Below are 72,089 nucleotides of genomic sequence, written 5' to 3'. Positions count from 1 at the left end.
ACCCCCTACTTGGCCACAGTCTCAAAAAAACACCAGCTCAATACTAAAGGGAGCAAGGAGCAGTGCACCTGGGATTATCATCGGAAACACAAAAAGCCCCCGTCCTGGACAAAATAATAACCAAGGCAGTCAACTCTTGTTTACAACCGACCTCAATTGGAAGTCAATTCAGCGCACAATCATCACTACGACTGCAGACAACTGACAAAAAGAGCAAATTCCCCCCAATCCCTCAGCAACGCGCAGGGATATACAAATTTGTTCCTGGAATATCAATGGTCTTCAAAGCAAAAGGAACGACCCTGAATTTCTACAATATCTAGTCAAGTTTGACCTCCTACTACTACAAGAAACCTGGGAAGACAAAGCATTTGACCTCCAGGGGTTCACGTCTTGCTTTATTCCGGCAAACAAAAATTCAATCTTTGGACGCAGATCAGGAGGGTAGACGGTCCTCGCCTCTATATCAACAATAGGCAAAATCGAGGCAATGGATTTTCATATATCCCCACCAAGTGTCATCCAGGAATTAAAGCTCTCACTTGGGCTAATAATGCAGCCCCAGGAAGCAATTATAATCAACACATATATTCACCCTAAACAGAAACATAAGCCGATGGAAGAGCTTGCGAAAGTTGTAGAAAAAATAAGGGCAACAAGAGTGTCCGACCTATTTATCCTGGCTGGTGACTTTAACACGCTTCTCATCAGAAAAGATCAAGATAGCGACCTCATTCAAGAACTGAATATAGTGTGGAGCGTGCCGCCACAAGGCGCCCTAAAAATAAATAACCGAACGAAGCCCTCGAAAAAATTCCTACATCATCTGGAACAACTCAACCTAAGGGCCTTAAACGGCCGCTACGTTGAAGACGACCCCCCAGGAGCCACTTTCCACACTAACTCACAAACCTCGCACCTTGACTACATGTTCGTATCTCTGAATATGTTTTGCTGGGTTTCTTCATTCAAAATAGAAGCGAGCGACCTCAGTGATCACTTGCCTCTAGTGGCTGAAATAAGATCCAACTCGACACTGGAAATTGAGCACCTCACTGGCCAAAGACATAGAAGTCAGTTCAAATTTAAAGTGACTGCGGTGTAATCCCGGTAACATTGATTCCATCGGCCTTACTGCAAAAACCCTCTTTTCCCAAGTCTCTGGGTCTTCAACCAAGCTGTCAGACGTCTGGCAAAACTTCATCGATGCCATGTTGGCGAAAATGAGATGTACGGTGTCTAAAAACTCTAGCCAAGTAAAGGGGACTTCAGCTTGGAAACATTTATCTCCAGACATGAAATTACAAAAACAAATAATAAACCAAACCCTGAGACTTATGAGAAAGGACCAGGCAAACCACAGCTTGCAAGCAGTTCTGCGGGAAGCGAAAAAACAGCTCAAACGATTGAAATGGGAAAGCCAAAAGCAAAGAAATGATGATCTTTGGGCAAAACTTGTCCACGAGGTGAAGCAAAAGAACAGCTCCAGGTTCTGGCAAATGGTAAAAAGGTTACAGAACCCTGACCATTTAGGGCTAAACTCACATATATCAGAGGAAGTATGGACAAAATACTTATTATCACACTTCAACGAAGATGACACCACATGTGACACGGTAATAATGCCTCCTGGCACAAAAGCCCCAAGGCCTGGAAGCAAGGAACAACTCAATCATCAGATGGTCGTAAGCACACAAGAAACATGGGAGTGTGAAGGAATAGGGCCAATGAAACCTGACCATCTTAATAAGGAAGAAAGACCTGCAAAGGATGTCGAGCAAGGGCCAATGAAAACTACCCCAGCAGACATCAGATGGCAAATAACAAAAGGGAGACCCAATGGAGCGCCAGGGCCGAATGGAATACCATCTATGCTGTACAAATCAGATGCAGATTTCTGGAGTGCATCTCTGGCACCAATATTCAACAACGCAAGTTTAACTCTGACGCTTCCTGATTCATGGCATGGGTCCGTCATAAGTCCGATTTACAAACATGGGAACAAGAGTCATCCAAATAGTTACCGTCTTATTGCTTTGCTAGACGTAGAAGCAAAATACTTTGCAGGTCTTATCCTGGAGGAATTATCATCATGGGCCTCCGAAAATACCATCATCCCTCTTAACCAAACGGGCTTCTGTAAAGGCCAAGGGACCACAACTAACATCATAGCTCTGTCCCTCCAGATGGGTGCAGCAAAAGCAACTAAGTCACCCTTGTTCCTTACGTTCATTGACTATACTGCCGCCTTCAATCATGTGGACCTTAATAAACTTTGGCAGAAGTTATACAACTGGGGTATTCCGAAGCGCCTCCTAGACGTCCTAATACTGCTCCATTCCAACACCTGGGTCAAAATCAAGCTTGGGGCAGGTACACACCTCTTGAGACCAATTAGGACGACAAAAGGACTAAAACAGGGCTGCCTACTAGCGCCCATCTTATTTAATCTTTTTCTAGCGGATCTGCCTGCAGAACGCGATAAATGCCGCAATCACGCACCCAAGTTAGGGAAAATTACCCTTTCAAATTTGCTATACGCGGACTATCTGGTGCTGATAAGCCGCACTCAAATAGGCCTTCAGCACCTCCTGAGTGCAACTTACGCCTTTTCAGCAAAGAACACCCTCCAAATAAATCTTCACAAGTCAAAGTCCATGACGGTTAATTACAGTAAAAAAAGGAATCTCTGTTGGTACCTGAATGGAGAAAAGCTTGACACGGTAGCCTCATACAAATATCTGGGTGTCCTCTTGGACTCAAACAACAACTCTAGGCCTCAACTCCACTCCATCCGAGGGAAAGCTACAATGACTTATCTAGCACTAAAATCATTAAAGGCAAACCCCCCCCGATCTTACACTTAAACCATTTCTTGAAATCCTGCGTGTGAAACTACAGCTAACGCTCACGTATGGGAGTGAATCACTTCACTGGAAGGGCGACGTACTGCTGGACACAGTCATAGCTAACTCTTATAGGGCTATTTTTAACCTTCCCTCATACGTTTCCCCTGCCCAGATTCGTTTGGAATTCGGCATTGTCAAACAAACCTTAGAAAGGCGGAGTGCGTACGTAGCAAGCTGGCGCAAGATCCGCAATGCAGAGGCCGACTCCCTAAATGCCAACGTATGGGAAGAGTTACTACGGCACCGCACCTCATTGCCTAGAGCCTACCTTTTTGAATCAATTGAAGTCCTAGGTTTGTCCGCCACCTGGGAAACGCCCATAGATCTCCAATCCTTTCAAAAACTGGCTAAAAAATCGGCACACATTTTTCAGTGATTGAAGATAAGAAAGACCTAGCAAACAGAACGCACGGATGGACAACTCTAGGGGATTATGGTAAAATACAGCCACAAGCATATCTTAACATCGGGATGAAAATTCAAGCCAAAGAAAAGTTTCTAAAATTACGCCTCGGCTTAATCCCGATACTGCCGCACCTGCCCCCTTGGGAGAGAACACCTGCCTCGCAACAGTATCACCTGTGCAAGTCCGGCAAAGAGGACATTGTTCACGTGATTTGTATATGCCCTAGACTGAGGGACTTGAGGCGCAACTTTCTGCTTCCATCCTTCAAGTCATATGCTGTTCGGACCTGCAGGCAGGCAGTCAAACTATGCTTCACCTCTAGCGACACAAAACTCAACTGCCAGGTCGTGAAGTTCTTTGACTCTATAAGAAAAAGACTTGATATCATTTGAAATTCTTCATTAGCACCTGAGGACAACCTTGATCTGACCATTGCGAACTTTGACCTTTTTAATCTTAAATACAAAGTAGTTTTAAATGTCTTTACCTGTGTTTTATATTTTTGTAAAGATTTTAATTAATCGTGTACAAATAAAATATTACCTTACCTTACCTGGTGATGCACCTTGGGCAGATTGGCAAGCAGGTATGCAGGTATGTCCTGGTCTCCTCTTGGTTCTCAGAACACTTTGTAGCTGACAATTTTCTAAGTCAGAAGTTTTGGATTTAGGGTATTTGGGCACATGTAGCACCATGTCCACGAATGCAGGCAAGATTGGGCACCAAATGGAGGGCAGGACTCAATGTAGACAGGGTCCAGGTTTTAGGGTTCAAGTTGCTGGAGCTTTTTGTGTCCCTATAGCTCAGAACAGGAGGCCAGCCAACTGGCCCTTGCAGTCACTCTGGTAGTCCTGGGTTCAAGCAGCAAGTAGGTCCTCTAGCATTTAGGCAGCCCTCAGAGGGCTCAATACAGGTTTCTAGAGGCAGGGCAGTCCTCTGAAGTACAAAGCAGCCCTCAAGCAGCCGGGCAGCGCCCTAATGTGCAGGGCAAGCCTTCTGAGTGTCCTGCACCGGTCCAGGAGATGAACTGAAGAGTGGGTCTAAGGGCCCTATTCTTATACGTGTGCCATCTTTGAAGTGGAAAAAACGTCTGGAGATTTCCCCTGACAGATGGTTCGGGAATTTCCCTCCTCCGTGCCCAGACTCCCATAGGTCTGAGGTGATAGAAGTCTAATGTGAAGGTCTTTGTTTGTGTGGTAAGGCAGCTCCTTTGAAATGTAAGTGGAGCAGGGAATAGCTCTCCACACATCCTGGAAAGATGGCCCATCCTGCAAGCATCTAGTCTTCTTTTGTGTCACTGTCTGGGAGGAATACACAAAGGCCAATTGCCATGCAAATCACATTCATGTGACCCAAATAGTAAGAACAGGAAAATGTGAACTTTCTAAAATTGTCATTTTTAGAATTGTAACTTAAAATCTGACTTTACCTTTAAAGAGCGGTTTGATTGACAATTCTTTGGACACCAAACATGAAATTCATGCCATTTACAAAATAAATGTTATCATTTAATAAATGTCCGAAGGTATCCCAATGTTATCTTATGGTAGAGGTAGGCCTCACAGTTGTGAAAAACAAATGTAGGAGTTAAACTTAAAAGTACATGTCCAATTTTTAGAATACAGTACACCCTGCCCTCTGGCCTGCTTTAGGGGTGACTGATGCATTAAAAAGGGACATCTAGGGCTGGCAAGAGATGTATTTTACCAGGTTGCATCAGCAGATTAAACCTGCACACAGGCAGCAATGACAGGCCTGAAGTATGTTTTAAAAAGCTACTTAGGTCAGTGGCACAATAAGTACTGCAGGACCATTAGTAGCACTTTAGCACGGAAGGTCGGTGTTCCACAGTAAAGTGCATTTCCTATAGGAAGATGGTTAACCTCAACGGTTTAGGGTTCCCAGCCCTCATTTACATGAGCCATCTCAGGGGCCTGTTGTAAGTTGAACTCAGAAGTGAGTCTCAAACAGGTATGGTCTCAGCTTCTTTAGTGCCCAGAGCACAGAAAAAGCTTCTCTTTCAACAGCACTCCACCTCTGTTTCCTTGAGATTAACCTCCTACTTCTGAAGGCTACAGGTTGGTCAAGGCCCTCCTCATTTAACTTTGATAGTACAGCCCCTATGGCATGTGCTGAAGCATCTGTCTGCACTATGAATTCCTTGGAGAAGTCAGGGGGCCTTGAGTACAGGTGTATTACACATGGCCTTTTTGAGGGTGTCAAAGGTTTTCTGGCAGGTCTCTGTCAGGATCATCTTCTTGGGCTGCTTATTAGACGTTAACCCTAGTTAAAGGGACAACAATGGTGCCAAAGCACTTGAAAACCTGTTATAGTATCTTGTGAGATCTAGGAAGACCCTCACTTCAGTCTGGGTTTTGGGAGGTCTATGGCAAGAATAGTCTCAATATTGGCCTGGAGGGGTTGCACCATGCCACCACCCACCAGGGCCCAGATAGACTAAGGGCTTGTGTCACCGTGCGTGACTCAATGGTGACACAAGCCCTTAAGTGAGATTTACTATACCACTCAGAGCCCTCATTTGTCTCTCTGTGGCATAGTAAATCTGGATTACCATATGGCAGCTCAAGTCCCTGCCTTGTGTTACTCTGTCCTGGGAAGCATTCCATGGGTGGAACATGGGTGTTCCCATGCATCCAACCATGGTTGTTGCTGTATTCCAGATTTACTGACACTAGTGTAGTGAATGAGCCACTTTAGTGGTCTGATGATCTGTGATGACCCTCGATCACCACCATTATGTACTGATTCTAGTGTGCTATGTTACTTTAGCCTTAATGTAGGATGGTCTTGCATTAGAATAATCTTGCCAAAGAATAGAAGGTATGGGATGTCAAGGTGCAGTGTTGTTGGTGATGGTGCACACATGTGCTCCATAGTGGATACTGAGGGATTAAGGGCATAGTGTTATTTGAGTTAGGTGAATTATGACTTTAGCCTATTGGCTTTGACGTGGTATAATATCATTCTGCTTTCCAAGTAGTAGAGGCCTATGCTTGAGCAACTCCATATTCTAAACTGCAGCCATCTTCTGAGCCTCTGTAGGTGAGAGGTGATATTTGAGATTACACGTGTTGTCCACCAGTAGTGAACCAGACAGGACCGGTTCTTATCGGGTGGAATGTGCTCTCTCGATGCCACAGTCATAGCAAAACGCTTGGCCAGCTGCTTGTTGTGTTCTTGGTACGAGGTGGTACAGGAATCCAATGAGAACTGTAGGCGGAGTTAGCTAGAAACTTCGATGGAGAGCGGCATTCTATATTAGAGAAAGGGGGTCCGAGAGAGGGAGAGATTCAAAGATTCTGAGATTCAGAGATGCTGAGATGCTGAGCTGAGATGCTGGTCTGGTGTTTTGGCGGTCTGATGATACATCACGGTGCAGACGTGCAGACGTGTTTGTGCAACAGAGAGTCCGGACCCAACCAGAGAGGGAAAGAGAGACGGACCCTTCTTCAGATGCCAAGACGCCTAGGATTATGGTGAGGTGTTCCAGGTGTACTTATTGTATCTAACTATGCTTTTATTTTCAGGCTCTATGTATATGTATGTGTTGGTGATTGCTACTAATGTTTACTGTGATGTTTAGTCATTTCTTTCTTTTGTCATCCTATTATCATGTAATAAAGAAACCCTAGAGAATATCATTTGTTTGTATTCCTTGTGAGGGAAGGTCAGGACCCTTTTTTACCAAGTACTTACAGAGGGATTGGCGATTCTCCTCTAATGGGTAATTGTTGATACGGGTGGGAAATCGGCTCCCATCAGGTATGTCTAAATTACATTGCTAGGAGGAGCATGTGCTGTGTACCCTCTTAGATGAGGAGTTGTTGTGAATTTCTGCGTACCCTCTCGGATGGGGAGGTGTTGTGACTTGTTGTTATTTGCAAGTTCCACGGCAATGGTCCTATATGTTGTCAGTGTTTATTCCTTTCTTGGGTAAGTATTGTGAAATGTGGTGTCTTTCTGGATCCTGAGAAAGGATGTGGTAAGTAATGGACTGGTGACTGACAGAAGCACCAAAATATAAATAGAAGTAGGTCATTACAACTAGTAAACCTGTGAATGCATCAAGTGTTACGGCTTGCCAGGTGAGGCGTAACGATGAGACATATGTTTATTTCTCCTTGTTGTTTCCTATTTCTATGTGCGCTGCCTTCTGCAGCACACATGGAAAGAGAAAAGGTGTCAGAGGATTGTTTTTGCTCAGGAATGTTTCCCTTCCTGCACAAAACAATCCTGGCTGTAATGCAGGGACGCTTGCACCATGCCACAAGGAGAGAGAAGGAATGCATAATATCTTAGGGACTAAGACACAATCCTGCCCTCTTCCTGTCATGCAACGCTGCGCAGTGCAGCAAGGTGTCTTGCAACATCACATGACTTGTTAGTAAATCTGCTCCTGGTATCCCAGATACACCACATATCCCTGTGCTTTCTGGTATTTGCTAGCTTGATAGCCAAACCCGTCTGTTGCAAAGTATGTAGCACCTCCTGAAGGAGGATTAGGTGATTATACCAGCTCGAACTGTTTACAGTTATATCATCAAAGTAAGATACACTGAAGGACTCCATCCCAGTAAGAACTTTGCTTAACAACCTCCTGAAGTTGACTGGGGCATTTTTCAGTACAAAAGGCAACACCTTAAATTAGAAATGGTGCTCTTGGATAGAGAACGCAGTTCTCTCTTTAGCCAACTTAGTCAGGGCAATATGCCAGTACATAGAAGTCAGGAGAAAAGTGCTAGAGGAAATTGGCAGCCCTTAACCTATGAGCTCATGTGTTCAGGGGATGGGGTGAGCATCGTCTTGGTGACTAAGTTGTTCCCTCTATAGTTCAAGCAAAAACTGAGTACTGGCGCAGCATCCAAAGGGGCAGCTTTGGGCACCTGTACCACTGGGCTGTACCAGAGACTGTTGGAGTGTTAAATCAGCCCCAATTCAAGCATATTGGAGACCTCCACATTAATGTGAGCCCTCGCCTTATCAGATAGCCTGTAAATGGTGTTATTTTACCAGCAATATGTCTCCTGTGTCAATAATACAGATATGCAAATGTTATAGCCCAAGGGTGATGGAAAACAAAGAAGCAAACTACAGAAACTGACATGAGCCCTTCTGCTGCTCTGTGGTCAGGGTGTAGGATGGAGGTTGACGCCTTCTACTGACCCATCCTGCTCCTAGGAGGATAGGTCAATGATAGGTTCTCTATCTTCTTCAGTCTCATCATCTGTCACCAGGAGCATGGTTACTTCACATCTCACAAAATGGAGTTTGTGGTGATTGATATGGAGTCCCCATAAGGGTTCCATGGGGGACTTCAGGTCCACAAGCTGGATGACGTCTATATTTCTCTCCTTCACCCCATGAGGCCCTAACCAGCGGTCTTGTAGGGCCCTGGGTTCTACTGGATCCATAACCCACACTTTCTGTCCTGACTGAAACTCAACCAGAGTGGCTGTTGGAAACAAGGCTACTGGTTAAGGAGAGTGAAACCCTACTCAAGTACCAATCACATTCTCTGTCAAAGTGAAATACGAGCAAACTCCAAATTAACCTGTGCTGAACCCTCTGGTAGCTTGGCACAAAAGCCAAAAGCACTGAGGCTTAACTTAGAGGTAATGTGTAAATTATGTATGTGGTACTTCCAACAGTAAAATTGCAAAAACACAACACAAGAAAAGTCCCATATCAGTTTAGGAAAATAGAGTACAATTTGATAAATTATTTGAGACCAAAATTACAAAAATCTAATCAGTAGAATAGAAGACATGCAATTTCAAAGATTTCTGGAAAGTAAAGAGACTAAAATAAAAAACTACTACTTGCGGTTATCTGGTCGGCGAGACCGGGTGAAAGTCACCAGTTCAGGCCGATCACAATGAAGTGTGGGCCGGATAGAAGGACCAGTCTCGCTGAAAGAGTTATATTCAAAGTACAGTGCTGTTTTGCCCACAATGGAAAGGGCTGTCAGGAGCAGGTAGAGCTTTGTGGATGATCGTCAATATAGTGCCAAGACCAGGTTTGGTATTGCAAACGGTCATCTCTGTCGTGCGAAGATTCAGTCGGGCATCTCAAATGGCCATTGCTGGAGCTTTTCAGTGGCAGTCACCAGATGCTGTTAATGCTGTAGCAAGAAGTGCAGATCTCACGTTGCTGTGTGTCGCTGGTAGTCACTATGGCACAAAGTGTTGGGTTCACTGGAGTTTTGCGTTGACGGGTGGTGCGGGTTGCAAGATCCGGGCACACTCTGGCCTGTTGCCTTTTGTGAAGTTCCCAAAACTTCAGGATTTCTCTTTTTCTTGAGGAGAAAGCTCAACTGATGCCACACCAATGGTCCAGGGCCTGAGGGACACCTCTTTGGGATTAGAAAATCACTCCAGCAGGGACCAGCAGGGCTCAGATAGGTTCAGTTGCTGGTCCAGGCAGCAGGTCAGCAGGGTAGTCGGAGGGAGCCTCTGGAGTTTGTTATGTGCTTGTAGCTCAGAACAGGAGGTCAGTTAGCTGACCATTGGAGTAACTTCAGCCTGGGATGAAGGGTGACGGTCCAGTCTTCCTTCTCAGCAAACAGGGCAGCAGGCAGCTGGGAATCAGAGTAGCAGGGCAGGCCTTTATCTATTCGTCTGGCAGCAGACCAGCACAGAAATTCTTCTTCTTTAGTATCCAAAGGTCCAGGAGTGTAGTGAATAGTTGGGTATCAGGGTCCACTATTTAAACCTGATGCCCACTTTAAAGTAGGAGAAGCTTCTAGAGAAATCCCCTTTTAAGTTCTTGATGTTTTCCGCCTTCCCTGCCCTGGCTCCAAGCTAGCTGCAAGAACAATACAGTGGTGACAAGTCATTGGTTGAAGGCAGGGCACAGCCTATTCTGTTGCAAGTGGGGCTGTGCCCATATCTGCTTCCCATCCTTCCATTTGATAGCCAGTCTAGGTACAGCTAATCCCTCTAGTGTGCGTCTGTCTGGGACAAAGAAACAAAGTCCAACTCCCAAATACACAAGTGGCAGCTCTTCTGCTAAGTAGGAGGAGTGTCTCCCCACTGCTCTTGGAGCAGTGTAAAAGGTGAAAGAATAGGATATTGACAAAAGTTATTATAATTTTATTTCTAGTATCTTGCAGCCAGGTTAGGGTGGGTGGATTGGGCTCCCGTGATGCCAGAGGGAGGAGGAGTGGTTGCTGCATCTTAAGTGTGCATGGCGGTTTGGCGGGCTGTCTTGGGCTGGCCAAACCGGCATATACACTTAGCATGTTCTCCACCGGGCTGTAATGCAGACCCTGGGTGGAGAACATGCACAGGCTGTCAGTCCCCGTCTGAGCGTTGAACCATGGAGCCAGGAGAACAGCAAGGACGAAAAAGAGGCTGCAGCTGGTGAACGGCGACGAGCAGGTAAGTCTTCTATTTTTCTAAAATGTCCACTTGCCATCCCTCTCCCATGTTCCTATTTAGACTACACCATCTGTAACACATAAATGTTTTCACACATAGAAAGTATAGCATAACTGCCTGCACAGAGTGACCATCGCCAACGGATAATTACTGTCTCCCTTAACCCACCATACCATGAACCGGGTAGATCAGCCCACTGAGGAACACTTGTATTAGCAGCACCATCACGGAAGGGTGTGTGCAGCTCACCACACAAGCAAAGCCTTACTACAGACAGCCGACTGGATGTATTTATGTTCTCAACTGCTCTCTAAGTTCAAACAGCTAGTTTATTAATATGTTTGCTCAAACTCAAGCATCACTCCCACAGAGACGCTGGCCTTAAAGAAAGCACGTAACATGGCCCTGAGAGCTGCTCGGAGGAATCTAGGGGCTGCAGAGTCAATCACTGAGTATAAAAGAGCACAAAAAACAACAGATGGGAATAGCATGTAGAGAAAAAAAATCGTTTCCAGCAGTTCTGGTGCACTCTTATATGCACAAGTAAGGTGCCCAATTAACAACAAATTCTGAGCCCTGGTGAAGAAACAAAAAATGAAATCCATGGCATGGGCAGCACAAACATCAAAGAACCAGAATGGGCTATGTTTCTCATCAGTCATTTCCATGCATGTGACGGAGAAGACCACCTTCCGTACGAAAGCATAGCATGTCTATCAGCAATACTCAGGAAGCATCTGCCTCAAAGTCAAGATCATCAACCCTCTTCCATTCCAGAAACATGTCTTACATCAAATGGATTGGACTAGAAAATATAAAATGCAAGGTCTGACAGGGCTCCAGGACCTCTTTAAATTTAACCCCAAGTTCTGGGCTAGTATAACAACCAATCTTTTCAACTATGGTCTGCAGAGTTCAACTAGACCTGACTCATGGCATGGGACAATAATTCACCCCATCTACAAAGGAGCTATCAACAATTATAGGATGATAGCATTACTTGATAACGAGACCAAGTATTTTGCCGGCCTTCTCTTGGAGGATTTGAGATAGTGGGTGGAGTTGAACAGGCTTGTCCAAAAAAAATCAAACTAGTTTTGTAGTGAAGTCAGGCACATTTACCAACCTATTAGTCCTGTCAATTTTGACTGACAAGGCAAAGACCTATTTTCTACTGTTACATTTCTGCTATGTGGACTTCAAGGCAGCATTTGACTGCGTGCCGAGTGGAGCGCTCTGGGTTAAGTTAAAGAAAATGGGGAATCCACCCCAGTCTTTTGGGCCCAATAGTCCAGTTGCATACTAATAAGTGGATTCGAGTCAAGCTGGGGGGATGGTTCACACCTGACCAGGAAAATCCCAATGTTACGGGGAGTCAAACAGGGATGTGTGCTAGCCCCCTGCTTTTCAACTTATTTATAGCGGACTTCACTTTAGCTCTTGACACAGTCAACTGTCACCCCCCAAGGATTGGACGAGCTCAAATTTGAATCCTCTTATACGCTGACGACCTTGCCCTCTGTAGCCTCATTAGGGTAGGGTTGCAATGGTTGCTCAATGAACTGTACACTTACACACTTACCAACCATTAAGAGGTCAACCTGAAGAAGGCAAAGGTAGTCATTTTGGTAGAAAAATGTATCGGGGGTGGTTGGACCTATAACAACCACCAGATTGCAGCAGAACAATCATCTAAGTACCTAGTGGTGCACATCAATGCTAAGGACTCTTTTATTAAGCACTGGAAGGAAATGGCTGCTAAGGGCATGGCCCTCCAAGCAACCTTATCCAAACTTTCAAAAACACTATTAGGCCCAAGCCTAGCCCCCATGCTGAAAGTCATGGGAGCCTTGATCTCCCCTACATTATCTCACGACTCCGAAATTTATCCGGCAAGTACAGTAACACACTGAACAAACTCACAACAAGGATCTATAAACGCGTCCTACGGCTGCCGAAGTCTTAGTTCGCCGATCAGAATAGACTAGAACTTGGTCTCTACAACCTGAGAGCGCTGTGTGCTGGTGCCTTTCTAAACCTTTGTCACAAGCTGAGGAGGGTCAGAGCTGGCTCTCTGGAGGCCCTGTTATGGACCGGCATCAGCTCTAGCAGGCCAGCTGGGTCACACGTCTCTTTGTAAATGATAGTGGGCAGCTTTTGTCTGCGAATGAACTGTGGGATTTAAATCTAAGACAATCAGCATTTAAATTAAGCATTAAAAACGTATCTGTCTCAGGTCCTACCACGCAAATAGAACAATCTTAGCCACACGTAAGCATGCATAAGCGGTTATCAAATTGTTTCAGCCAGCTTCTCTATCTTCATACCTTATCTGTACATATTCCAATTACTAGAAGCTAATATTCATGGCTTTCAGGCTGGGTGAGTGGCTTTTTTTGAAGCACCCAACTCGCTTTATGTTATCTCAAGATTTGTCTATTTTTATAATGTGGATTGGGTTTTATCGCATTGAATATTGTAAAGGTATTAACTAACAATACACATTAAAGATTATTATTACTAAAAAAAACAAGCATAAAAAAACAGTCATGCTTGGGAAATATTGACAGTAGCAGAAATAATGATAGCATGAAGACTAACTATACCTTGAGCTGCATGATACGAGGTCACAGCAGGAGGGGTAACTTCAGCAGGAGGGGTAATGCCAGTAGAAAAGAAAGCTGAGTGGGGTAGAACACTGATATAGGGAAAGGGATTGGCAGAGCATGGTGTGAGCAGTTGGATCGTGTGGACAGTTCCAACTGGGAATGTGGAATGGAATGAGGAGGGTAGGGTGGTTAGTAGGTGTCTCAGGTGCAAGTAAGAAGTAAGTAGCATGTACAGTTGCGTATAGTACAGTGCTCCCAGGGTTTATAATGTCACTGTGTGGTGATGAGCCAGTGTTGATCAGGTGGCCATTGTAGATTGCAAGGTTGGTCTGAGCGGCATGGAGGCATTTCCAGAAATCAGGACTGCAACAAGGGGAAAGGGTCAACCACTACAGTGATCTTTGTTAGGTTTACCTAGAAGCAGAAGACGTATGCCAATAGTGAGAGAGTTTGGCTAACACTGTAGTGGTCCAGTTACCAGGGGTGTAGCTATCAATGGTACAGCCCAGAGGCCCAGAGGCAAAACAGGCCGCACTTCACCGTCTATAAGAAGAGGGTGTGGCATAACGGCCAGAGCTACCATCTTTGGACCTGGGGGATCCAGGCTCGATTCTTGACGCCGGCTCAATATCCTGTGACTGTGGAAAATCACTTAATCTCCCCATGCCTAGGGACAGCGCCTAGAGATTCTCAAAGTGTGATTAGTCATGCTCTACAAATCCGAGTATTATCATTAACTATAAAGAAGTTGCTTGCTAGGTGAGATGGCACCCATGTAATTTCAGTGTTGTTGCTAGAGGCTTAGTACAGTATTCATTGTGTGCAGTGCGATGCCTCCCTTCATGGTCCGGCGAGTGCCTGTCAGAAAAGAATGAAGGCTGGTGGAACTATGCAGCAGCTAAGTGACGTGATGGGCAGTCTACTTGTAGGACTACATCATTTCAAAGAGAATGATTTCCTTTTACTAAAGGCTGTTTTACTATGCAAGCCTTTTCTTTCATTGTCAGGAATGGAGACCACTGAGCCCATGTCTGCATGCTCCACAACCCGGTGGGGATGCCCATTAGTTATGAAGCAGCAGATCAAAATCTTGCAATTCTGCACTCTAACTCGCCAGACGAATGGCCCCAGCTGGCGCTGTTTATGACAGCCTACTCTTTCTTCACAAAAATAACCTTTTTTTCAAAAAACAGTGATTTCATTTATCAAAATGTAGGAGTGGACACTTGTGTCAGTGCCAACGTCTAGCACATGATACAAAGATCTATTTAAGAAGTAAACAACACTGGGTTTCTCTGCCTTAATCCAGCACAAAGCTGATATTTTGAAAAAATAGGCCCAAGATAGATGCAAATATATCATAAGGAGGCACTGTCAAGAGACACTGAATGTATGCCGTGCTCTAAGAATGTTTGAATGGAAGGGGGAAAACCTGCAAACTTTTGAGCATTTCAATTTTTCTGACCTGAAATCATGGCATACTAGGGCATGAGGTCTCACATTTAACACTGAAAATCCCAGCACACAAAGTGCTGTTGTTTAAAAAGTCAGGGCAACCTGATGGTGTGACGCATGTAATGAAGGCTCAGGTAATAACTCTAATACATGCATATTTTCTTTGGCCGCGATCTCTGCAAGAAGTACCACAGATGCTACCAGCACTGGTTGGGACAGATTATTTTTTATGATGACCAGAGCAGCTGTATTTTCATTTCTGCTACAACAAAACACAAATCAAGATTGTTTTCCATTTTCATAAAGCCCATAGCTGCCATATGCTATGCAGTGGTGTAATGCGAAATGATGGTGCCCACCCCGCTGCAGAATGTGATGAGGGGGCCTGATTCTCTAATATCTCACTGTTAATCATTGGCTTTGGCGTGAATGCGGAACCATTGGAAGGCTGGGGGCCCCTAGTAGGTTTGGGGCCCCCAGCACTGCAGGGTCCTGTGTTACGCCCCTGGCTGCATGTCATTTGTGACACCTTCATGTACTCCTGATGGCTGTATGTCAGAACCACGAATTCCCTAACCACACATGCCTTAACAATGTGGTGTTAATAACGACTTCGTCTTAACTACGCATGCCTTTACCACATGCCTTTAAAACGAATTTAGTTGTAATGGCATATTTGGTAAAATCATATGCTTGGATGAGATTATGCCCTGGCACCCGCCCGAGTCACCAAGTCACCTGTCCTGAGTTCTACCCCGACCCCTGCCCTTAAAATAGCCCAACCTCCTGCCCTAATTCCTAAACCCAGACCCCAGCCCTAAACACAAATCCCACCCCAGCCCTAAAAATACCCCAGCCTCCCTGAGCCCTAAAACCTGGGCCAAGCCGTAAACAATCTACTCTTAGCCCCCCTTCCCAGAGCCCAAAATCCTTGACCGCAGACCTCAAATACACACCAGCCCCCCACCTTGAGCCCTAAAACCATCCGATCAGCCATGTAAAACAACTCAGACCCCCGCCCTAAATCCTAACTTTTTCATCCCATATTTAAAAAACATCCCAGCCCCCACCCTGAGCCCTAAACTACCCAGACCCACACACCAGCCCAGAAAACTAACCCCGACCCATTTCCCATCCCATAAAACTACCCGACACATGCCCAGCCCACAAAACTACCCCAACCCCCAAACCAAGAAAATATCCCCTGTCCCAACTATCCAGCCCCCAACCTTAAAAACATCCTCCCAGTAAAAAAAATCATACTCACCAGTTCACTTCCGACCCTCCGCCCTTTATGTTATGTTATGTTAAATTACTTTTAGAGCGCACTTACACCAGGCGGTTTCATGGCGCTGTGAACGGGAGGTAGCGGAACCAGCAGTGAAGAGTGATAGGAAGGCGAGGAGTTACTCAAAGGCCTGGCAGAACAAGAGAGTTTTCAGGCGGGATCTAAAATGGGGGTGGGACGTGGGTAATCTTAGTTCCAAGGGAAGGGAGTTCCAACAAGAGGGGGCAAGGAAAGAGAATCTGAGACCACCGTGCTTCTTGCGGGTGAAGGTGGGAGTGGTGAGAAGAGCCAGGTGGGAGGAGCGAAGGTTGTGAGAGGGAAGATAGCGGTGGAGCAGGGAGGAAGTAAAAGCTGGGCCAAGGCCGGCCAGTGCTTTGAAGATGATGCAGCCTAATTTGAAGTCGCAGCGCTTGGCTACCGGGAGCCAATGGAAGCTTTTAAACAGAGGGCGGATGTGGTGGTGTCTGGGTTGGTGGGAGATGAGTCTGGCAGCCTGGTTCTGTACTAGCTGCAGACGATGGAGCTGGTAGGTGGGGATGCCAACGTATAGTGAGTTAGCATAGTCGATGCGCGAGAGGACTAGGGCCAGGAGAGCCAGGGTGTTGTGTTTTGATTACATGTATTGTTGTTGTTTGGAATTGTTTTCCTTCAAGCTTTTGTCTCTCAGCTATGGCTTTAACATTCCATGCTGGTGGCTTAGGGACAGTTGCTGTGGGAGAAGACCTGTGTAGGCTGCGCCCTACCTTGCTCCTGTGTTCTTGCAATAAATCCTATTTTACCTTAATTACCAGTCTCCTGATCTTACAATTGGCGACAAGCACTCTGCTATGAACACTAGGAAACCACTGAACCCATTTTTATTCACAATTTTTTAAAATTGTGATTAACCTTATGAATGTCTACTTTCAACTGACACCTTTGGATTGTCTCGATGTCTACTGTCAACTGATACTTTTGGACTGTAATGGAATACTTCTTCATGTGAGTACTCTTTTGATTGAATAATTTTTAAAAGACAACTAAAAAAAAAGACATTTACCTTGAAGAATTTTTTTTCCGGAAAAAACAGCTGATATTGGAGCTGTCTTCAGTTTTAAGTTACTCAAGATTTCACTGCTTTTTAAAAAAAATATTTCGAATTTTTGCCTGCGTTTATAACCTCTTACTTTATTTACTTTTGTATTCTCTGGAAAGCTAATTAAACAGAGGTGCAATAACACAGTTGGATAAGTAAGGTTTTGGAGTGTTTAAATAACCTCCCAGGCAATATTTAGCAGTGATTGTATTATTTTCTTGAATTTTGACATCGCGTTTACTAAAGGAGCATCGCATTTATTCCTGCATTTTTTGAAAGGCTCCTCGAGCTTCAACGAAGCTTCTCTTGCCTGCTCGTGTATCCACACGTCACCGCATCTTTTAAAGTTCCCTCGATTCCTTGTCAGTCAGCCTGCATCGCTCTGGAGTCCATTCGTCGTTCTGCTCCTGCATTCTTCTGATCGTGACGTTCTTCCCAGAGTACATTGCGGGACCTCGTCATCACGCATTACGTGGCGGCCATCTTTGAGGAGTTACAACTCTGCGTGTCACTTCAGTGATACGCACACTTTTGCATTCTAGTCGTTTTGGCTATTTTTACTTCAGTTTTTTCCTCAACTGTGATCTGCGCACTTTCAACTCCTTGACCGGAGCTTTACGAAGATTATTGTGTATCTTTTCAACAGTGATACGCACACTTTGGATATATTTTTGGGGGCATATTCTTATAGTGTGTGTTTATTATCGCATACTTAGAGGTTTATCCTTTTAGTTTCAGGAATATATACAGTAAATGTGAGTATTAATTCTTTGTGCAATTTTTATTATTATTATTATTTTACTATGGGTTTTTTTCTCACTAATTCCTTTTCTCATTGTGGCCACGAAAAATTTTACTATCCAGTTTCCTGATGCATTTTGGCCATCTGGTTTGGAACCTAGTATGAAATGGTTGCAGTGGAAAGCCTACTTCTTAAACTTTATTAAAACAATTGATGAAGATAATAAGATGAAACCAGAAAGAAAGAAGAAATAATTGTTACATTCTATTGGAGCTTGTGGTTTGAAAGTTTATAATGACATGGTCAAGACTGCTGGTGGGGGTGATTCTAATGTTTTTTCTGATATTTTAAAAGACTTTAATAACCACTTTTCTCCTAAAGTCTGCATAGGCATCACAAGATATACGTTTTTCCATAGGAACAACAACCTGGTGAGACTATTGATGTGTATGTAGCTGAAATGAAAAAGATTGTAGAAGATTGCAAATTTGACCATCTTAAAGAACAATTGATTAGAGACCAAGTGGTTATGCATGCCAGTGACCCAGCAATTCAAGACAACTATGGATCAATGGTGATGCTGATTTGAAGGATGTTCTTTCCATTGTTAGAAAAGCCGAGCTTTCAGGTCGCAGTGCTAAAGCCATTAAAAATGAGAGTAAGGAAGTTTTGGAACAAGTTGTCTCTAAGGTCCAGGAGAAGCACAAGCAAAAGTTTAAACCACAGTTCAAGAACAAATCTGGTTTTGTTAAGAAAGATTCTGTTTTAAAATGTTTCAGATGTGGTAGTGAATCTCATTTAGCTAAAAGTAAATTGTGTCCTGCAGTTAAAGCAAAATGTTTAAATTGCGGTCTTATAGGGCATTTCCCTAAAGCTTGCATTAGGAAAAAGAACAAGAAGGTTAAGATAGTTTGTGATTCCAGCTCTAGTGAGGATGAATTCATTGTTAAGAAAATCTTACATTGTTCAATTGAAGACGAGGAAAATTTGCAGGAGGAGAACCAGTTTTTATTCAATATTAGAGACCCTACTAGCAAATGTTTAATTAAGAAACCCATTTGTAATATGTCATTTGGTGGAGTATCCATTCATATATTTATTCTGATTCCGGGTCTCCTTATACCATTATCAGCAAAGAGGTGTGGAATTCGAAATTTTCAAAATTTTGGGGGAATACTCTTTATGCCCCTGATATTTCTCCTGTGAGTTACCTTGGGGGAAAAATTGATTTGATTGGTTTTAGACTTTCTGTCCTTGGATGGAAAGACCAAGGTCATCTTGACATCATTTTGAATCCTAATACCCTGACCCCGTCATGGTTATTGAAGATGGTAGTGGTATTGGGGACTCCATGCTTTCCAAATTTAGCAACGTGTTTAGTGGACAAATTGGTAATTTTAAGTGTTTTGCTCATCGCATTGTGTTGAAAGAAAACGCTACTCCTAAGGTTCATAGAGTTAGAAATATTCCAATAATATTACGCAAGGAGGTGGAAAATGAATTGGATAAACTTGTTAAACAAGATATAATTGAACCCATTGAATCATCCGAGTGGATTTCACCAGTAGTTGTGGCAAGACGCGCTAATGGTAAAATCCGTTTATGCATAGACCTTCGTCACCTAAAAGAAAATATTGTTATCGATAAGTTTCCTTTACCGAAAATTACTGAAATGTTGTCCTTAGTTAAAGATGCCAAATTCTTTTCTACAATTGATTTGTCATCGGCTTATCATCAGATCTCCTTGGAAGATGAGAAGTGAGCAAACATCTTACTTTAATTATTTTACCTTAATTACCAGTCTCTTGATCTTACACAGGGTTAAGGTTTCCGTGGTTAAGAACCTGGAGATCTTTCGGATTCTGTGTAGGTGGAAGAAACAGGATGAGACCATTGCACTGATCTGGGACTTCATGGATAGATCTTTGCAGATTATGACCCCTAAGCTATTTGCCGACTCGCAGGGCAGGGAGGAGTCCCTAGCCGGGGGGCCAGAAATTGGAGTTCCACGGGTTGGAGGAACCTTATCTCCTACTCACCAGCTCACTTCCGACCCTCTGCCCAGATCTCCTACTCACCACCTTGTCATGTATTCCTATAGGTTCTGAATCGATCCCCCTATTCCTGACCCTAGTCTAGTTAGAAAAACCAACAAGTTAACTAGCAGTCAGCCCATGAGGAAGAAAAACCCCCATGATGCAGATACCGTTATCTGACGCAGTCACACTACGGCACAGGAACGTGTTATCTGATTAGGTCATAACGCTTACGATCTAATTAGACAAGTGATATTCCTCCAGCCCCTGATAAGGCATACGGAGTTCTCATAACAAATCAAACCTATGACAACCTGGAAAAACCGTGCGGCCGTTGTTTTGATTTCACAGAGAACTTCAGTAAAAGAATGCGCTAACGAGCAAGTCGTATGACATCTTTATTGACGTATCTATGTCCATCCTTACGTCAATCTCGGCACCTTAAAGGTATAAATATTACCGATCTTGCCCTATGCAAACACACGCGTGGTGACGAGACGGAGCAGCCATACTTGCCGAAGCCCAGAGCAGAGCAGACCCCGCTGGCAGCAGCCCCGCCTTCCTGACGCGCTGAGAGACGCGCTGCTTTCTCCTGCCGAGAATCCAGCCCCGGCGTTTCTGGGTAGCCCTCGCAGGCAGCCTGGAATATCGAGACCAGAGAGAGAGATACCATTCCTCATTCATCCTAACTTCCAGGTACAGAACTGAATAACCCCTCACAGAGAATTCTTTAGTTATCCACTTGGCAAAAACAAACTTAACTTAAACTGTAACTTCCTATTCCCGCCCACGTATTAGGCTTAGGTCAGGTACACGGGGTAGGCGTATTTAGAAACACCAGTTGAGTACGTTTAGTCAAATGTAAATGTGTATGTAATATATTTTATTCATCTTAAACCTTCATATGGCTTAGAAACCATATAAATGTTTTTACAGTATTATTTTATACTTCTGCTTCTAATGTATGCACTTTACTTAACTATAAGTATTGCAATAATATCGATACATTTCTCATGTATGAGAAAAGAGACTGATCAATAAATACCACCTTTTTATTGAACACGCCCGTCTCCTCCTTTTCTCTACAATCTGATGAGACTAAGAATGCACGTACTGACTGAGTAAAATAATTGCCTTTTGTTCACACGACTCTCGAGATTTACTCTTGATTAGGGGAGAGCAAAGTTGTTATGTTCTATGGTTGTCAGAAACTAAATCCCTTCTTGTCTAATCAGGGAAGTTACTTCTTTCCTGAACATTCGAGAAAGTTTCTAGTGAACTCTGAGCTAAGCTGGCAAACCCAAAACTTTAAGTCTAGTATCGACAGTAGTAGACCTAGTTAACGTCTGGCCTAGGCCTTTACTGCTGTAGGTATTATTCCAATGCGCAGAGCCTATTGGGAAGATAGGAACTACACTACATGGCGCCCAACGCGTTTGGAAAGGGCGATAAAACTAACGTAAGACATTTAGAGTAACTCAGTCGTGCTTTCTCACTCAGACCCCTTTTCCCATTATACTCCAAAGACGTCTGGAGTGGGTGAAAGGTTATATCCTCCAAAACCTCGCAGGGGGGAACTCCTATGTATGGTTCTTGGTATAGTCAACGTTGAAGGATACACTGTTCCAAAATATTGTGCATCTAATCTTTGTTTCCATAAGAAACCTGATCTGCAAACAAACAAAATAACCTTCAGGACAGTAAAATGTCAGACAATGAAGAAGAAAGAGAGGCAGTTAGATTAGCAGCTGAAATCGCAGCAGCTGATACTGCACTACAAGACGCTGACCCGGAGGTAATACTCATCCCGGTCATCAAAAGGAAATCTATAACCTTAAAGCTTATAGAAAATGGACTGACACCTAGAGGTGGCACAGTCATATTTGTAATTGAAGCACACGAATATCGGCAGACAGAGGTATATTATTCATGGATACATTTTCCAGCAGCTAATGCTGTAACAAAGTACTTCCACTATTACAAAATAGAGGAACCTCCTAATGAGTACACTCCTTTCGAGGAGGTGGAAGTACCACTCAAATTCCAAGAGCATTTGCTCTTATTTGATGGCGCCCTAAAACATAACAATCACATCACCAGGCTCGGTCCTTTAGGTAGACCAGGAGCAACGTGGCCGGTACTAGCCGGATACACACCACATCCAGACTTCGAAAGAATGCCTGCAGCAGATCTTTTAGTACAACTAAAACAATTAATAAAAATACATAGACAATTAGTCCAGTATGTGATGCGGACTTCAACAATTCAGCCAGCGATTAAACTTCCACAGCTGACCCCTCACCAGGGGAACACAAATAAAATTACACCACAGAACATCCAATCCTGCCTAGGTAAAGTACCGGCTAAACGGGAACAAATACCATTCTGGTTGGCACAGAAAATCACCCAAATAGAGGCGGTGTTTCCTGACACCACCCCATTAGAAAAACACAGGATTCTGACTATCTGTCTCCCAATGGGAATCGCACCACACATTGAGGACTGTGACACTTGGGGTACAGTCTTTGCTTCCATCTACACAAAAACGCACGGTGTTCCATCCATTTTGGTAATACCAGATGTGCTAAAACAAATTCAAGATGAATACGGTCCAGAACCCGCTTTAACTCTTGGTATGAAATTACTAAAAGACTTCAAGCAGGTCTCGGCTATACTATTAGCCAACATAAAAGGTGAAGCAGCAAACGTGGCGATCCGCCAGAGGTTAAAAGAGACAGATATAGCAGACCAACCAGCTGAAATTGCCAGAATCATAGAAAAATCCTATGAGGAACTAGGTAGAGATAGTTTAGGTGGAATACCAGTAAAACCACAACTGACTGAAAGTCCAGAAAAAATATTTTTTAATAATAATTCACCAAAAAAGAACTGGGATGGAAACAAACAATCCAATCCTAAAGAAAAGAAATTCCAGTCTAGAGGAAGGTCTCCTAGGCGAAGAGAGAAATCTCCGAACCAGAGACACAGGTCACCACAAAGTGACCCCTCTGGGAAAAGATATAACCTTAGAAATAGGGATAATATAAAAAAACCTGATAGATATCAAGACATTGATACACGTCCCTCTCAATCTTTTCAGAATTCCTCGCAGAAATCGGAAAGAAGAGGACGATCAGAACAAAGAGAAGAGCACGCCAAGTCCAAAGACAAGGAACCTGCTCAGCTAAAAAAGAAATTACAATTTCCAAAAAAGAAGGTAGCCAGTATCAAGGTAGTTAACAATGCCGAGAATACTGAGGACACAACTGAAAAACGGAGAATGGGCTCAGACAATGCTAGACAGCGCAGCAGAAGTGAGCATAGCTCACAAAGTCCTTATGAATCATCTGGAGACAGTGGACACGAATGAATATCTTCAAGTGGAAACTGCAGACACCAGGGTTAGCAAACCCCACAAAATATACGAAATAACATTACGTATAGAGGGGGATAAGACTAGAAAAATAAGGGGACTATTTTGGGATAATCTCTCCAAGGGCTATGATATCCTTCTAGCTGAAAAAGACTGGCCACCAGAGTTAGTCAGGGAGTGCCCTCATGGCGAAGAAATAATTATGCCTGCCTTCTCAAATCAAATTCCAATTCATAAAAAATACACACTTGCTAGAAAGTGGGCAGTGGCTCTAGCTCCTGCTTTATATAAAAATCACGTGGGATGGGATGAGGATTCTCCTCCTCACAAAATCCAGTTAAAATCACAACCTACAGCGCAAAGGCAGTACCCAATTAAGCAAGAAGCTAAAAAACAGGTAAATGAAATACTAGATCAGCTAGAATACCAGGGGGTGATTGAAACTTGCACCTCACAAATGAACAACCCTTTGTTTCCGGTCTCCAAACCAGACAATTCATATCGTCTAGTTTTGGATTACCGACACCTTAACCCATGTTGCAAAACTTTTGCAGTGCAAAACTCACACAGTGCTGCACTAATGAATAACATAGTGCGCAAAAAATACAAAACAACATTAGACATCTCTAATGGATTCTTTTGTCAAAACATAGCACCAGAGAGCAGATATTTAACTGCGTTCTCAATAAATGGCACTCAAAAACAATTCTGTCGGTTAGCCCAGGGGTACAAGAACAGCCCGGGGGTATTCTCAGCGAGAGTAACAGAATTACTACAAATATATGATGATGAAGCATTATCTTATGTCGATGACATTTACTTAACAGATGATGACTTGGAGACTCACTTGAAAAGAGTGAACACCATAATACTTGGGTTCGCTGCAGAGGGTTACAAATTCAACTTTAAAAAATCCAGAATTGCCCATCTGACAGTCCTGTTCGTAGGATATGAATTATCAAATATAGCCTGGCTGACAATTTTCTAGAACTAGAAGAATTAAAAAATCTAGAATATGAAAAAACATATCCTCTGCCAATCGACATTCTGCCTTTACGACATTACGCCTGTGTAATCTATACAGACAGACATGCTCAACCCCCCGTTTGGGGAGAACAAGCATACAACCCCACATGTGGGATTACAAAAGAAGTGTGGCGCGGAGGTAAACTAAGACCTCTATTAACAAAAACACACTCAGTAGAAACTAATTCGGAACAACAAACTGAAATAGTAGCTTTGAAAATGGCGCTAGATAATGCGGATCGCGAATTCCCGACACTTATAGTGTCAGATTCATATTACTGCGTCAAATCATATAACAAGGATTTGCAGACATGGATTCAAAACGGTTACAAAGATAACACAGATGCACCAAAAAAGAACTACCAAAGACTCACGTGACACACTCACTGAGTCATCAGCGTGATGGCGTTCACGTTGCAGGGAATTCATTGGCTGAAACAGCCACAGCGGCTGCCACTAAATCGGCACCCGTAGTTCGAAAAAAGCGTACATTAAAATACATTGACGGTGAAACAATGCTGGCGGTGAAAACGTCATCAAAAGGCGACTGCTCAGCATTACCGATCAACTATCCACTCAATTACACATACATAATCGATGCAAACTCCGTCCGTTTTGCTCGAATCCCTGGAGTGGGGGATAGAGTGATTCCAAACATGGACAGGAGAAACTTGTTAATCGCAGACGCACATATGGGCGAGGGTCTCAGACACCTCAAACTAAAAGATTCTCTGGAAGAATTACAATCACGGTACTGGTGGCCAGGCATGAGCCTACATCATACCATGTTTGTAAAAAACTGCCCAAACTGCAACAGAAATCGCAGTGGGGAGAGGAAAAGTATAATACGATGGAATCTGACTGCAGATAATATCACCAGTAAAGAGGGAGGCTTGCGATTAACATATACAGGCTAGTTACCACTTATAATGTAGATCACCAGCACTCGGCTGACGTCTGGACTGTTATACAAAGATTTGCGAGTCTAAATGGCATATACGCTAAGAGCATGCTACGTTTGACCATTTTTTTCACTCTAGCCCACCAGCCTGAGGGGAAAAATGACCAAATGAGCACAGCCCAGCGGGAATCTTCTCACTTCCTTCCTGAGGGTACGGGATGGTGTAAAGAAAAAACCAAGGCAGAAAGCAATCTATAACGGAAAGGATATTAGGTTCGGGAGCTGGGTGGGTCAAACATCTAATAAGTGTCCAACGTAGTCTAAATAACTTGCCAAGAAATTCTCTGAAGGGATTCAGTCCGTACGAATTATTATTCGGAACTAGGATGATTATCTCTGACCTTGACAGTCAGACTTCAGTGGTGAAAGAAAAAAGCTTTGATATCAAAGACCGTTTGGCTATTTTGCAGGACTTAAACAAAACAAGAAAAGACCTGAGCAACATAAAGTTGAAACAACAGCCAACAACCACTGAAGAACCACCACCTGTCCCAGCAAGACCTGTCTGGATTCCAAAAGTCGGGGATCTAGTCAGAGAAAAGATCGCGGTAAAGAAGGAATTTGGGCCTTCTTACAGAAAAGCAGTTCCTGTCTTGTCTGTCAACGGGACAAGATCAGTTGTACTACCGCCACTTGCTGGTAAAAAGGAGAACCGAGTTGTATCCATCGACCTGGTAAAACCACAACATGTGGCCGATAACAAACAGTAGGCCAAGTGGACTCCCGATAAGTAGCAGAACACCAAGGTTTGCTACCAGTACAGAGGTCCTAACGAAGAGGCTCATCACATTCGAAACGCCTACAGAAGAACAACAAGGACTATGCAGCAATGCAATAGAACTCAGACCTCTGAAAACCCAAATAAAAACATTTAGCAGAGACACACCAATCTACAATGAAGTACCAAGTGAAAATGCAAGAAACAGAAATCCTGAACCAATTGGAACAATTGACAGAACTGCATCCGGCTACTTCATAAACTTCGATGATTCCTCTGAAGGCTTCACTGAATCAAAAACACAGCCATCATCAAAAACCTTTAAAGATAAAGCTAAAGAACTTTTGAAACAACTGAAAGAAACATATCTGATTTCTCCATGGATTGAATTTTGGGTGGGTTTTGGTGCATTTATCCTCATCATGGTACTTACTTTGGGACGCTTCATTGAGGGAAAATATGCTAAATTGGACACAGCAAGTCAGAAAATCAACTTGATCCTCAAACCACAAACATCTTCACACATCGAGAAAAGAGAACTTTCTTCAGCCAACTTCACAGCCAATCCAATACCTGGTGGGGTAGCCTGGGACAACACTGACTATGAAATTTATGGTCCGGTCGAGATCCTGAAATATCCACACCAAATTAAGATCTCCTTGAGTGACTTTGTAAAACCAAACTCATTTGCTGATGATTGGGACTTCGAAAGCATTAATAATATGATGTCTGATTTAGTAATGTCTGCTAAATTTACCAACATGATTATTTGCAGGGTTCTACCAATTATGATAGTATGTATTGCTATAACCACTATGGTAACCATTTTCTACATAAATCTGCACAACCTAGAAATGTTTTAAATTATAATCAATGGGAACATTGTGCAACACCTCCAAAAGGGAGCTCAAGAACCGTTTATGACAAATATTCATATTTTTCAGGTTTTAACACAAGTAATGCTGAAACATTTTATTTTAAATTGTCAAACAAAACAGGGACCAAGACCATGATAACCAACACAAAATTGATTTATTCAGACTCATTCTTTGAAAAAATGAATACCTTTGGTTTTGATTATTGGGACAAAAATGTTGAATTGAAAAGTGTTTGGGGTACAAAAGAATGGCAAGTACAGGGTATAGAAGCTTTGTTTAGAGCCTGCATGATCCCAGAACAAATGATATTTTTAAATGACACTGTTCAACAAACCACCAGTCTTGGCTTAGCCCAACTCAAAGACTTAAATAAACCGTCTATTCCAAAGCCAACAATGTTTAGCAACACTACTACTGATGATACAGAGATAGACGTAAACCATATATTAAACCAAAACAGAACACATCCTGATTGGAAACAGTGGTTGATCTGGCCCACAGATACTAATAACTGTAAAGACAGATTCCTGAATAAAACACAGGGGTTCAAAATGACCAGGCAAGACCCTAGATATCCCCAAAGACATCACCCAGGGATAATAACAAACTACAGTGTGGGCAAATTATGCCTTCAATGGCTACAAACTTCCACACTGCCAGAAATTAAGCAACACCTAACTTTACTTACTGATGGTGCTGACTTGCGTGATTTCATAATGGGACCACGCAAACAGCGTCAAAAGCGTTTCATAGCAGCCTCTGTATATGCAGCATACAATGAGGCCTGGAAGGTTACTCAAATTGAAACAGCTGAGAAAATACGGGAAATTGACCGTATTAATTTGGAAAAATCACTTTCTGTAGTGGACAATGGGTTAATGACTCTGTCCTCCAGAATTTTTTCTTTGAACAGCAATGTGTCTTCAGCAATCGACATATTATCGCAAGACTTACTGTTATTACAACACGGTCAGTCTCAATTGCGTTCTATTGTACAGCTTGGCTGGACGTTACAAAATCTGCGTTCAGGTTATGTGCCTTGGCGTTTAATCAACACAACGTCACTATTCCAAATCTTTAACCTTACTGATAGACAAATCAGTATGGCACAAAAGGGTGCTGATTATACAATCTTGAGCATTGAAAAACTAGAAAGATTACCAGTGACAATGTCAGAACGACCTGTCAGTGAATGGATAATACATGGGATAATAAATATTCCAATCTCAACCTTCAGGTTTCAATACTGCCAAAAATATATACAGGCTGGCATGTACGAGAAATTGGGAAAGGGGTACCTTAAAACAACATGGAACCTGCCCTATTCACATGCATGTGTCAGTAATAAAGGCCAGAAAGTGTTTCTTAGTGGCAACAATTGTGCGATGTCACTAAGTGGCACACTTCTGTGTAACGGAATTAGTTTGCATGGAGTCTGTGAAGGGAATTCATACAACCTTTCATGTCACCAGCAAGGCACACCTGCAACAGAAATAGAACCATTCTTTCAAAGACTCTATAATGGGAGTTACATTCTTATTGTAGACCGCAGATGTTGTAGTCTTATGCCCGGGACTCCTTATCTAGTAACTACGACTGCGAAGGTCAAGTGCTGTGGACGCTTATTGTTCCCCAGCTCCTTTCCAGACAGGGAGGCAAGGGCATGGCCCGATTTGAAAATTACTTCTATTCGAATAGATACTTTAAGCAGAATGAAAACAGTGCTTCTTCAGACGCCTACAAGGCTCACGTCATCAAAAGAAACATATGATCTACAAGTCGCAAGGACGACTGCAGAGATACATACATTATTATCAACTAATTCCCCCGTACATTTCGCGGAAATCCTGAACGAAATCTTAAATATTTCTGATACCAATGGGATCTCAGGGGTATTTAAGACAGTATTTTCGATGGCATTAACACCATTCAAAGCCATACTGGGTATTTTTCCAGATTTCGCCCATTCGATTTTTGGCGGACTTCCCCTGATCTTGGGACTAATTGCAGGAATCCTATTCTTAGTCCTTATTTTTCGTTATGGCAACCCATGTCACAGACAAAACTCTTGCGACAAGGGAAGAAACAATCCTAGCCATTGGATACCGGGACCGGATATCAAAAATCCTGGGACTCTCCCGGCTTAGAGACCTGAACATGACTTGGTTTCTATCATTTCGACCAATGTGGCAAAGATGTGTTTTACCTGTACTAAGGTGCCTGCTATGCGGAGAAGAATGCATGTTGGACACCTGTCTGACGCTACAATCGGATGCGCCAATGGATGCAGAAACATTGTTGAGCCCGATCAAGGTTCATGCTTTGTGCTGCCCTCAAAGGCTACCAATCCTGATGACGGCATTCGTGGAAGCTTCACCACTACGATTGATGGGTAGTGAAGTTCAAGATGAAAGCAGCATCGAACAGGTACGACCTTCTGTCAGCAATGCGAATCAGAATGTCAATGGAGACAATCATGCGCACGAATGCATGATTACACCTATTTCCGAGTTAGTGGAACTTTCCCAGGAAGCTGTTGACAGCTTTTTCGAAAGCCTGAATGATATGATGTTCTCACCCGAACAGAAATAGAGACTTTTGAGCAAGCTCGCACACGGCGTTCCCTGAATTCGGCCTTCAACTTTAAAAATAAAGTCACATGAACAGATTTTCCCTCCAGTTCACGGACAGCAATTTTTCAGCAGCCCCAAATATTTTTGCATATTTTCGGGACACTATCTTCTGCTTAAAGTAAGAACTATTCTTAAAGAACTAAGGTTTCTAAATTTTAGATAGCTTATAGACATTATCTGCCCGCTGATATGTTCACAAATATTTTATTCTGTGATGGAATGGTCTCGAAACTTTTTTTCTGTATTTCAAGAAACCATTTCATGTGTAATTCTCATATACAAAATAAGCAATAATGTATACAAATGCGTGATTACTTTGGCATTATTCTACAGCTTGAGTGCATACAATATATATGTCTGCAATTTTTCCGTATATTTGAAATATTTTCAAAATGCATTTATGTATTTTGGGGTGGTAAGGTATACACACTACTCTATAGTATGTTGGGCTATGTTATACTATGCCTAGATTAGTAAATATGACCATAGTTAGCGTGGAGTGGGTGTCATGTATTCCTATAGGTTCTGAATCGATCCCCCTATTCCTGACCCTAGTCTAGTTAGACAAACCAACAAGTTAACTAGCAGTCAGCCCATGAGGAAGAAAAACCCCCATGATGCAGATACCGTTATCTGACGCAGTCACACTACGGCACAGGAACGTGTTATCTGATTAGGTCATAACGCTTGCGATCTAATTAGACAAGCGATATTCCTCCAGCCCCTGATAAGGCATACGGAGTTCTCATAACAAATCAAACCTATGACAACCTGGAAAAACCGTGCGGCCATTGTTTTGATTTCACAGAGAACTTCAGTAAAAGAATGTGCTAACGAGCAAGTCGTATGACATCTTTATTGACGTATCTATGTCCATCCTTACGTCAATCTCGGCACCTTAAAGGTATAAATATTACCGATCTTGCCCTATGCAAACACACGCGTGGTGACGAGACGGAGCAGCCATACTTGCCGAAGCCCAGAGCAGAGCAGACCCCGCTGGCAGCAGCCCCGCCTTCCTGACGCGCTGAGAGATGCGCTGCTTTCTCCTGCCGAGAATCCAGCCCCGGCGTTTCTGGGTAGCCCTCGCAGGCAGCCTGGAATATCGAGACCAGAGAGAGAGATACCATTCCTCATTCATCCTAACTTCCAGGTACAGAACTGAATAACCCCTCACAGAGAATTCTTTAGTTATCCACTTGGCAAAAACAAACTTAACTTAAACTGTAACTTCCTATTCCCGCCCACGTATTAGGCTTAGGTCAGGTACACGGGGTAGGCGTATTTAGAAACACCAGTTGAGTACGTTTAGTCAAATGTAAATGTGTATGTAATATATTTTATTCATCTTAAACCTTCATATGGCTTAGAAACCATATAAATGTTTTTACAGTATTATTTTATACTTCTGCTTCTAATGTATGCACTTTACTTAACTATAAGTATTGCAATAATATCGATACATTTCTCATGTATGAGAAAAGAGACTGATCAATAAATACCACCTTTTTATTGAACACGCCCGTCTCCTCCTTTTCTCTACAATCTGATGAGACTAAGAATGCACGTACTGACTGAGTAAAATAATTGCCTTTTGTTCACACGACTCTCGAGATTTACTCTTGATTAGGGGAGAGCAAAGTTGTCATGTTCTATGGTTGTCAGAAACTAAATCCCTTCTTGTCTAATCAGGGAAGTTACTTCTTTCCTGAACATTCGAGAACGTTTCTAGTGAACTCTGAGCTAAGCTGGCAAACCCAAAACTTTAAGTCTAGTATCGACAGTAGTAGACCTAGTTAACGTCTGGCCTAGGCCTTTACTGCTGTAGGTATTATTCCAATGCGCAGAGCCTATTGGGAAGATAGGAACTACACTACAACCTTACTTACGACCCTCAGCCCAGATCACTAGATCGCTAACTACCACAGACGTCTAAACCATGCATATGCGTGGTAAAGGCATATTCGTGGTTTAGATGTCTGTGGTTACGCCTGAGTTGTTCAGCCACACGTTGTTCTGAACTGCATGGTTTAGGCTGTTTCCCACTCCCGATATTTTAACCTATTGTGGGACCTGTAGTTATATGTTCATAATTGGAAGTATGTTCATGAAAAGCCAAGCACACATAGTGATGTTAGTTATAAAGCCAAGGCTGTATGATGGTGTCAGGTATGATTAGGTCAGCTATAAGAAGGAAGTAATGCTTACATTCATTTAGGCAATCGCAGTTTGAATATAGGTGCAACATTTCAGGAATATTTGAACACCATCATTTCCCACTCAGGGGTCTATTTGCTAAGATTTAAATCTGTGTTTGCGTCAAAAAAGTGACTCAAAACAACGCAAAATCTTTTTTTCACCTATTTACTTTCCAGCGTAAAACCTGTTTTACGCTGGAAAATAACTTGTCAGTAATGCAAAGCAACGGATAAATGCCAAGGGTGGTGCATGGGCGTTTTCATGCAACCACCCAAGGTTTTTGATGCTAACCCCTATTAACTTAAAAAAGTAGACAAGGATTAACGTAAAAAAATAGTGCACATTACAGATAGGCACTATGAAGGAGAAACGCATTTATGTTTCCTTTCTTTTCAGGCCTTGCATGTGTACTGCACTGTGTAGCACACAAACAAAGTGGGAAAATGTTTAAAGTTAGTCTAAGCATAATATTTTGTACTGGAAGGAAATCCAGCTGGCTTGCACTGTAGAATGCACCGGAGTGGGCCTGTATTGTGTTGCTAAATGATATCCTGCTGGCTGGTGGTTCCAGGTGAACATAGAGGGAGTACTATTAGAGCTAGGAAAGATGGACAAGCAGCAATCGCGCCTCACGTTTGAGGCCCGTAAGCCCTCCAGATCACAGCAGTGTGACCAGTCGGATTCGATGCAGGGCCCGTCTGAGATGGGGACATCCGTCCTTGAGGCAATGCTGGTGGCAATGCAGAGTAGCCTCCAGTCAATTGAGGCAAGATCGATGTGCTCAACATGCGAATCGACCACTTTGCAATGTGGCTGGATAAGCAGGGCGCACAACTGGGGGAGGCAAAGCAGCGCATCCCAGCGGTTGAGGATGGCCTTCAGGTGGTGACGACCAAACGTCTGATTATAGAAAAGGTACTGGCCGTCAATCAGGCCAAAAATTAGGATTTGGAGGTGAGATTGTGACGGAATAATCTTCGCATTTTGGGTCTGCCTGAATCTACCAACAAGGGCCAGATAGAAGAATACAGCGAGACGATGCTGAAGGAGGTATTTGGGTTGAGAAATCTCTCTGAAGCAGGCGGAGGGCATCACCCACGCCATGTTGTATCCTGCTTGGCTGCATATTGAGGTGGAGGGAAAACTGAAGATCTTCATGACTCCCAAAAATGCTATGGAGTATGCTAAATCATTGACGCTTAGCAGGAAAAGTCCTGAGAACTCACAGTCAGATGATGAGTGAGAGGGCACGGTTGAAAATGTCATTGATTGGTGGTAATATTTGGGTCTTTGGCAGGAAGTTGATGATGTACTAAGGTAACATTACAGATGTTTGATATAATTTTCTTTTATGAGTACATAGCGTGAGATGCTGGTGCAAAGCATGGCCTGTGCCAAAACTGAACAATATATTGTTGGTCGCTGAACTACTGAGACACTCGGCCAAATCCCATGTACTTGGGAGGGGACGGACAGGCCGTAGCGGCCCCCTGATGGGAGCACTCCAAATGTATATGTTGGTGCACGTTTGCTATGTCCATGCTTTTTTGTGGGCTGGGAATGTCTTCGGCTGGTTGAGTTGGCTGAGGTGGGAGAAGGTGGATTGTTTGGGGGTCTTTGTCCTTTTTATTGCAGTACAGAATGTGTGTATGTGCAATTAATGAGGTATTTGATGGCGGGCTAACATAGTGTGCACGTGTGAGTCAGTCTGGTGAATGTAAATGACTCTCCATGGAGGAGTAATTAGGCTATTAACATGGAATGTTTGAGGCTTCAATAATCCCCAGAAAATTAGACGAGTGCTAGCTTATCTGAATCGGCATGCGTTCAGGTGGCCCTGTTACAAGAGACTCACTTGACAAAATATACTGAATAAAATGTAGGGAAGCGTTGGTCTGTTGTTAGAGTGGCCGCGTCATATTGTTCATATGCTAGAGGGGTTTCACTTCTGATGAAAAAAAAGGGTACACCATTTATGCTGATAAGTATGGAGCTGGATGATCAGGGCAGATGTCTATTGGTACAGTGTGACATGGGATTGTCTAAGGTGGTATTGATAAACATGTATGGGCCAAATGTTGATGAGCCTGCATTTTTCAGGGAGGTCTGGAGAAAGATTGGCCTTCTTCCTGATGCCCGGGTTATTTGTGGAGGGTACTTTAATGTTGCCTTAGATATGAGTATGGATAGGTCAGTTAGCACAGATGGACACGGGAGGCAGGCGGCACGTGTGGTACAAGAAATAATGCATATCGACCGACTTGTGAATGTATGTTATGTTATGTTATGTTAAGGTTTTGTTAGAGCGCACAGCTGCCCCAGCTAAGGGGCGTCCCGGCGCTGACTGTATAATTGTACCGGAAATGGTGAGACTGAGAGGAAAGAAACCTTAGATCAGAGGGAAAAGAAAGGTCTTAATGGCTTTCCGAAATGGGAGTAGTTCATCAATACTACGAATGGATACAGGCAAGGAGTTCCACAGTTTGGCCGCAAGCAGTCGGAAGGAACGACCTCCTATACGGCAAAGTCTGAATTTGGGAGTAATTACAAAATGTTGACCCAAAGAGCGCAAGTTACGCTGAGGAGTATACGGGGTTAAAAGAGGGCGGAGTAGCTCAGGGCTGGTACCATTCGAAATTTTGAACGCCAAACAGAGAGTTTTAAACTGGATTCTAGCTTGAATCGGCAGTCCGTGTAAAGCCCTAATAGTGGCTCTGGCAGAACATCTACGTGGAAGTCCCACAAGAGCCCGGGCTGCCGAGTTCTGAACTCGCTGGAGACGTACAATCTCAGCTTTATTTGCGCCCAAAAGTAGTCCGCTAGCATAATCCAAGCACAATAGAATTGTAGCCTGGATGATAAGCTGCCTGACAGGCGCACTAAAGAACTTCAAAATAGGGCGAAGGCCCCTCAGCAATGGAGGGTACGGAATCCAGATGCGAGGGAGGGCACCTTTGTTTTGTCTGTGCAGGGCTCCTGGTCCCTTTTGGAATTTGGCTGTTGAGAGTGGAACACATGGCTAGAACACTGTCGAATCATGCCTCGTCTTGTTGGAACTTAGGGGCCCATTAGGATGGCGGGCGGATTGCCCCTGCCAGTCTGGCGGTAGCCACCGCGGGCCTGGCGGGGGCAATCCGCCCACCATCCTCAGCTAAATGACCCCCCACCATATTAGTAAGGTGGGGGGACCGCGGCGGACGGAAAGACCGTCCGCCGCTTCTCCTCCCCGGTCCAATAAGGTGGCGGTGTCTAATAGACACCGCCAGCCATATTAGCATGGGCTGTTTGAGATGCCTTTCCGTGGTGGTCGAAAGGCATTTGGTATTCACTTTGGGGGTCCCCTGTGGGCCCCCAGAGTAAAGGAGAGGTGGGGGTGCACACAGGGGGTACCTGTGGTACCCCCCCCTGCATTTACATAAACAAAGAGGCAGGCACCGCGCTGTGCCTGCCGCTTTGTTTATGTTAATGCGTCACATGCATTTTTAGCATTGTGGTGGGCGGTGCTGAGAGCACCGCCCGCTACAATGCTAAAAATGCAGGATGTGCCCGCCACAGTGGCGGGCGCATTCTAATACCACCCACGGGACCCCCACCTTTATGGTGGACGGCCCGCCATCCTTATGACCCCCTTAATGTCCCGACGGATGTGCGACCTCCTTTCCAGTGGAGTATGCAGCCAGTGTCACTGTTAGATGATGTTTTCACATCACAATAGGCACAGCCATCAGTAACTTTTTTCAGGAGAATAAGGGGTTGGTGGAGAAAGCTGGAACTGTTTGGGAAGCCTTTAAGGTGACGATAAGGTGGACATGCATGGGTGTGCAGGCGGCGGGGTTTTGAGATCTCTTCTAAATAGGATGTCGGGTATATAAGGCAAGCTTCAAACCCTTGAAAGGCAATATGAGTCTCAGCCGGCACCGGAGGTCTTTGCACGTATGAGAGAGCTTCATACAGAGCATGCAGATACTGCTGAACAGGAGGTGCGCCATATGTCTAAGCGGTGGACAGCTAGAGTGTATGGGGAAGGTGGCAGGTGCTGGGCGAGCACTTTCTGAATAAATATCTACACATAAATATCAGGGACATATTGTAGAGATCTTTACCCGCTGACTTAGAGCCGAAATATATCACTCAGGATATACTATCAGTGTTCACTAAGTATTATAGTGCCTTATAAGCACTAAGGCCAGGAGCTACGGAGCATGAGCTAACAGATTATTTAGAGGATGTTGCGTAGGGTGGCTGTCTCCTGGGCAAAGGAAGTACCTTTTGCAATCCTTGACAGTAGATGATGTCAAGGAGGCCATTCAAAAATTACGGAATGGTAAAGTGGTGGGCACCGGCGGGCTGCCGGGAGAGTTTTTTTAAAGCACTAGCAGCCCATCCCGACGTTGTCCGGGTATGAAATAGAATGTGTGTAATGTGTGTATTTGGCAAGGGCAATTTATTTTAAAATCTTGCGGTAAACAACATTTTTTGTTTCATTAGAATAGGGACGGAGAAGGGCCAGCTGCAGCCCTGGTTGATGTTAGCAGGCGCGAGTAATTGGTGTAGTGATCCGCCGCCTGAGCCCGGCTACAGCCCTCGTTGATGTTAGCTGGCGCGTGTAATTTAGTTGAATGAGAGTGTTATCAGCCGCGGGTAAATCCGTTTAATGAGAGAGTTCAGTGACAGCGAGTAGGAGAGGCTGCAGTAATTGTCCCCGCAGACACGCTCATTTGTGTGTTCCCCCGCTTGAGGCCCAGATGCAGGCCTGTTTGATGTTAGCAGGCGCGTGCTCCCCCGCTTGAGGCCCAGCTGCAGCCCTGGTTGATGTTATCAGGCGCGTGTAATTAGTGTACTGATCCGCTCCCTGAGCCCGGCTAGAGCCCTGGTTGATGGTAGCAGGCGCGTCTAATTTAGTTGAATGAGAGAGTTCAGTAACAGCGCGCAGGAGAGGCTGCAGTAATGTTACTTACCAGGCCTCCAGCTGAACACGTTTGTCATGCCCCCAGCACACGGCCACAGCAGACGATCTTCTGATTAATGTACGACCCACATGGCATGAAGGGCGGAACGTAGCACACGCCCCCAGCGTGCCCCTTGATGCGGCGCAATTGCGTTCACATGGCATGAAGGCCGGACACACGCCCCCAGCGTTTCTCATACCCCAGCGTGTCACGCCCCCAGTGTGCCCCTTGATGCTGCGCAGCAACGTAATTGGCACTTGTATGTACGACTCACATGGCATGAAGGGTGGAAACACGCCCCCAGCATTTGTCACGCCTCCAACGTTTGGCACGCCCCCAACGTTTGGCACGCCCCCAGCCCACGCCCACGCCCACAGCACAAAGCAGACACGCCCACAAGGGACTACTTTGCTGGCACGGTTTTTTTACCTTTTAAATGTATATGGTGTCCTACGGTACAATTGTATGTCTTGCACTGTATGATTGTGATGAACACCACTGTTTCCTAAAAAGGTAATAAAAACAATTAAAATAAATGTATATGGTGGCCGTCTGCATAGCCTATGTCCTTCTGCTGCAACTGCCCTTTCCAACGCTGTATTGGGTGTTGTGATTGGTGCTGTGGTTACTGAGATTACCCGCCTCAAAGGTTTGGGCTCTCTCTTTATAATATTAGTATGGATATGCGGACCTGCTCATTCCGCAGCTTGTTGAAGTATATGCAGAGGCAAACGAAAATGGAATTCTGCCGCCCACTTTGCGGTAAGCCCTGATTGCTATGCTAGTAAAACCCGACAAGGACGCCAAGTATTGTGGGTCATATCGTCCGCTCTCACTCATGAACATTGATGCGAAAATTCTTGGCAAAATCATAGCAATGAGATTACAGCCGCTGGTTCCTGCTTTGGTACTCCCTGATCAGTCTGGTTTTGTACAGGAGAGGTATATGACACACAACCTGAGGGCGCTATTCGCGATGCTCCACCAAATAGACCCTGTCGTGGGTGCTGCAGCGGTGTTGCTCGACGCCGCCAAAGCTTTTGACTCCATACAATGGGACTGCATGTTTACCATGTTGGGCCGTATGGGCTGCCAGAACCATTTGTGAAATGGTTGCATTTACTGTATGCAGAACCCTCAGCGAGAATTAGGGTTGATAAGATGGTTTTGGACCCCATTAGCATATGCAGAGGGACGAGGTAGGGGTGTCTTCGGTCGCCTATACTCTTCTCCCTGGTACTTGAGTCCCTGGTTTGTAAAATTAGACAGTTGCATAAACAGGCAGATCTGGGGTTTCGGCAGCGTCCGCTCGCCATATCTCTGTATGCAGATGATATGCTGTTGTATGTGCGGGAGCCGGAGCTGAATTTCGACCCTTTGCTTCGTGAATATGTGAAGTTTGGCAGATACTCAGGCCTTACTATCAAGTGGGACAGGGCGATAATACTGCCACTCACACAGAATACTGCAGTGTGTGAATCGGAGTTCCCGTTTTAGTGGCCAATGAAGGCTGTCAAGTATCTCGGGATATGGGTGCAAAGGGATCCGGAGGTTGTTGTGTGGATGAATTATGGTCAAGTAATTGCGAATATGACAGAATAGGTATCAAGGTGGATGCATCTCCTGCTGTCTCTTGCAGACCGAATTGCGTTAATTAAAATGTCAATCTTACCTAAATTCCCATATCCATTCAAGAATATCCCTATAGTGCTGACCAAAGCATTTTTTAGGTCACTACAGGCATACTTAAGGACGTTGGTATGGTCAGGGAAAAATACACGGTGTAGTTAGGAAATTCTGTCATTGCTGTTTGAGCGGGAGGGATTTGAGGCACCGGACATGCGTTTGTATTACCTATGCGCGCAGGCCCACTTTGCGCATTGTTGGCACTATCCGCAGAAATTCTTGCTGCATCTTGCTGTCGAAGCGGATGATGTGCATCCGATCCCACTTTTGGCGGCTGTGCTCTGTGAGTAACTCCTCAATTCTAAAAAGGTTATTAACTCTGTCATCTGCACATGGAGGGCATGGAAGGCGTTGCGAGTGAGGGTGGGAAGGGACTGCCTGTATGCGCCAGTGTTGTTACTGGAGGCTCATCCTGGTATTTCAGAGAAGTTTTACTTTTTTTTGGCAAAAGAAAGCACTTTATGTACTCATATGATAGAAAACTATATAATGGTATATGTGAACTTTAATTATCAGAAAGATTTGCCATATATATACAGTACTAATGATTTTAGTCTGAGGATTACTGTACAAAAGCTGAGGCAATGAAATTTAGTTTGACTTCATGTGCCCTCATGTTATAATTTGTACATCTGCTAAAAGGATTGGGGGTTGGTTATTCAGCGGTCTCAAAAGTGATATGTACCTCTTATAACTTTGTTTATGCCCAGTTGCTAACAATAGGGGTTGATAGTGTTGACAGAAGTGAAACCTGTTTCAGGTTTCCTACTGTCAAAATGGGGGAAGGAGGCTGTCTCCTCTACAAATTAAGGGGAGGTCAAATGTATGTTTTTCTCTCTTTTTCTCAATTTTTTTTAGCCTGTCTAAGCTGTCTGTGAAATAGCAATGAGATATTTAATTGGCTATTCAGTAATACTGTTTTAAACATTGTTAGCATTAATAAAATGTATAAGTATATATGTTATGTTACTGGCCATCCTGTTTGATGAAATTATGACAGTATAAATAGGCTAGATTGTTGTTCCCTTATTCGACCTTTAAGGGGAACTAGATATAGGTAGTTTTTTGTTCTAAAATTCTTAGGTGATAACACCATTATTGTATATTATTCTCATGCTACATAGTTTTGCAAGGGCATTGCTAGCTTGTATTAGCTAGTCTATGTAAATAAACTGACAGTCCTTAATAGAGCTGATGTTGCATAGTTTGGATCATGAAAAGTAGAACGCAGGGAAGATGCCCATGTGATCCTTAGCAAAAAATTTTGAAGGAAGTATTGCTTTATGGATAAGAACTCCTGTTATATTAGCAGTTTTAGACTTTGCTGTTGCTCCTATAACATGAGAGCATGGTCCTAAGCGTACAATGTAGGTGCTTTTACTAAGAAGAATCATTTTAGAAGTGTCTGCAGTCCTGTACAAGTAATGTAAAGTTTATGAGCAAAAGTGTAGAACATTTCCTTTCTTCTTGAGTGTTTTCAGATTAGTACACAGGAATGCACCAATGTAAGGATTTAGGGTATGTCTGTGTTGTTTTTCTCTTTTCCTAAGAATTTGGTAAATGACTTCCTTGGCTGCTTGGGATTGGGTGATGTATTACTCTTGTCAGTACACCAAAGAGTTCCTTTTATACTTGCCAATAAGTCCAGGCTGTTGTTTTGTTTACTCTCACATAGATAGATGGAAGTGGTCCTTGGGTGCCTTGCTATTATATGGGGCGTCCCAAGACTAGGAAATATTCTGAGACTATCCTCTGTGTTGATAGACTGTTTCTGTGCTTTGTCTAAAGACCTTTTGTTCTGTCCGCCAATAGATATTTGCTGCCTTATAACCATTGCCAGAGGGGCCCAGAAATCAGATTCAGCCTGGGGAGTCAGCGTCAGCACCAGTCCAGCTTGAAGCCAAGGTGAAGGTAACCAGCACAGGCATTGCTAGGATCTCAGTGAAGGCGGAAGCCTTGGGATGAAGTGTGTACCCCTGCCACTGTCTTGGGCGAAAGACGGGGTCACAAACCAGAAAGGAGAAATTGAGGATCAAGTTTTTGATGCCCAGCTGAGAGTCACAGACCGACCAGAATGGCGAGGAAGCTTTGCCTGAGGTGACCCCTTTTGAAACAAGGGTTGCTACAAAGATCCTAGAATCAGGCCTCTGAATCATGGTCCCAAAAGAAATGCAAGTTTGCACCTTTGTTTGTTGGTCATGAGGTGCCTGAGCACACTGGATGCAAATGTGTGGCCCCAACGAATGAGCAGTGCCCCAGCAGAGCAATACAGGAGTTAGGGAAGGACTTAAGTTTAGGGTACAGGTGTATCTCTGGTGCCTGTTAGATTGAAGTGCCTGGTGGGTGACTGCCCTATCCTGAAGGAAGAAACGTTTTCCTTGAAACTGGGCTGTGATTCTTGACATGCGAGTTGGGCAGCTCCACCGTGGAAACAACAAGAGCCTGCCTGTGAGGCTCAAATGGACACAGGGAGAAGACTCCCCTCTGGCTTGGTTGTACAGCGGCTTTAATTTCCCCAAGGACTTTTTCTTTTTTTTGTTAATGATGTACCCATTTGGTCATCCCATCTTTGTTGAGGAGCCGCTCTTTGCAGCTCCTCGTCCTAATTCCTACGGCCCTGTGTTGTCCTCCTGGTCCCAAATATAATAAATGTTATAGCCCTCACAAAAAGAAAATGGAAAAATCAAGTGAAAATGTTTTTATTAGATATGTGCTGTTGGCTATTCTGAAATTGAAATGAATGGTCACTGAAATGCATAGGAGCCCTGAAAATGTTTACTAGATGGTTCTAGGATTTCCTCAGGACTAGAGAACTGATAATTCGGTTTGTGATAATGGTTATTACTCTCTCCTGCTATCTGTATGCTAATTATGACCCGATGCTCTGTTCCCTTTGTATTCCTGCTTATGCCTTATATGTACCCACTTAGGAGTGCCGGTCCGGAGCTCCGGAGCTCCGGAGTGCTTGGGATCCAGTTCGTGGAATTATCCCTGTTAGCACGCACCACCCTCGGCAAAAACAAGTAACAAAGAGTAACTGGATTGAAACGTGTAACTGATCGCAAAAGTGATCGGACTATCACGGCAAAACAAGTACCTGCAGCAGGGACAGCTGGAACGCCTGCAGCCTCGGCGGAACCCAGGTCGACTGGACTTGAGCTGTGGCGTGTCACCGGAGGGGCCCGACACGCATGGAGATCGCCGTTGCTTGCACTGAACCTGGCGGATAAATTGGTGACCCCTGCAGCTCGCCGGAGCCCAGGACGGTTGGAGCTGAGTTGTGCCCGACCCGCCTTAGATAGTCGTCGGATTCATTGGGGACGCCTGGGAGGATCCTGTCGGGCGGCTGCACTCCTCTGCCTTCTTGAATGCGGAGGTGCCCTGCCTGCGGACAACGGATCGGTGTAGCGGGGGACGGCTGAACGGGGGCTGGTGCTGGCTGGCGCTGGCTGAGCCGGCACGGGTGAACGAGTGCTCCCCCCTCCCCCTCAAGGATTCTCCGGTGTGCCCAACCGATCGGTGCCGCTGAGGACGGGGGTCGGCGCTGGCTGAGCCGGCGCGGGTGAACAAGCGCTCCCCCCTCCAAGGATTCTTTCAGAACGGAGCGGTCGGCGTCTGGAGCGGCTCCGGTGTGCCCTGTGGTGTGTCTTCAGTAGTGCTTCGACGGGAGCCCCACCCCCCCCGCCGTCCAGTGGTTCGGTGAGTACGGAACGGGGGGCATCTGGAACGGCTCCGGTGTGCCATTGTCTAGATGTTTGGGGCAGCATTTTGGCGGGAGGCTTCCCCCCCTCCCCCCTCACAGTGCCGGTATGCCCTGTTTACCGGTGTGTTGGGGGCAACCACTGCGCAACTTGGGAGAAGCCTGATGTGAGCAGCAGCGTCAGTGGTGATTTGTAAGGTAACTGCACGCAGAGCTATTTACCAAAATACCCATGCAGGTCTTTTCACTCTCTGCCTGGAATACAGCACACAAAACTATTTGAACAGCTTCAGGGGCGACTCGAAGGGCAACTACTCGCAATCCCATCATCTTAAACACTCATGCAGGTTTTTTACGCTTTGCCCGGACTTCTATACTGATATCTTTATGTGACTGGTATTTTCGCGGGCTTTTTCACTCTCCATTGGCTAATCTGGCTGGGGCCATAAAGCTGGAACCATAAATCGCCCCCCTGCCCACCAGATGACCATGAAGCTACATACCAACGCGGTCAGGGAGCAGCAAAACAGAGATAAGCCACCATCTAGCAGCATAGAAGCTGAACTCTGCTCTCCCCCTCAATCAACATGGAAGATGGACTAACTCGACATTCCCAGAGTAGAAAGGGAAACCAAACTCTGTAATCCCTACATTTTGGCTGCCATCTTAGACTGGTCTCTCTCTCTCTCTCTTTGTCGGCCATCCTGGACTAGTCTTTCTCACTACTTGAACACACCCTAAGAAAGCCTCATTAGGCTAATATTAATTAGCGAATGTCTGCCATTTTTGCAGTATCATACCTCCAATTGCTTTTAATGCACCGATAGTTAGCTCATATAGCATCCTAAGAAATGGCCTTTTTAGACTATTATTAATTAACGAGTGTCTGCCTTTTACTGCAGTATTATACTTCTACTTGTTTATAATGCACCGATCGTTAGCTCATATAGCACCCCAAGAAATGGCCTCTTTAGACTATTATCAACTAGCGAATGTATGCCTTTTATTGCAGTATTATACTTCTACTTGTTTTTAATGCACCGATCGTTAGCTCATATTGCACCCTATGCATGATTTACTTGATTGTAATGTTTGCTCCTTCTGATTTACCTGTCTGACGATGTATTGTTTGCTCATCTGATTTACCTGTCTGACTATGCTCCCTCATGTACTCCTTCTGTGTAAAGCGCTCTGATATCCGCAAGGATCTTGTCCGCGCTATATAAAACCTTCAAAATAAAAAAACAAAAATTAATGAAGTGTTTAGAATGGAAAATGCCCACCTAGCAATGAATTAGGATATTGATAAATTTATGAAAATTAATGTGCAAATATTTTAATATTTTCTGTGTTCCTACTGGATCATAAGAATGTCTTTAGCTCATGCTAAAAGGACTATCTGTTAAAGATTGTAGGGATTTATTAGCATGAGCTGAAAGCCATTTTGTATTTGGCAGCCATTTTAGTTAGCCATGTGCTCGCCATGTGCTGTTTCCCTCTTCAGAGATGTGCGCATGCTCAGAGAGGCCTAGCTAGTAGAATGCACCTGCTCCTCTTATAAAACTGTCAGGCTATTTTTACTGATGTATGGAGAAGTAACTCTCCTCCCACGTTGTTGAGCAAGCAGATCTTGCATGCCCATATTAGGCAGTTTGCATGCTTACATGAGCCAGGACTCCCCCTTGGTCTTATGCTGACTATGTAACCCTAAGCATATACAAGGCCCCAGTTTTCTGTACGCCATAGACTGCCTCATACAGTTGTTAAGGGTTCTGTGTGATGTAGTCTCCCTCATCTGAGGTTAATAAATATGTATTTTATATTTCAGATTCTGTGCCAATTTCTTCTATGTTGGTTTAAAAGGACCAAGGTGTATCAGTGAGACCCCTGAGAAGGTTTCTATGTTCTTCATGGTGGCCAGTGAACCAATAACCAGCTGAGGCACCGGTGGTCTGATATCCTGGACCGGGAGCAGGACCTGCTGGACCTGCTAGGAGTGGAGGTCCCGGGGCTTGGTGAGTAGCTATTTAATATTACTACTTTGTGTTCTTCGGCTCTGTGTAATATATCGCAAATACATTTTCCCCCAAACAGCAAGAAGGCTGCTGCTTACATTGCAGGTACATTACATTTGAAAATCTTCTGTGATTGTTATGACGCAGGTGCTTGGTGCTACTTATCCTACTTGTTTGCAACTTTGCGCTCGCTTTGCATGATTATGTAAGAATTTACTTTAGAGATCTTAAGTTAGGTAATGCTAGAGAGACTCTAGTCCTTCCTTTGTCCTCCTGCCACTAAGAAGAGATAGTGGTGGATTGATAAGTTTAGTTTAGTTACTTGTTCTTAGTGGGTACGTTTTTAGTGGTCTGTGTAACACATCCTCTGTCACGTCACGTGTTGCTGAATGCTGCTTACCCCAGTCCTTAGTGGAACCTTTTGTAGTTTGTTTATTAAGTGGTAATATAGGCTTATTATTTATCACTAGCAGAACACCAGCAGGAACCAACCAAATCTACAATTTGGTGTATGTAAAAATGTATGCACGTGTCCTCCATTGCATTTTTGCAGACTTAGTGAACAATTGGCCCATCTGGAATAGGTGGGCTAGGTCAGGTGGTACTTAGGCTTAGTTAGTATTTTGGAATCAAATGAAACACTGGAATAGTGTTCAGAAATATATTAAATAATAACAAGACGGACCACGAGTCCTGCAATACTACTAGTCGACCAGATTTAGATAGGTCAATTTTATTGCAATTGTTGTTTCCATAAATGTCTTTTCTAGCGTTTTAAACAAATATTTTATTTGTTTCACACCAATCATCCATGTTTGTCTCTTTTTTCTTACATCTTTCATGATCAGCACACAGGGGCAGGAAGACGGGTTCAGAGGCGGCGGGAGCTGGGGAGGATGCCTCCCAGGAACGCTCCTCTACCGAGGGCTCTGCTGCCGGCCCCAGAAAGTCCTCATAATTCTATTTTTTTACAAAATCTTCTCCAATGTTCAATCTAGACAATCAGTTTCTAAATTCGTGTTATCCTTGCCTATAACTGCCTCTGCTATGACACTACTATTAGTCTGTCTGTAGACTATTAGTCTGTCTGTAGCTAAACTTTGCAAAACAACAGGTGATTGACAGAATGCAGAACATTGTCATACATTCACCCCAGTACAGAGATCTGGGCCTGAATCCATCGTTTTTTTGCTCACCATGCCATTCCAGTTTGAACCCAGCCATATGCAAATCAGTCTTGACCCTGTGCCCTATGGAAACAGTCCAGCCCGAACTGCCAAGCCAGGTCCTCACTGGACTGGAAACAAGCATCCAAGGACCGGTTTCGGGCTTTCAGCACTCTTCAGCCTGGATAGCTTGATTCCAGTGGCATGGAGAGCACGGGACACCCGTCTGAGCATACCCGTCCCACTCGGGGTGACAAATGCAAAACAACAGGTGATGGACAGAATGCAGAACATTGTCATACATTCACCCCAGTACAGAGATCTGGGCCTAAATCCATCGTTTTTTTGCTCTCCATGCCATTCCAGTTTGAACCCAGCATATGCAAATCAGTCTTGACCCTGTGCCCCATGGGAACAGTCCAGCCCGAACTGCCAAGCCAGGGACTCACTGGACTGGAAACATGCATCCAAGGACCGGTTTCGGGCTTTCAGCCCTCTTCAGCCTGGATAGCTTGAATCCAGTGGCATGAAGAGCACGGGACTCACGTCTGAGCATACCTGTCCCACTCGGGGTGAGAAATGCAAAATAACAGGTGATGGACAGAATGCAGGACATTGTCATACATTCACCCCAGTACAGAGATCTGGGCCTGAATCCATCGTTTTTTTGCTCACCATGCCATTCCAGTTTGAACCCAGCCATATGCAAATCAGTCTTGACCCTGTGCCCCATGGGAACAGTCCTGCCCGAACTGCCAAGCCATGTCTGAACTGGGGTGGCCGAGTGGGCTAAAGAACGGTGATGGATTAAACCCAGATCTTTTGACTGGGTGTGAGTGTTTGATTGGTTCAGATGCTCCGTCCATCACCACACCCTTTTGTACCACTTTTGGCCGCCATAAGTGTGGCAGGGTATGCTCAGACGTGAGTCCCTTGCTCACTATGTCACTGGATTCAAGCAAGTCGGGCTGAAGACGGCTGTAATGCCGGAAACCAGTCCTCAGAAGCTTCTTTCTGGTCCAGGGAAGGCATGGCTTGGCAGTTCGGGCTGGACTGTTCCCATGAGGCACAGGGTCAGACTGATTTGCATATAGCCATGTCTGAACTGGGGTGGCAGAGTGGGTTAAAGAACGGTGATGGATTAAACCCAGATCTTTTGACTGGGTGTGAGTGTTTGATGGGTTCAGATGCTCCGTCCATCACCACCCCCTTTTGTACAGCTTTTGGCCGCCATAAGTGTGGCAGGGTATGCTCAGATGTGAGTCCCTTGCTCACTTTGCCACTGGATTCAAGCAAGCCGGGCTGAAGACGGCTGTAATGCCAGAAACCGGTCCTCGGAAGCTTCTTTCCGGTCCAGGGAAGGCATGGCTTGGCAGTTCGGGCTGGACTGTTCCCCTGAGGCACAGGGTCAGACTGATTTGCACATAGCCATGTCCGAACTAGGGTGGCAGAGTGGGCTAAAGAACGGTGATGGATTAAACCCAGATCTTTTGACTGGGTGTGAGTGTTTGATTGGTTCAGATGCTCCGTCCATCACCACACCCTTTTGTACCGCTTTTGGCTGCCATAAGTGTGGCAGGGTATGCTCAGACATGAGTCCCTTGCTCACTTTGCCACTGGATTCAAGCAAGCCGGGCTGAAGACGGCTGTAATGCCAGAAACCGGTCCTCGGAAGCTTCTTTCCGGTCCAGGGAAGGCATGGCTTGGCAGTTCGGGCTGGACTGTTCCCATGAGGCACAGGGTCGGACTGATTTGCATATAGCCATGTCTGAACTGGGGTGGCAGAGTGGGTTAAAGAACGGTGATGGATTAAACCCAGATCTTTTGACTGGGTGTGAGTGTTTGATGGGTTCAGATGCTCCGTCCATCACCACCCCCTTTTGTACAGCTTTTGGCCGCCATAAGTGTGGCAGGGTATGCTCAGATGTGAGTCCCTTGCTCACTTTGCCACTGGAATCAAGCAAGCCGGGCTGAAGACGGCTGTAATGCCAGAAACCGGTCCTCGGAAGCTTCTTTCCGGTCCAGGGAAGGCATGGCTTGGCAGTTCGGGCTGGACTGTTCCCATGAGGCACAGGGTCAGACTGATTTGCATATAGCCATGTCTGAACTGGGGTGGCAGAGTGGGCTAAAGAATGGTGATGGATTAAACCCTGATCTTTTGACTGGGTGTGAGTGTTTAATTGGTTCAGATGCTCCGTCCATCACCACCCCCTTTTGTACCGCTTTTGGCCACCATAAGTGTGGCAGGGTATGCTCAGACGTGAGTCCCTTGCTCACTTTGCCACTGGATTCAAGCAAGCCGGGCTGAAGACGGCTGTAATGCCAGAAACCGGTCCTCAGAAGCTTCTTTCCTGTCAAGGGAAGGCATGGCTTGGCAGTTCAGGTTGGATTGTTCCCATGAGGCACAGGGTCAGACTGATTTGCATATAGCCATGTCTGAACTGGGGTGGCAGAGTGGGCTAAAGAACGGTGATGGATTAAACCCAGATCTTTTGACTGGGTGTGAGTGTTGGATTGGTTCAGGTGCTCCGTCCATCACCACCCCCTTTTGTACCGCTTTTGGCGGCCATAAGTGTGGCAGGGTATGTTCAGACGTGAGTCCCTTGCTCACTTTGCCACTGGATTCAAGCAAGCCGGGCTGAAGACAGCTGTAATGCCAGAAACCGGTCCTCTGAAGCTTCTTTCCGGTCCAGGGAAGGCATGGCTTGGCAGTTCGGGCTGGACTGTTCCCATGAGGCACAGGGTCAGACTGATTTGCATATAGCCATGTCTGAACTGGGGTGGCAGAGTGGGCTAAAGAACGGTGATGGATTAAACCCAGATCTTTTGACTGGGTGTGAGTGTTTGATTGGTTCAGATGCTCCGTCCATCACCACCCCCTTTTGTACCGCTTTTGGCCACCATATGTGTGGGAGGGTATGTTCAGACGTGAGTCCCTTGCTCACTTTGCCACTGGATTCAAGCAAGCCGGGCTGAAGACAGCTGTAATGCCAGAAACCGGTCCTCGGAAGCTTCTTTCCGGTCCAGGAAAGGCATGGCTTGGCAGTTCGGGCTGGACTGTTCCCATGAGGCACAGGGTCAGACTGATTTGCATATAGCCATGTCTGAACTGGGGTGGCAGAGTGGGCTAAAGAACGGTGATGGATTAAACCCAGATCTTTTTACTGGGTGTGAGTGTTTGATGGGTTCAGATGCTCCGTCCATCACCACCCCCTTTTGTACCGCTTTTGGCCGCCATAAGTGTGGCAGGGTATGCTCAGACGTGAGTCCCTTGCTCACTTTGCCACTGGATTCAAGCAAGCCGGGCTGAAGATGGCTGTAATGCCAGAAACCGGTCCTCGGAAGCTTCTTTCCGGTCCAGGGAAGGCATTGCTTGGCAGTTCGGGCTGGACTGTTCCCATGAGGCACAGGGTCAGACTAATTTGCATATAGCCATGTCTGAACTGGGGTGGCAGAGTGGGCTAAAGAACGGTGATGGATTAAACCCAGATCTTTTGACTGGGTGTGAGTGTTTGATTGGTTCAGATGCTCCGTCCATCACCACCCCCTTTTGTACCGCTTTTGGCCGCCATAAGTGTGGCAGGGTATGCTCAGACATGAGTCCCTTGCTCACTTTGCCACTGGATTCAAGCAAGCCGGGCTGAAGACGGCTGTAATGCCAGAAACCGGTCCTCGGAAGCTTCTTTCCGGTCCAGGGAAGGCATGGTTCGGCAGTTCGGGCTGGACTGTTCCCATGAGGCACAGGGTCAGACTGATTTGCATATAGCCATGTCTGAACTGGGGTGGCAGAGTGGGCTAAAGAACGGTGATGGATTAAACCCTGATCTTTTGACTGGGTGTGAGTGTTTAATTGGTTCAGATGCTCCGTCCATCACCACCCCCTTTTGTACCGCTTTTGGCCACCATAAGTGTGGCAGGGTATGCTCAGACGTGAGTCCCTTGCTCACTTTGCCACTGGATTCAAGCAAGCCGGGCTGAAGACGGCTGTAATGCCAGAAACCGGTCCTCAGAAGCTTCTTTCCTGTCAAGGGAAGGCATGGCTTGGCAGTTCAGGTTGGATTGTTCCCATGAGGCACAGGGTCAGACTGATTTGCATATAGCCATGTCTGAACTGGGGTGGCAGAGTGGGCTAAAGAACGGTGATGGATTAAACCCAAATCTTTTGACTGGGTGTGAGTGTTGGATTGGTTCAGATGCTCCGTCCATCACCACCCCCTTTTGTACCGCTTTTGGCCGCCATAAGTGTGGCAGGGTATGTTCAGACGTGAGTCCCTTGCTCACTTTGCCACTGGATTCAAGCAAGCCGGGCTGAAGACAGCTGTAATGCCAGAAACCAGTCCTCGGAAGCTTCTTTCCGGTCCAGGAAAGGCATGGCTTGGCAGTTCGGGCTGGACTGTTCCCATGAGGCACAGGGTCAGACTGATTTGCATTTAGCCATGTCTGAACTGGGGTGGCAGAGTGGGCTAAAGAACGGTGATGGATTAAACCCAGATCTTTTTACTGGGTGTGAGTGTTTGATGGGTTCAGATGCTCCGTCCATCACCACCCCCTTTTGTACCGCTTTTGGCCGCCATAAGTGTGGCAGGGTATGCTCAGACGTGAGTCCCTTGCTCACTTTGCCACTGGATTCAAGCAAGCCGGGCTGAAGATGGCTGTAATGCCAGAAACCGGTCCTCGGAAGCTTCTTTCCGGTCCAGGGAAGGCATGGCTTGGCAGTTCGGGCTGGACTGTTCCCATGAGGCACAGGGTCAGACTAATTTGCATATAGCCATGTCTGAACTGGGGTGGCAGAGTGGGCTAAAGAACGGTGATGGATTAAACCCAGATCTTTTGACTGGGTGTGAGTGTTTGATGGGTTCAGATGCTACGTCCATCACCACCCCCTTTTGTACCGCTTTTGGCCGCCATAAGTGTGGCAGGGTATGCTCAGACGTGAGTCCCTTGCTCACTTTGCCACTGGATTCAAGCAAGCCGGGCTGAATACGGCTCTAATGCCAGAAACCGGTCCTCGAAAGCTTCTTTCCGGTCCATGAAAGGCATGGCTTGGCAGTTCGGGCTGGACTGTTCCCATGAGGCACAGTGTCAGACTGATTTGCATATAGCCATGTCTGAACTGGGGTGGCAGAGTGGGCTAAAGAACGGTGATGGATTAAACCCAGATCTTTTGACTGGGTGTGAGTGTTTGATTGGTTCAGATGCTCCGTCCATCACCACCCCCTTTTGTACCGCTTTTGGCCGCCATAAGTGTGGCAGGGTATGCTCAGACGTGAGTCCCTTGCTCACTTTGCCACTGGATTCAAGCAAGCCGGGCTGAAGACGGCTGTAATGCCAGAAACCGGTCCTCGGAAGCTTCTTTCCGGTCCAGGGAAGGCATGGCTTGGCAGTTCGGGCTGGACAGTTCCCCTGAGGCACAGGGTCAGACTGATTTGCATATAGCCATGTCTGAACTGGGGTGGCAGAGTGGGTTAAAGAACGGTGATGGATTAAACCTAGATCTTTTCACTGGGTGTGAGTGTTTGATTGGTTCAGATGCTCCGTCCATCACCACCCCCTTTTGTACCGCTTTTGGCCGCCATAAGTGTGGCAGGGTATGTTCAGACGTGAGTCCCTTGCTCACTTTGCCACTGGATTCAAGCAAGCCGGGCTGAAGACGGCTGTAATGCCAGAAACCGGTCCTCGGAAGCTTCTTTCCGGTCCAGGGAAGGCATGGCTTGGCAGTTCGGGCTGGACTGTTCCCATGAGGCACAGAGTCAGACTGATTTGCATATAGCCATGTATGAATTGGGGTGGCATAGTGGGCTAAAGAACGGTGATGGATTAAACCCAGATCTTTTGACTTGGTGTGAGTGTTTGATTGGTTCAGATGCTCCGTCAATCACCACCCCCTTTTGTACCGCTTTTGGCCGCCATAAGTGTGGCAGGGTATGCTCAGACGTGAGTCCCTTGCTCACTTTGCCACTGGATTCAAGCAAGCCGGGCTGAAGACGGCTGTAATGCCAGAAACCGGTCCTCGGAAGCTTCTTTCCGGTCCAGGGAAGGCATGGCTTGGCAGTTCGGGCTGGACTGTTCCCATGAGGCACAGGGTCAGACTGATTTGCATATAGCCATGTCTGAACTGGGGTGACGGAGTGGGCTAAAGAACGGTGATGGATTAAACCCAGATCTTTTGACTGGGTGTGAGTGTTTGATTGGTTCAGATGCTCCGTCCATCACCACCCTCTTTTGTACCGCTTTTGGCCGCCAGAAGTGTGGCAGGGTATGCTCAGACATGAGTCCCTTGCTCACTTTGCCACTGGATTCAAGCAAGCCGGGCTGAAGACGGCTGTAATGCCAGAAACCGGTCCTCGGAAGCCTCTTTCCGGTCCAGGGAAGGCATGGCTTGGCAGTTCGGGCTGGACTGTTCCCATGAGGCACAGGGTCATACTGATTTGCATATAGCCATGTCTGAACTGGGGTGGCATAGTGGGCTAAAGAACGGTGATGGATTAAACCCAGATCTTTTGACTGGGTGTGAGTGTTTGATGGGTTCAGATGCTCCGTCCATTACCACCCCCTTTTGTAGCTAAACTTTCCCAGGTGGCCAGTGTTTCTTTTAAAGGTTTTAAATAAAACTCTGATTCACCAATCGATATAGCCACTGAGTCCAGTCCTTTGGGTTGTCCTCGTATAGTCTTCTTAATCTTGAGGCTTTTAGAAAGTTGCCACCAACGAAATTCCCAACCAGATATTTAACTATTTGTTATAGGATACTAGTATATACTACTACTGCTGTAGAGAATCTGCACATGCAGAACTATGCACAGGACATTGTTGATAGGACGTTAGACCTTCTTCATACCTCACCCACAATCACCTGACCGACTAGCTATAGGGTCTGATTAGCTGAAGCTCCCCGAACCCCCCAAAGAAACCCAATGATTAAACAACCCAGAACATAACACAACCCTCCCGACCTCTCAGAGTCGTGGAAGCAATGCACACCCTTTGGCTCACTTATTCGTTTAAGTATACAATCCACTCCAAATACCACAGAGTCTATCCCTCGACCCCTCACAGTCCGGCTTCCGAGCCAATCACAGCACCGAGACCGCCCTCATCGCCGCCACTGATGACATCCGAGCCCTGATGGACAACGGAGAAACAGCGGCCCTCATCCTCCTAGACCTCTCCGCGGCATTCGACACTGTCTGCCACCGCACCCTAGTACAGCGCCTCAGCAACGTCGGAATCCAGGACAAGGCGCTGGAATGGATCATCTCCTTCCTCGACGGAAGAACACAGAGAGTCCGCCTACCACCGTACAAGTCAGAGGCCTCCGAAGTCATCTGCGGCGTCCCTCAAGGATCCTCTCTGAGCCCCACCCTCTTCAACGTCTACATGAGCCCCCTCGCGGCCATCGCACGCCAACACAACCTCAGCATAATCTCCTATGCCGACGACACCCAGCTGATCCTCTCCCTGACCAACGACCCCGCCACCGCCAGAGCCAACCTACACGAAGGGATGAAAGAGGTAGCCGAGTGGATGACGACCAGCCGCCTGAAACTGAACTCGGACAAGACGGAGGTCCTCATCCTGGGCTCTTCACCCTCCGCCTGGGACGACTCCTGGTGGCCTCCCGCCCTGGGCACCGCACCCAAACCGACAGACCATGCACGCAACCTGGGCTTCATCCTGGACTCCTCCCTCTCCATGACCAGGCAAGTCAACAACGTCTCCTCGGCGTGCTTCAACATCCTACGCATGCTACGGAAGATCTTCTGGTGGATCCCCACAGAGACCAGGAAGACCGTCACCCAGGCCCTCGTCACTAGCCGACTGGACTACGGCAACGCCCTCTACGCCGGTACCACCGCCAAGCTCCAGAAGAGACTCCAGCCGATCCAGAACGCCTCAGCCAGACTCATCCTCGACATCCCACGACACAGCCACATCTCCGGACATCTGAGAGACCTTCACTGGCTCCCCGTCAACAAAAGAATCACCTTCCGCCTCCTCACCCACGCACACAAAGCCCTACACGACCAAGGCCCGAGCTACCTCAACAGCCGGATCAACTTCTACGCTCCCAAACGCCACCTCCGTTCAGCCAACCACGCCCTCGCCGCCGTCCCCCGCATCCGAAGAGCAACTACAGGAGGAAGGTCCTTCTCCTACCTGGCCGCCAAGACCTGGAACTCCCTCCCGACCGACCTGCGCCTGACCCAAGACCACCTCTCCTTCAGGAAGAAGCTGAAGACCTGGCTGTTCGAGCAGTAGCGGCACCCCCCCTCCCCTAAGCGCCTTGAGACCCTACGGGTATGTAGCGCGCTCTATAAGTGTCATTGATTGATTGATTGATTGATTGATTGATTGATTGAGTTCAAAAGGTTTATTTTGAAATAACAAGCTCTGTACGTTGTTCTATAATGCAGTATACTAACTATAAATGACAGCACCAACAGCAAAATGCTTAAGATTAAAACAATAAACATATTTACAACTACAAGTCCAAAGAAGACAAAAGGGGAAATCATGATAACTGAACAGTGGTTGAAGAACCACCCTCCCCTTGGCAGGTATATAGTTTATATAAAATTATAAATGAAGATCTCTGAGTAAATTCTGGGGGACCCCTCACCTTAGAAGAACCTAGAAGAACTGGTAACATCATAAGCTCTGTTTCGTAGAAGGGAATCTTCCATCTGTAATGAGAAAAATGGTGCACATTAGTATATTGAAAGCATTTCTCAGTCGTGCCAAACATGTAGCATGTTATGGCTAAGCAATAGGGACTAACCACCAGAACTCAAAAACAAAGTTGCATGTTTTTCGAACTTGTATGCAGTGCTCAGACAGTAGCAGTATGAGCTCAAGTGGGCTCAAAGGCTTCTTAGTTCTTACACAACAAGCTGTGAGGTAAAGTGTGCAAAAATAAAAAACACAAAGCTAAAATGCTTGCACGGCTCAGGCTAACTTAGCAAAGAGACTAGCATGACCCTAGAGACCATAACACTACCAGTGTCTACTCTACTCTAGTAGTACCAGATTTGCACTAGTGACGTCTGTTGTATATGTATGTATTTAACTTTTTTTGAATCTTGCTAGTGAAAAGAATAAATAGGGGGAGGTGTATATGGCATCTAAAAAATGTGTAATGTTTTTCTAGGCGTAATACCAACCACCAGTGCAGGGGCCAGCGGTGATTGCGACGCGGCCATTCCAGAGGGGGCATGAGATGCGGTACCTGTAGGGGCCGCAGGGGGTGAGACAGCAGCAGTGGTGAGTGGTGGTAAGTTATCCTTACTTTTTGATATTACACTCACTGCAAGGGTGTACAGTACACTGTACTGTTGAGACTTAGTAAGTAAGAAGTTGTTGTGAACAAGGGTTGAAGAAGACACCCTTTACTTAGCATTAGCAAAAGCGGCGGGCGTTGAGTAACCAATGGCCTCTTCTATCTGACTTCAACTCAGCTGTGAAAGTTTTATGGAGAAGACTAAAAGTCAGATTATATGACCTTGATGGGTGTGTTAAGCTAAAGTAGATAGAAGGATGGAAGGAGGAAGGATGGTCGAGATGTAATATTTATGACTGGCAGAGAAGGATATGTGGGATGCATGCATAGATAGCTGATAGGAATTAGATGCATGGGTAGTTAAAGGATGAGTGGAAGGTAAAAGAAAATATGCCTGCCTGGGTGGGTGAAACTGTATGGTGGAATATAGCAAGAATCCTCAGTTGTGTTTGGGTCAAACTCTAAGCCAAGACAAGCAACGAAGGAAAGGACGCAAGGGTGGTGGTTTAAAAAAAAAAAAGAGACTAAATGTTTGTTGGTAAAAAAAAATTATGGTTTGTTGAGAGATTAAGAAGAATGATAGACGTTTACTTTGAATGGATGGATGCCTGGATGGTATCATCATAGATAGCATAGGTGGAGTCTGTCACTGGATGAAGAGTCTTAGTTTACAGAGGCTGTGAAAGAAACCGTGCCAGAGTAGCAAAGCCGAGGAGAATCTAAGTTGTTTTTTCAGAATACTCCCTTGAACCACAGTAGTTTGCAAGCACAGCATATATATTGTGTATGTATGTAGTAGTTATCATCAAGCGCCTTCCTCTCACTCGGAGGACAACTCCCTACCTATGTTAATTTTGTTCCGACTGTGTCATCCAGCCTGCCATGGGTGGCCTATCGGCTGGTTACACAATCAATCAAAACAAAGTACCTCATGTCGCCCCATATATAAGCAATAATCATTGGATCACATATTATCTGCCTTTTTCTAGTAGTCAGGGCAGGGTGAAAGTGAAATTAAGCAGTTGCCCTTGATGTAACAGAGTATGGCCAGTGCCACCTGTAATTGAAAAAATATGAGCTTCCCCATCTGCAGTATGGGTCATGACTCTAGTATGTTTGTCTTGGGCGCAGGCTGACTGAGCTGGCATGCCGGCTACAACAAAGTTACGTTAGTTTGGTTAAACAAGAGAGAAGAAGAAGACTGGGGTACTGTATACTCGAGTTCATAGTTACATAGTGCTAGTATAATGACAGAAACTCCCACAAGTGTTAGAGGCCATGGAAATTGGAGGATAGCTATATACCACAAATGGTATGTACTGTGCTTGCTAGTGCTACTGTGCCACTATGTGTTGAATTAATTTGTGTTACTGTTTTGCTAAGAGTATTGGTTAATAGTTATTTTTTTCTTTCTTGATATAGCTACTCCTTCCCAAGCAAAACCATCCAGGAAGGAGTTGGCAGCCAAGGCCCGGCGCCGGAAGGTAGAGGCCATCTGCCAAGAATACCGGCGGCTGGTGTTTCTGGTGGAGGAGGAGGTGGCGGCAGTGCCTCAGCCAGGCAACTCCAGTTGTATGGCGCCAGGGTCAGGCAACCTCCCGCCACCGCAGTTCAATATCCAGCTCTGCTGCCCCCCATGGATACAACTGCAGGGTATATGCACGCCGCATGTTCCTCTGGAATACACACCTAGAGGAGCAGGTAGAGGAGCTGGAGAGGTCCTGGAGAGGGCAATCCAAAGACTCAGAGCCCACCAATAACTTTACCCCGTTGCATTGCCCCTTTTTTAATCCTTTTTTGGGGTGGGTGGGAATTGGGCATTGCATTGGGGTTTATAGACATTTTGGACATTGGTTGGACTTCATCATTTTGGACATTGGTTGGAGTTAGGGAGAGGGGTAGGTCGGGTGTTGTTGGATTCTTTTACATAGTTTATTTTTGTTAGGGTATTAAATTATATTTCTACTTAAACATAGCAATACATTGTTAATGTATTGTGGGGGCAACTGTTTTACATCACATGGTTTCCTTGCTGCTGCAGGCAAGGCCGCACCCAGTGTTAGATTTAATAATCTGCTGATTTTGTAACACACAAACAGATAGATGCAGTACCCCTCACTGAGTGACTTGCCCTGCTAGTACTGTCAGTCTCTCCTCTTAGTCTATGCATTCTGCAACTGGACTCAAAGGGGTGTGTGAAATTGAATTAATGAGAAAATTTCAATTATTAATTATGCCTCCCCCAAACTTCTTCTCTTACCTGTGCTTGATGTTTAACTTAGGCACCACGATGGCTGCATGGTGATGATGGTTGTCTTTCCCAACATGCCATGGTTGTGGTAGCGGTAGTAGTAGACACTGGCAGTAGCATTTGCAAAAATAGAAAATGAGACAGTCAATCACCTGAGAGACTGTGGGAGGAGTAGTAGAACGAAGTACAGTACAGAACTTACTGCCAAACAATAATATGCCAAAATACAATAAAACTTAATGGTTGCAGGTATAGCCTAGTACATAGAGCTACAACAAACACTAGTTGTATTGCAAGTCACTCAACTAGGCCTACAGTACACTCGACACAAGCATAACCGTTAGTGCTATGTAGAAGGATGACAACAAATACAATCAATGCCTGCAATTAATGCTGATGGATTAGGTTCCTTTGGTAAAAAAAGTTACCTGGCAAATATACTACTCATGGGTGGGCAAGCAGAAGAAGATCCTTGCCCTGCCTGGAAACTAAATTACCGTTGCTTTTTCCACATCCACCCCAGCAAGCGTGTGATAAATGAATGGTGTACATTTAATTTGGTCACACCCCAATAAGTCACACAGCCCGGGGGAAGAGGGTTAGAGTTTGGTGAATAGTTGGGAAGGGGGGTGTAGGGAAAGGTTTGACCAAGAAAAACACTACGCATGGACAAACAACAAAACACAATCTTTGTAGACTACCATATCCATAAATCTGTTAAGGGAAAAAAAGGAAATACATGCATGATTATGATAACTTGATGGTTAATGATAAGTAGTACTTACTAACTACTACTAGACAATTAGACAGTACAGGGCAGCCGTACATTAATAGCAATTTGCCTTGCCTGCCTGCCCTCAGAGAGACCCGGATTACATACAGTTTGTGTTCTGTTGTACCGGGCTTAATTTTAAAGATATCAAAGAAAATTTAAAAATAGCTGTAGGGATGAATTATGCAGAGAGCAAACATAATGATAACAACAACACATGGCAGTAATGATTGAAGACAAAAAATGTATCAAATTATTTAAAAGATGATGAAAGTTGATAATGTTACTGTGTTCCTAGTCAAAATGGGGAGTTGCATCTTGGCAATCTTCTTGGTCCTCCCTTCCATGGATGCACCGTCCGTCGATCTTGGGTAACGCTACTGCCTGCCTGGCAGATATAGATTCATTGGTAAGGTAAAATTGCGTTGTTTTCCCAAGTATAGCACAGGGTAAGGGGAGGCCTGTAATTGTAGATGGAAAAACAAAAGGGATATTGAAAAACCAAGTAGAAACAAAATGCATAAGTTACGTTGTAGTGCAACAAATACACTTTCAGAGGCGGCATGGATGCATCATGTCTACTCCAGTCTGTTTCCAGTAGTAACCTACAACAACAAACATGACAGAGCAGGCCCACAGTGACGGTACCCTTTGCACATCCTCCATTTAACATACATTTTTTGACAGTCTGACAAAGCACATATCCAGCAACATAGCATTTTACAATTTAAGTGACTAAATCAATACACTGCTGTCAATCATACCACGCTACACTCGACTCCACCGCTACACAGGCATTTAAGTCTGCTGTGGTTGTTGTTGACTTGTTAACTTTTATGCCACTCATGAAATGCCCTGACGTATTCCATCAATCATCTCCGATCCTACTGAGTGACTGCAAAGATATTATGTCACAGTGGTCATCATCATCATGGTGTTGTCCAACTCAGTGTGCAGTGTACAGATTGAGTCCCCTTTCTATATTCAAAATGCAATATATCGGCCTGCAGTCGAAGTACAAATTTGTTATTAAAAATACAAGAAGGGAAAAATTGCCTTTAATGACTTTTAGTGTGTAGATTAGATAACAGCAAAACACACAAGATGATGGGCGGAATGTTGCTGTTCACCTTATGTGTGAAGGGTATGCCCAGACGTGGGTCCCATGCTCACTAAGCCACTGGAGTCAAGCCAGAAACCGGTCCTAGGATGCTTGATTCCGGTCCAGGGAAGACATGGCTTGGCAGTTCGGTCTGGACTGTTCCCATGAGGCACAGGGTCAGAGTGATTTGCATATGGTCATGTCTGAACTGGGGTGGCAGAGTGGGCTAAAGAACGGTGATGGATTAAACCCAGATCTTTTGACTGGGTGTGAGTGTTTGATTGGTTCAGATGCTCCGTCCATCACCACCCCCTTTTGTATAGATTAGATAATAGTACACAATGAATTACCTTCATGCACAACAAACAACAACAACACAATCACTCAGTCAAGAGTCCAATGCATGGCGTCATTCATTACCTGTTCCTTCACATCTTCAGTTAATGGGCAGTCTCTATCGGCTCAGAAAGGAGAATAGCTATAGTAGTCATCATCATGTTGCACTTCTTTTGGAGGGACTCAACGAGGAAAGATTTCCTTTTTTCTTCTATTATGCTTCATCCAATCATCATCTGGCTTGAGGGGAATGGATTTAGAGAGATTCAGGAGGATGGAGGAGCAGGATTTGGAGGAGTGGACTGTGAAATTCAGACAGCTGAAACTCATGTATGGCAATAAAAAGACTAGAAGAACCTGGTGATGGATTTGTTGTGATTCTAAGTTCATAACCAGAAAGACAGACACACAAATAAAACTAAATAAGAGAGGAAGACAGCAAGAAGTGCAAGACTAATTGTCAGAGAAGTATAGCTCGTCCACAAACTCAGGGGGTTCAACCAGAAGTAGGGAATCATCATCTAAAACACTACTTCCATCACCTGAGCCGCTGTCCTCATCTTCCTCCGTTGGTTCATGTATTGTGTAATTTGGTGGTATAAAGTGCTGATTCATATTGATCATAGTTAACCTCTCCACGGTTTTGGGCAAGAGACTGGCCTTCTCACTGTTACAATGGAACCAGCAGCACTGAAAACACGTTCAGAAGAGATACTTGTGACAGGGCAAGCCAGATAGTGGCCCTTTCCCTATACCAATACGGCAATGGGTTTTGATTAGGCATGGGCGGAATTTGCGAATTTGCGATACGCAAATTCGCGCAAATTCGTAATCGCGATTCACAAAAATCTGCCAAATTCCGCGAGCTTGCACATGTTTTTTTTGAGAGTTCGCGAGATTTTTTTACCAGTTCGGGAACGAGAACATGTGCATGCGATCGCAACGGTCGCGAACATGTTGTTTTCACTTAACCAGCCTGCTCGCGATGCCTTTTTCCTGTTTCGGGTCACAATGATGTGTTCGTGTTCGCAATTTCCTGTTTCGGGTCGCAATGACGTGATTGCGTTCACAATTTCCTGTTTTGGGTCGCAATGACGTGTTCGCGATCGCAGCGTCGCTCGGCCAGCTACCAAAATCTCGCAGCGAACGCGAACAGGGAGGAAAACTCATCAGCGAATGCAGATTCATGGTAAGTCAATGCAGCGTGCGCAAGATTGTATTTTTGAAGCGCGAACAAGGAAAAAAAATCCACCAACTCACGAATTGCAGATTTTTGGGCAACTTTGCGCGATTCGCGGATCGCATAATTGCCTAAAATTTGCAAATTCCGCGAGCGGAACACATTTTTCATCCATACTTAGTTTTAATCAATGTACACCTCTGTTAGATCGGCCAGATAGGCCTCTTTTGTCTTTGCATCAGCACTGGACCTACCAAGTCATTGTTGTAAATACCAATCCTTTAACGATTTTACTGGGGCTAATGAGCCAGTTTTTGCTTTTGTCGATAGTGTTGGTGAGTGTTCTGAGCCAAACTCACTGCCCTCAAGCTCCGAAGTTGAACTTGACGCCGGATGCTCTGCTGCAGTACTCGTTGTAGGTTTATGTAGCAGGCCTTTAATTACCAGCCGTTAATTTTCCAACTTACTGGCTGCCTCAGCTATCGAAGTTTTGTACTGGGCAACATCTACTTCTGAAAAAGGAATTAATGTCTTACTTTTCAGTGCCGATTTGGATCGTGGATCTAGAATTGTGGCACAAATGTAATGTTCTTGTGACAAAATCTTATTTTGCACCCTTGTATTGTCAGCTAAACGATGGGATAAGCTCTCCACCAGCTCATATGCTTCTTTTTTTTCTTTTACACCTTTGTACACTGCACCATGGCAGAAATCTCCTCACATAGAAAATAGGAGAGTCAGAGGTCTCAGGCCATGGTTTTGTGAATTGCATCTAGCAAGGCGTGATATAATAAATAATGCAGTTTTAATTTGGGCCATTCTGTTTTGCAGAATGTTGCATGTGTGGTGGGTGGTTTTAAATGCAAAAAAGTTCAGCACTATACAGCAAAGTATAAGTATGTCACATCAAAGTTCAAGACAGTTAGCACACAACAGACATCCAAATCCAAGATGTGTGTTTCTTGAAGTAGTTTCTCTTTATTTTTCTTTAAAGGATTTTTCTTTATTTTCCCAAAGGCAAAGAAACATAGCCATAGACAACGTGTTTCGTCTCCCGAAGAGACTTCTTCAGGGCTTCACAGTGTGACATAAAATAAATTCATTAGATGTTTGTGCAGTTCAGGAATTCAAAAATCCAATATTCGTAAAACTTCTATAAAGTGTAAAATCTCTTCACAGTGTGACATAAAGTAAATTCATAAGATGTTTGTGCAGTTCAAGAGTTCAAAAATCCAATATTCGGAAAACTTCTATAAAGTGTAAAATCTCAGCAGTGGCATATTAACCCGCAGCTTGTGTGGTCCTCGTGTTTCAGTTCGAAAAACTTCATGCCTATGTGTGGTAAATGATTTGAAAGGGAGCTGGGAAGCCGAAAGCCCCAATAAATTTGGGTAGCTACATTGTCTGTGATACAGACAATTAAGATTTCATTTCAGATTATGAATGGCACATTCAATGTTGCAAACTATATAAATTCACATCCATTCAGAAGGTTGTGGAGGTTGTGTTGCAGTTGATGAATGGTAGCTATGAAAAGGAATGTTGAGGTGCACACCAGAGAGCAAATGTTGAGACCTTCCACCCTTGGATATGTTTTTGAAACACTTGGTTAATGAAGGCTTAGAGGGTGCCTGTCAAAATTAAGGATTTCGTGTACAAATACAAACAAATGAATGCTTGGTCAGCTGAGTGGTCTAGAGGTCCAGAGTACATGTCATTGGTTCCATGGAAGTGATTAGAGTGTGGTGGTTTGGTCTGTGGAGTCTAGAGATATGATAGAACTTAGGTGCCAGTGTTTTACAGATGGTGGTAAATTGGCACCAGCGTTGATCTGGCTACAGGAGCTTAATGTATTAGTATCTTGATTCTCTGAGCCGTAGTCATAGGGAATAACTGCCAGCTTTGAGATGCAGGCTGCATTGACAGTCCATCATCATCCTTCATACTTGACCATGAAAAACTGAATGATTATCACAGCATGATCGCAACTAAGTGGCAGGTGTGTGTATGTTCCGATGCCGACAGGCCACAACACCGCAGGAGTGAAGAATGTCCCAGTCCTCTGCCCTCAAAGTGACCCCCAACACCCGCAATCAAAACGGATGGTGGAGAACACGACACCGGGAGAAGGTGGGTAACAAAACAAGGGAACCCAAGGTCTTGGGGAACACAACTCCTCTCCTCTGGCTTCTCGGCAGCTGACAGCTTGACACAGATGAGACCGCTAAAATGAAAGAAGGAGACAAGATTAAACACGCCCCTACTACTATTACCAGTGCCAAGTACACACACGAACCACCGACCTCCCTGCTTACCCCAGATAACAAACGGGAGTGGCTTGATACGAAACAGGAATTCTTCCACTGCAATCGTATTGGTTGTTTCTTACGTAACCCCAGACCAACCACGCCCCCTGGGAAACACCGAGAATGACAAAGGGGGTGGAATTCACAATTCTTAGGACAAAAAAGGACAGGGGAAAAAATGGTATCAAAGGGAATACGAAAGACACCCAAAAAAAACCTGGAATCTAAAAAAGAACACGAAGGTAGCGCAAAAACGGCCGTTATTCAGCTCCTTCGTGAAAACACCCAAACACAGCGTATAACAAGATGGTTTGGATACAAAAAAGGGATAATAACGGGATGTTAAAACTCAAAGGAAACGCAGCCGCGAATCCCAGAACGTCACCGAAGATCAAAAACAGGTCCCCAATAAAGGGTTCAGAAATGCCCAAGGGAATAGGAAAACAAGGGAGCAGGGGAAAAAAGGGGATCAAAACCCAGCACTAGAAAAGACCGCTGGAACAGAGCTCGAAGGAAGGGAAACAAGGTAGAACCACAGGAACAGGAATCACACGGCAAGGGACTAATAAAGAAACCAAGCACCTGTTTCCTGTTGGCAGCCCCCTTTTAAAGCGAGCCCTAGGGAGCGTCCATAAATTCGCATATGCACTTGGCACTTTTAAGAAAAACCGCTAACTGGGACCTAGACAGAAGGAACCAGGCCCCCTTGAACCCCAACAGTGTACTTGGGCAGAGATAGCAGAGGCGGAGCAACATTATCACTACCATACTCCGTGGTATAAGTAAGTGCCCATTGAGTTCGTTTTTAAGTAGGTTAAGTGAAGACTAACATTACCAGAATGCAGTGATTTGGTAAATAAAAACCCAGTACATACAGCACATTGTAGTGAACTTTGGAAGTGAACAGTGCAGCATGCAAGATGGCAGACCCCTTTTTCGTGCCAGCATCTTATCATATGTCTATGGCTGCTGGAGGTGGTGGGACAGTACCTGGAGAAGGATGGAGATAGTATATCTAATGTGATACCTGGAATTTTAATGTGACCTTTAGGCATAGGTGATGTGCGAGGGGCCATTTCTTTCATGCACCCAGTGTCTGTGCTTGCTGGGTATATGCTTAAAAGCATGGCTGATTGGAGGCTGGAGAAGAGGCACTCAATTGCTTTGCTATCTATAGGATGTTTGCCACATTGCATGATGGAGAAAGTGGCCCTTGCATGTTGCTCCACTGGGTCTCTGGGGTTGGGCTGCACAGCCACAATAGTGGGGGAAGCGAAATATTGTGAAATTGCAGCCATTAGTGACAGGTGATCTGACTATGGGTATTTCCCTTCTCCCCCTGCCTCTCAACACAGCCCAACCTGCACCCAACAAGCATGGATGTGCACCTGGTGTAGAAGTGGGTGATGGCTCCTAAAGGTGTCCCATCCCCAACATATTGTGGGCATTTTTGACGACATTCGGGCTATCTCTAGTATATAAGTGTTTCATTCATGACAACATGTAGGTATTCCTAGAGGTATTCTGGTTATCCATACCATACTGTGAGTTTGCTTGGAACAAATATTCCATTTCATTCGCTCCTGCTTTCATAATCAACTACTCGACCATGCTGCAGGATGCAATCCACCTAACAGATAAATAACACTCGCTCCTTCCCGAGCTAAACTCCCTGACATCCTTTGCGACACTCTTGAGAAGCTGTATTTCACAGCTAAAAACCTGGTGAAATCCCACTTGATCCATTGTGCGTCCTCTGGTTTTTTAGATACCTGTTCAGGCGTGCACCCTGAAGTAAAAAACAAGCCTTCCACAAACTGTTCAGCTATTTTATTATATGAGAAAGACTGATCAAGTTATGCAACTATTGTGAGTTTCAGGACCCCACTGTGCCCCTCTACAACAGTGACATCATCAGGAACCATAAAAAATGTTTGTGCAAGCTGTTTAGAAATCGAGTAAATACAAACAAGCTTTTTCAGGCTTCACTCAGTGCCATCCCGTCTGACACTTGCTTCTTAATAGCAACTTGGAGTTACTATACTTAACACCCCCCTAGCCAGTTCTGGACCCCTTTCTACCTCCAGGATACTATGCCATTAGCGCTGGTCAGAAAGGATAACTGGGTGGTTGAGTCGCTTTATTGCATAAGTCTTTCATTCAATGCAAAATCATAAAAATGACCTTTTCTCAGCTTTTCAATGGCTATTTGGTGAGGTAAAAGCCTCTAAAAACAACACTACGATATGTGACTTTATTTACCATCCTCCTGGTGAAAACCAGCTTGGCACTGAACAACTGATTGAACTAATTCCTAAAAGATTATTAACATCTTCTTGGAAGTCTTCACCTTACACTAAGAAGAATCGTACAAGCCTTATTCCTCTCCCTTCTGAATGGAGGCAGTGCCTGCTCAGTGGTCTCCCCGATACTACCCTAGCGCCCCTGAAAGGTAACCTATATGCAGTAGCACAGTTCATCAAAGGCATCAAGAACATTGACTGTTAAAAGATAGTGAGTCCTGAAAACATGCAGTTTGGCCAGAACGGCGGACCCATTGGTGAAGCTTCCCACAATAGTGGGTGAGGTTTCTTCAAATAAGACAAGGTCATTCTATGTTTCATTAGATACGTTAATGACAATTTAGTGTTCCGCCTTACACTTTTGTGTTGTGATATTACCTAGGCGAACGCATTGCCATTTTTTCCTCTTGCTCTTTCGACTTGTGTATAATTAGAGCTCCCGGTTTTCCATTTTTACTGATTTTTACAGATAAATCCAGACGGAAAACCATTTATTTTCCAGTCTGTATATCTTTTTAAATAAAGAAAAATACATACATGAGGCCTTCTTTGGATATTTTTTTCTACTGGCAATCATGAGTGCCATGTCAGTAAGTGTACAGATTGAGAGGAAGGGAAGATTATAAAAGACAATAGATTTCCAAATTAAGCTTAATTAAGTGCAGACCTACAGTTATTTATTCTATTCCACAATGCAAGTGTTTTCAGATAACGCTATTGCACTGTATACTGCTGAAACCTTTGGGACAGTCAAATGTGAGTATCCAATTTTAAGTAAATAAATGTGGAAAAATACCCAGTGCAGATTCATTTATACTGAAAGCGGAAAATAAAAATTGATAAATACAGAAAAAATTTGCAAAATGAGCAAAAAATAAATATGGATAAATACAGACGGAAATGTCATAAAAAATAAATACCATAAAACCGTGAGCCCTATGTATAATGTAGGCGTATTCAAGCTGTCCAGCATTATTCACAGTCCCTTGCATGGGAGCACATGATCTAACTGCTTTACAAATTAATTGTCTCTCACGGATCCCGTTCCCTAAAAAGTGCAAAGTCTCTACATCTGGAGAACATCCTGCAAGAAAACAAGAACATTGAAGCGATGTTCTATCCCAACAGTTCTGAGAATGACCCCATCCTTGGTCAGCTTCAAGAAACGTCGCAAAACTTTCCTTTTTCAAAGTTTTTTTCTAAATATGACTGGTCACCTATCAATGTATCAGGCATGCCTAAGGTCAGAATGTCAGGTAGACTTATGCTCTTAAACCAAAGGGAGAGCTCTTGAAAATATGATTTTGATAATTGTGTTCTTCAACCATTCTCTCAATGCATTTTCATATTTTATCTTCAGTTTTGGACTGTGTATCCCTCACCCATTGCTCAGTCTTCTCTTATGCCCTTTTTGCTTAATTATTGATTGCTAACCCACATGTAGGAATGTTGTTCTCCTTGATATACCTCCTTCTTCCACCTATTTCATTGTGTTTTCAATGTCCTAACGTCATTATCGTTTTATTACCTAGTCATTTTTTACTTGTGCAATGTTTTCAGCCTTAAAGTCTCATATTTCTATTTAGAGCGCTTTGCTACCCTGATCTGTCTGTTTTGCACTATATAAAACTGACAATAAATAAATATATCTTAATTTGCTAGCATTACAGTGGCCCATGATTGAAATGTTATGGATGTTCTAGGTATAACTGCCACTGTCTTTTGAGTAATGGTGGCACTTGATCAAAGGTGCTGGTCCTTGACTTCTGAAACCATTTTAACCTAAGACTCGCTCTCCAGCCCGGTGGTGCAATGTGATGGGCATTTTGATATTTGGTGATGAATATAAATTCGCATCCAAGGCAGAATCTGCCCATGTGTGGCAGTAGTACATGTGAGTGATGGGTCGAAATGTTTTTGGAAACCAAACATTACCATATTAAGAATGAAAATGTGTTTACATTTGCATGCTACGCCTGTGGAAAAAAACATACCTGTGCCTTGCCTGAGCTCAGCAACGTTGTCTCACATGAGAGGACAATGCATGAGACACAGGACTCCGCGGACCCTTGTAACAAGATTTGGGCCCCCTGGACGGATAGCTAGCAGGTATATTACTGCCATAGGTATATCAACTGGGCTTAATGGTTCGCTTTGAAAAGTGGATGTGGCCATTAATGTCATAAATACTCATGCAGTAAGGTATTATTAGGATGATTCATAAGTCCAGAGGGTATTGAATCATAGACTTTGGCCTACTCAACTGTATGGGTTAGTGGGATTACATTATTTGAGATAGGAGAAAACTATAACAATGTCATAATATCTTTCTTTTCCTGCAATTTCTCTGAATTGTTGACAGTATTTGAATTGCATCTATACAACTGATTACTTCTATTGGAGCTGAAAATGTTTGAATAGCATTATTATTATTATTATTATTTACTACCCCCACACTTCACAGTGCTTTGTACTTTTTGAATCCTTCTGAAAGAAAGATATGTTCACTGACATTATATACATGAGAAGAGAAATACTTAATAAAAATAATTTTGGAGAGAAATATTGAAAATGTGCATTACGGGACAAAAGTGCAACATCTTCATTAAAAACAATGTTTATGTTTCTTGTTGAAATGTATGTAGTTTCTGAAAAGTTGATGTGTTGGATACAATGATTTAATTCATAGGTGGGTCATATTACTGTGCTTTCAAAAAACAGATTCTGACCTACAAGGATTTCAGTTACAAATTGGGCTACTATGCCCCATTCTTCTGATGAGATGCAGATTATAAACCAGCAATCCAATCTCTTGTCCTTTCCAGACTAGTCAATGCATATTACATCTACATCTTACCTCCACAAATGTTTCTTTATTTACAGCAGACAGATTGCTTTCAGAAATCATAAAGCATGGCAATACCACTCCAATCACAATCTTCTTAAAATGGCTTCCGATGGGAGTAAGACAATCTCTTATATTGTCCTGCTTCATTCACAAAACCCTACAATCTGCCACCCAAAGTACCCAGTCAAGAAACTCATCTTGTCTGGTGGCCAATGAAATTTACTGATGCTGACACCCTTCCACTACAACTCCATATCTCTAGAAAAATGAGAACCCTCAAGCAATCTTTTGAGATCATCAGTAATACAATAATAAAGAGACCACATTTTGAGTAACACTTCTCGATCTTATCTAATTATTTTTAAGACAAGCCGTTTCTAGCCTGATATCTCTGTAGATGTCTACATTTTTTTTAATTAAAAAGGGTAACTGTTCTCTCAATCTTATAGATAATGGAAAGTGATAGACACAGGACATGTCCATGCTACATGAACCCACAAATATATACATAATTAATCCAAAGAATATGTTAACAACATTGACAAGCCTCACTTTTGATCTTGCTATTTTGACTTCAGTCTTTGGTGTGGTCTCTGGATGCAAATATTGATAGATCATTTTTGGTGAAGGAAACATTCTAATTGCAGTAAGACAACTGACTTGGATTTCATTTCAGAGCAAAATCCACTATGTAGCTCTGTTAAGAGAAACACAGGCACAGCTCAATAAAAGCGAAGTTACCTTTAACTATACTCAAATGTACACGTGTAGGTATGTTTAAGATTTTGTAAATCACAATCCTAGCTAGAGACAACTCTGTGCTGAAGAAAGATGGGAACCTTTGATTACAATTCATATGATTTGATACGAGTATTATAAGAAATTGGAGTATCAGTTTAAAGGGGTGAGAATACATTTTAAATAATAATCACAGTACTTATGAGTGTGGACCACTAAATGGTAAAGCATCCAGTAGCTTGGCATAAAGCAGTCGGTCTTAATTTAGAGGCAATCTGTAAAGTATTCATACAGTGTTGGCAGGAGTACATTCTAAAACTACCCAAGGCTCCAGAACCTTGGGTGCACTACTTGGGGGTTACAACTTGCTCCAACAGCGTCCAGCAGCAGGGTTCGGGGCAGGTCCACTTGGTATTGGTTAGCTGGGCGGCTGCAAAGAGAGATACCTGTGGATGCTTGCTGTGTCTCTGCAGCTCAACAGGAGGTCAGTCAACTGACCCCCGAAGCCACATCTGGGATCCTGCGTTCAAATCAAGCAGATCCAGTCTTCCTTCAGATTCTTCAAACAGCAAAGCAGTCCATCTTCTGATTCTCTGCAGGCTCAAGAATGTTCTTAAGATGGTAAAGGGGATGCCAGATTTATGCCCAGTGCCAGCCTGTGGGTGGAGGAAACTCCTGGCACCTCCTTAGCCAATTGGGTAAAAGTCTCCAGGGGTGGCCCTATCCACTTTTACAGCACTTTCTGAGTGGTTTACTGTAAACGCTCTCACAATGTCCTTCTATGTCTAATTCCAACATGGCAGAACCTTCCTTCCAACTAGCCAGCACTCCCTGTGCCCACCCAGAGGTGGGGCTGTGATAATGAGCAAACCCTCCTTTGTGGTCACTCCAAACCAGTTCTAGAGCTACTCCCCTATCCCATTGGGTTTCTAGCCAATCTGACCAACAAAACAAAAGAAGAGAAGGCCTATATGTGAGCTACATCTGCCAGTGAATGGGTAGGCTTCCTTTGAAGCTCATGAAGGGAAGGGGCATAGCCCCCAGGCCATCCTGCTCAAAAATGAAAAACTCCTCATATTGTCTACTGTCTGGGAGTGATACACATCTCACACAAGGGAGTCATCAGCAGTCAGGTGATGCTGGACACTGTAAAAAGGCCCTTTTTTGCTTAGTCAGGCATATGCCAACTTTCTAAAAGTTTCATTTTCAAAATAGTGATATAAAATCCAGCTTGACCATTAATTTGGAATTTGAAATGAGTCCGTAAAACATTTTTCTAGCTACTCCTAAGATGAAGTTAAGCATTAAAAGTTGTTATAAAGTAGCCTAGTGTTTTCCTATGGGAGATCCAATATTCACTCTCTTCTTTTAATATGCCATGGACCCTGGCATATCGGTATCTAGGGTCTACCTTAATGGTGATGTCTAAGCATTAAAAAGGAAGATTTAGACTAGCAAAAGGTTTGTTTTGCTAGGTCAAAATGGCAGCTTAAAAACCACCCACCCAGGCTGCAGGGACAGATTCGGAGACATGCTGGAAAGTGCTATTTTATTGGGTGGCACAATGAATCCAACAGACCAATACTATCTTTGATTTTCAGTACATGGTACAGATAATGCCATATACTAGGGATTTATAGGTTAATTAAATTGCCTTTTGGGTATATGGAGATTTTACCAGGGTTTTAATGGAGCGCACGAGCACTTTACCACTGGTTAGCAGGAGTTTCTTGTTCAAAGTCCCATGACCAATAAAAACATGTTCAGCAAAAAGACGGTAATTTCCAACAAGCATGATGAAATCTTTGTGCGACCAAAGTTTGTTTTAGTTTGGCGGCAGAATTTTATGCTGTAAACTGGCATATTTTGGGGAATCTTTAGAGGACACTTACCAGTTTTAAAAAGTGTGTGACATTTGCACTGGAAGAAAACACTCCAGTGCAAATGTATATGCCACCACAGTCGCCCAAGGAAAAGCAAGGTAACATGCACAATTTTTCAGAAACAATGTGCTACATGTGGGAATTTTCCATAATCATCCACTAGCCCATTGTGTGTGACTGGTTTCATTTGGCACTTGGCCTCCATGCAAAGACAGGTTATGCTACTTTAGAAGATCTGGATGTGTGAGAAATCCTAGTTGTGTTTGTGCTGATCCTACAAAATGATGTTCCCACTAAATTCATAAACAGGGATTTGGTGGTGCTGCACCTGTGTCAACTTTTAAGCACAACATCTTGATATATATTGCCATTTGAACCACTTTGGATCATGCCTGCATAAAGGCATAGTACATGTATGTACATTTATTTATATGAGACTTAAAAAGCGAGAACTGAGTTGCAAAGCAATAGAGTGCTGTACAAAAATGCTGCCAAAAAGTAAACGATCACATGAACTGGGTTACAGTATAGCAATATGAGCGGGGAAGGTAAGTTAAATGAATATACAGGGGACAGGGAGATGAGAATTGTCTTCAGGGCAAAGATGGTATCAGGAAAAAATACACAGGTATGAGATTTCTACTCGCACAGAATGATCTTCAGCTCCTTCCAGAAGTGGATAAGGGAGAAAGTTTGCTGGATCTGAATCGAGAGGGAGTCTCAGATCTTGGGCAAATAGTAGGTGAAGGTTTATCTTGCAATACTCTCATTCCCGCAATTCTATGTCTCAAACTAAATGATGGCTTTGCAGATAATGTAGCCTTGATGGTTCCTTAAAGATATCATTCTCATATGCTTGTCCTATTGAGGACAACCAAGTCAGAGACTTATGATGATGTGCAGTGATTTAATACCTGTTATTGTCAGAAGCCAACATTACAATAGTGTTTGTGAATCTGCTATTATATTGTATTTTTACATTACATAGACCTGATCAAGTGTGAAGTGAATATGCAGACAGGCACCATGATACACCATGTGGGGCATCTATCTTAGAAGAGTGTTAGTCTACTGTGTTACCTATGTTAGAAGTGTTTTACTGTCATTTGTATATAAATGTACGTTTGTGCAAAGTGTTCTATCACCCTAACTGAGGTATCATGGCTCTCAGAACCAAAAACTCCTAAAATATCCACAAAACTACCAAAGTTGCAAAAGGCTATTAGGTTCAGAGCAGAAGCCAGGTTTTGGATAGCCTTCTGAACTTCAGTAAAACGGATTCAGAATGGAGATTAAGATGCGTCCTATTCCATCTCGCTCTAGATGTAAGCAAGAAAACACTGTCACCTTTACAATTTAGATGGAATTTGGGGTTTGTGAGGAGATAGAGATTCACAGTACATACTGCACTGGAGGGGTGATAACACTTAACATGATGATGGAGTGCTGTACAGTTAGAAGAGTAAAATCATTTGTGAACCAGACAGACAGTTTTTTCGAGAATCAATGCCTTCACCAGAAGCCAAAATAGGGATTCAAGAACAGAGGAAATATATTGCCTACAGTTGATGCTGCTAAGCAGTCTGTCTGCATAATGCTGAATCAAATGCAATGCACTAATCAAAAAAGAGGGTAAACCTAGGTAAATGGCAGTGGTATAATCTAAGCAAGGAGCACTGCAAGAGTCAGTGGTCAGTCAGTTTTATTCCTAGTGTTTTTTTTATGACTTTCACTGGGACAGGGGTTGGACTCAATGAGGAAGGCATGAATGAAAAAATTTAGAAACTCTGAGAATTTGAGTGAACATAAAATGTAAGTCTTGCTTCGATTCAGTTTGAGAGCATTTCTGCTCACCCATCACTGAACCTT

The sequence above is a fragment of the Lissotriton helveticus genome, chromosome 8, assembly GCF_964261635.1.
Source record: "Lissotriton helveticus chromosome 8, aLisHel1.1, whole genome shotgun sequence".
Lineage (NCBI taxonomy): Eukaryota > Metazoa > Chordata > Amphibia > Caudata > Salamandridae > Lissotriton > Lissotriton helveticus.
Note: the sequence above shows the minus strand (reverse complement) of the source record.